This window comes from Salmo salar, chromosome ssa20 (genome assembly GCF_905237065.1).
Source record: "Salmo salar chromosome ssa20, Ssal_v3.1, whole genome shotgun sequence".
Classification (NCBI taxonomy): domain Eukaryota; kingdom Metazoa; phylum Chordata; class Actinopteri; order Salmoniformes; family Salmonidae; genus Salmo; species Salmo salar.
In genome coordinates, this window is record NC_059461.1 from 61321160 (window position 1) to 61393248 (window position 72089).

The 72089-nt window shown below is 45.4% G+C and overlaps 2 protein-coding genes across 8 annotated transcripts; one reads left to right on the top strand and one right to left on the bottom strand.

The window, feature by feature from the left end:
• Positions 1-7782: 7782 nt before the first annotated feature.
• Positions 7783-9420, bottom strand: LOC123729180 (proline-rich extensin-like protein EPR1). Its single transcript, XM_045703388.1, has one exon. The coding sequence runs from the start codon at positions 9418-9420 to the stop codon at positions 7783-7785; it is 1638 nt and encodes a 545-aa protein (XP_045559344.1).
• Positions 9421-15881: 6461 nt separating this feature from the next.
• On the top strand, positions 15882-53276 carry brip1 (BRCA1 interacting helicase 1). Of its 7 annotated transcripts, XR_006760989.1 has the most exons (24): positions 15897-15987; positions 16448-16570; positions 16824-16935; positions 18471-18668; positions 20515-20663; positions 20981-21130; positions 24448-24771; positions 27172-27393; positions 27681-27880; positions 28702-28834; positions 28970-29124; positions 29312-29480; positions 29650-29790; positions 30104-30265; positions 37874-38045; positions 38320-38441; positions 46207-46319; positions 46492-46574; positions 46951-47334; positions 49145-50074; positions 51838-52572; positions 52700-52777; positions 52873-52951; positions 53041-53276. XR_006760989.1 is itself a non-coding variant. In XM_045703729.1 (23 exons), exons 2-23 carry the CDS (start codon positions 16478-16480, stop codon positions 52878-52880), a joined length of 4833 nt encoding a protein of 1610 aa, XP_045559685.1. In that variant the 5' UTR covers positions 15897-15987; positions 16448-16477; the 3' UTR covers positions 52881-53276. The 7 variants fall into 7 exon arrangements, 5 of the variants coding, with proteins under 5 accessions (XP_045559684.1, XP_045559685.1, XP_045559683.1 ...); XR_006760988.1 differs by having other exon boundaries at positions 52700-52951; XM_045703729.1 differs by having other exon boundaries at positions 52873-53276.
• The last annotated feature ends 18813 nt before the right edge of the window (positions 53277-72089 follow it).

Genomic DNA, 72089 nt, shown 5'->3' on the forward strand with positions numbered 1-72089 from the left:
TAAGAGAAATGCCTCGGGACTCCGCCGCTGTAATTACACTATGATACCAGAATAAGAAGACTTCTGGTATGGAAGCATTAGCAGCATACAGCACAACAGCCATGCTAGAAATGACATACAGAAATCGCCAAACACCAACTTGAGGAATTTCAACTTTAACAAAAGGGGAACATACAGTTGAAGTCAGAAGTTTACATACACCTTAGCCAAAAACATTTAAACTCAGTTTTTCACAATTCCTGACATTTAATCCTAGTAAAAATTCTGTGTCTTATGTTCTACAGGATTTAGGTCAGGGCTTTGTGATGGCCACTCCAATACCTTGACTTTGTTGTCCTTAAGCCATTTTGCCAGAACTTTGGAAGTATGCTTGGGGTCACTGTCCATTTGGAAGACCCATTTGCGACCAAGCTTTAACTTCCTGACTGATATCTTGAGATGTTGTTTCAATATATCCACATAATTTTCCTCATGATGCCATCTATTTTGTGAAGTGCACCAGTCCCTCCTGCAGCAAAGCACCCCCACAGCATGATGCTGCCACCCCCGTGCGTCTCTTTCCTGAGCGGTATGACGGCTGCGTGGTCCCATTGTGTTTATACTTGCGTACTATTGTTTGTACAGATGAACATGGTACCTTCAGGCGTTTGGAAATTGCTCCCAAGGATGAACCAGACTTGTGTAGGTCTACAATTTCTTTTCTGAGGTCTTGGCTGATTTATTTTGATTTTCCCATGATGTCAAGCAAAGAGGCGCTGAGTTTAAAGGTAGGCCTTGAAATACATCCACAGGTACACCTCCAATTGACTCAAATGATGTCAATTAGCCTATCAGAAGCTTTTAAAGCCATGACATCATTTTCTGGAATTTTCCAAGCTGTTTAAAGGAAACAGTCAACTTAGTGTATGTAAACTTCTGACCCACTGGAATTGTGATACAGGGAATTATAAGTTAAATAATCTGTCTGTAAACAATTGTTGTAAAAATTACTTGTGTCATGCACAAAGTAGATGTCCTAACCAACTTGCCAAAACTATAGTTTGTTAACAAGAAATTTGTGGAGTGGTTGAAAAACAAGTTTTAATGACTCTAACCTAAGTGTATGTAAACTTCCGACTTCAACTGTGTAATATACACTACCGTTCAAAAGTTTGGGGTCACTTAGAAATGTCCTTGTTTTTGAAAGAAAATAACATTCTTTGTCCATTAAAATAACATCAAATGGATCAGAAATACAGTGTAGACATTGTTAATGTTGTAATTGACTATTGTAGCTGGAAACGGCTGATTTTTTTTTTTATGGAATATCTACATGGGCGTACAGAGGCCCGTTATCAGCAACCAACACTCCTGTGTTCCAATGGCACGTTGTGTTAGCTAATCCATGTTTATCATTTTTAAAGGATAATTGAAAATTAGAAAACCCTTTTGCAATTATGTTAGCACAGCTGAAAACTGTTCTGATTAAAGATGCAATTAAACTGGCCTTCTTTAGACTAGTTGAGTATCTGGCGCATCAGCATTTGTGGGTTCGATTACAGGCTCAAAATGGCTAAAAACAAAGAACTTTCTTCTGAAACTCGTCAGTCTATTCTTGTTCTGAGAAACGAAGGCTATTCCATGAGAGAAATTGCCAAGAAACTGAAGATCTCGTACAATGCTGCGTAGTACTCACTTCACAGAACAACGCAAACTGGCTCTAACCAGAATAGAGAGAGGAGTGGGAGACCCCAGTGCACAACTGAGCAAGAGGACAAGTACATTAGTGTCTAGTTTGAGAAACAGATGCCTCACAAGTCCTCAACTGGCAGCTTCATTAAATAGTACCCGCAAAACACCAGTCTCAACATCAACAGTGAAGAGGCGACTCCGGGATGCTGGCCTTGTAGGCAGAGTTGCAAAGAAAAAGCCATCTCAGACTGGCCAATAAAAATAAAATATTAAGATGGGCAAAAGAACACAGACACTGGACAGAGGGCTCTGCCTAGAAGGCCAGCATCCCGAAGCTGGCAGTTGAGGACTTGTGAGGCGTCTGTTTCTCAATCTAGACACTCTAATGTACTTGTCCTCTTGCTCAGTTGTGCACCAGGGCCTCCCACTCCTCTTTCTATTCTGGTTAAAGCCAGTTTGCGCTGTTCTGTGAAGGGAGTAGTACACAGCGTTGTACGAGATAATTGGCCATTTCTCTCATGGAATAGCCTTCATTTCTCAGAACAAAAAATGGACTGATGAGTTTCAGAAGAATGTTCTTTGGTTCTGGCCATTTTGAGCGTGTAATCAAACCCACAAACACTGATGCTCCAGATACTCAACTAGTCTAAAGAAGGCCAGTTTTATTGCTTCTTTAATCAGTACAACAGTTTTCAGCTGTGCTAACATAATTGCAAAAGGGTTTTCTAATGATCAATTAGCCTTTTAAAATTATAAACTTGGATTAGCTAACACAACGTGCCATTGGAACACAGGAGTGATGGTTGCTGATAACGGGCCTCTGTATGCCTATTTAGATATTCCATTAAATTATCAGCTGTTTCCAGCTACAATAGTCATTTACAACATTAACAATGTCTACACTGTATTTCTGATAAATTTGATGTTATTTTAATGGACAAAAAAATGTTATTTTCTTTCAAAAACAAGGAAATGTCTAAGTGACCCCAAACTTTTGAACGGTAGTGTATATTTCCACCAAATATAGCATTAGTGGTTTGAAAGGGTGAGAGTAAGTGCCTGCGTCCCAAATGGCACCCTTTTCCGTATTTAGTGCATTACTTTAGAGTAGAACCCATAGGGCTTTTGTCAAAAGTAGTGCACTATATAGGGAATAGGGTGCCATTTGGGACACACAACCATGGAACCCAGGGTCTACTGTCAGTCCTTACCATCCTCCCACTCCAAGGGACATTCCGAGGTCCTCTGTGGCAAACATATATCTTTTTTTGCCAACACCAAAATTACATCTTTGTAGAGACACAGCGGGATAGCTTCTGTCATTCAAAACCGTCACATTAAATGTCACATACAGCATAGTGTCAGATGGCTACTATATAAACTGTATTATCAGCAGAGCTCAGAGTGGAGGGGGTAGTTAGTGGTGCACTCTCACTGCCTCGTCTGGAAGGGGTAACGTTTTTCTCCATTTCTCTGTTTTCAGTCAGCTTTCTGCATGGTAACAGGCATCCCTCCCTCCCTTCTTCTACCCCTCCATCCTGCATGGTGGCAACCCTCAGCTCAGTGGCCTGTCCTGTCTGTACTCCAGTACTGAATCTGATCTGGGTGGAGCACCAACATGCTAAAATTACTAGCACCGATTCATAGTCACACAGCAGCACAGTTTTCCTTGTGGTGGTGATTCTGAGGCAGGAAGGAGAGGGAGAAGAAACATCTGCACCTTACGTGAGATGGTCCTCTTCCTCTCTCTCCCTCTCTCCACATCTGCCCAGGCCTGTCGGTCGGTCGGTTGGAGGGGTGTGGGCATTGATTGGAGCTGCAAACAGCTGCACCCCAACCGCTCCCCACATGTTTCTGATTGGGCCAGAAGTGTCTGTTTGTTAGGTGTGGGGCCGTGTTTGATGTGCTAGCTCGGCTGCGTTGGCGGCAGTGTTTTTGTGACAGGGTCTGAGGGTGTAGAGCTCAGCGGAAGTGGAGTAACCTCACAGAGAGGCCTGTGGTCCACCGGGGTGAAAACAGGCAGGGTAGAGAGGCCTGTGGTGCAGCAGGGTGAAGACAGGCAGGGTAGAGAGGCCTGTGGTGCAGCGGATGAAGACAGGCAGGGTAGAGAGGCCTGTGGTGCAGCGGATGAAGACAGGCAGGGTAGAGAGGCCTGTGGTGCAGCGGATGAAGACAGGCAGGGTAGAGAGACTTCAGCTGTGAAGAGGAACCTTCTGGAAACCACCCAGCAGCCACACCCAGGCGGAGACCCAGACCTGCAGGCCCAGGCTTGAAACTCAAATCCAGAAAGAGTCAGGCCCAGACCCAACCCCAACCCCATCCCCTGCCACAAACCCATACCTAAAACCAAACCCAGACTCCCCAGCCGTATTCCTCACTGTAGCTATTGGGGTTGTAGAAGATGAGATAAAACATCTAGGAAATAAGTTGTAAATAAGGAGTTAAAAATAAAACTGAAATATCAATTCTACATCCTCATCACCACAGAGGCACTAAAATAAGTCTGAATATCCAGTCAATAACATACAGTAAAACATACAAGGATTTTAAGTCACGTGAAGGCAACATTTAGGGGCCTTTGCATGGTCTTTGCAAGCCCTGAAAAAAAACTAGAAATATACGGCAGTGGTAATGTATTTAGCAACATGTTGCTTTGCTCTATTTCATCTGTGAAATATTATTCAAGTTCTACATCACGGCTGAGTACTGTAGCACATTGTGGCATGGAAAAGACCCACACCATAAATAATAATTCTCTCTTCCATTCATTCCCCTGCAGGCAGGAACATGATGCTTCACCCTTCCACTGCAATGACACACACACACACACACACACACGCGCACACACGCACACACGCACGCACACACCGACACACACACTGTTCCACCCATTGACAACATGATAATTCTGTCTAGGCCACATGTGGCTGGGGATTTGGCCCCGATGACCACCCCTGTCTCTCTCCACCAATGCCCAGAAACCAAGGCCTGCTGCCTGCCTGACCAACCATCCAACCAGCCAGCCAGCCAGCCAACTAGCCAACCATCCAACCGACCAATCAACCCAGTCCTCCAATAGGCAGACAGGCAGAGAGGGCTCTGGCAAGCCCTGCACACCCAGCATTTTGTTTTGCATGAAAGGTATTTTAGGAAGCGAGGCACACTGAGGCAGAACTTTAAAAATAAACCTGTCATTTATGGTCCAGAAAAGGCTTTGCATGGCCCAGCCACTCCTACTTCCTCTGTAGTCCAGAGGCTAACACTCCCAGCCCCTCGGGGAGAGGAGAGGAGAAATCACACTTGTCTTTTCCTACTACCGCTGACTTTGCTGATAGCTCCTTTATTGAGGGAAAATGTACTTGCTACGATTGTGATATGTTGTTGTCTCACCTAGCTATCTTAAGATGAATGCACTAATTGTAAGTCGCTCTGGATAAGAGCATCTGCTAGATGACTAAAATGTCATTGCAAGAGGAGAGGGCTGAGGAGAGAGGAGAGAGGGGAGGTGGATAGGAGGAAGGAGAGAGGGAAGAGGAGGGAGGAGAGGGCCAACCACTCCACTACCAGTCTGTAATGAGGCGCATGGCTGATTGTTCTCCATGCGTGAAACAACAACACCTTCCAGGCCTAGTCACGGCCGATGGCCCAGGCTTTTACCATCAGGAAGACTTGAGGTCACCACACGAACAAGGAACTTCACTACAAGTCTGGCCGACGTGTTTCATGATGATTCAGATAACATTTTAAATAAAATGCAAGAATATGTAGCTGGCTTCTTAGAGATGGTCTCCTCGAGAAGCTAGTCTCTTTGAGAAGCTAGTTTCTTAGAGATTGTCTCTTTGCTAGAGCCTTGCTAGCTATGTTTCTAGTCTTTCCACCTGTAGTTTGCTATTATAAGACTGCTCTCCTCTCCTTTCTCTCTGTTGTAGGTCTGTGGTTCGTGTGGGGTTCCCCAGACACACACGCAGCGTTTGATACTCCACAGCACCAGAGAGAGAGGGAGAGAGAAAAAAAGATCCTCTTCCCTTCCTCCTCTCCGTGAGACTCTTTCTCTGTGTCGCTCTGAAGCTTGCTGGGCTTCACACAGCCTTCTCCCACAATGCACTGGGAATACCTCCAGTAATCAGATTAGAGTGGAGGATGCTGGGAAAAGGCTTCAGAGTCAACCAGTTGACACGGGAACAGAGAGAATGGGAGGGAAATTAGACATGGCGCCTCAGTTGGGAGTAATTAAGAGAAGTCCAGAGGGGAGGGCTATAACGTCCACTTCCCTCAACAGGAAAGCCAACGCCAATTTAATCCTTCTGTACTTCCTCCCACCAGGAGACTCTCAGCTGTGGAACTAGACATATCAAACAGCCACATAGAGTTAGAGTGAACCTGAGATACAGACCTGGGAGGGGAGAGGGAAGGGTTGGAAGGGTTCCGTCTATCTCTGTCTGTTTAGGTTATGAGGTGGTCCCTGGGTCCAGGGCTGAGAGAAGGGTGGTTTAGGATGAAGAGGTCTATTGTTGAGAGAAGCACTGTGACTCAGCCTCTCCCTTATATTAGACAAGGCCTGGACTGCACCATGTATGTCTACTGCAGCGGGCCAGGTGTTAATGAGAAGAGGTGAGACTGGCTAACTACAGAACAAATCACAGTCTTTTCTCTTTACAGTATAGCCTGGCCAACTGCACTTATAGCTGATGACAGCATTTATGAGAATGCACTGTAGCAACACCAAGACAAAACATATCACTGAAACATTCTGCAGGGCCTGTTTGAAAAATGCAAACCAAGGATGTCCCAAATGGCATCCTATTCCCATATGGCTCTTGTCAGTAGTAGTGCAGTATACAGGGATAAGGGGGTGATTTAGGACACATCCCAACTCCCCAGTAAGACAGTGTGGAGGTTGTCCAAGCCAGGAAATACATCCAGACAATTCAACTGAACCAGTCACCAACTCCCATGCTTCTAATACACAACTGGGCACAGACGTCAATTCAACATCTATTCCACATTGGTTCAACGTAATTTCATTGAAATGACGTGGAAACAACATTGATTCAGCTGTGTGTGCCCAGTGGGAACCCCGTTTCCCTCCACGATGAGATTAAAACAGGCACAGAGAGGGAGAGAGAGATAAAGAGAGAGGGGGGGGGTCAGAGAGAGAGAGTCAGAGAGAGAGAGGGGGGGCAGAGAGAGAGAGAGAGAGAGGGGGTCAGAGAGAGAGAGAAAGAGAGAGGGGGGTCAAAGAGAGAGAGAGAGAGAGAGAGGGTCAGAGAGAGAGAGAGAGCGAGAGAGAGGGGGTCAGAGCGAGCGAGAGAGGGTCAGAGAGAGAGAGTGAGAGAAGAGGTCAGAGAGAGGGTCACAGAGGGCGAGAGAGAGAGATTTACAGCAGGTCAGCCCTGAGGTGACCCCGGCCAGCAGCCCTCCTGGACCAGAGCTGGGATGCAGAGGTCAATGGTCGGTCTGGGAAAATGTATACCACATGGCACCCTATTCCCTAATAGTGCACTACTTTTAATCAGAGCTCTATGGGCCCTGGTCAAAAGTAGTGCACTAAATAAGTAATAGAGTGCTATTTGTTGCCGCAGACCATTTCCTGTGCTGGTGGTGTTCTGGAACAGGGTCAGAATGCAGGTGTGACAGAAAGCTGAGTGGGGAGCGATGGAAATGAAATAAAGACTGGTGGGGGTGTAGCACCACACTAAAACATACAGTGCTATGAGCCTGTACAGATTCACTATTCTCTAGACCAGAGCTGCTGTCTGTCTTTTACTGTCTCATTATGCCCTCATGGACCATACTGCTGCAGTCTGTCTGTCCACATTTTCTATTTTATACAAACCATGGTCTCTTCTCTCTGACTACCTGCCTCTGGACCTGCGCTTGTCTGTCACACTCACAACAAGCCCATCACACCTACTTAAACACTGAGCACAGAGCCAGACAATTACATTACATTTCTTTACTTTATTAATCCTTTCTTTTCTTTTTCTTTCTTTCTCAAGATGGAGGAAGTTCGGGTTGGTTGGGGTCTGTGTGATGGAGGGAGTTACGCTTGGTTGGGGCCTGTGTAATGGAGGGAGTTGGGGTTGGTTGGGGCCTGTGTGATGGAGGGAGTTACGCTTGGTTGGGGCCTGTGTGATGGAGGGCGTTGGGGTTGGTTGGGGCCTGTGTGATGGAGGGAGTTACGCTTGGTTGGGGCCTGTGTGATGGAGGGCGTTGGGGTTGGTTGGGGCCTGTGTGATGGAGGGAGTTGGGGTTGGTTGGGGCCTGTGTGATGGAGGGCGTTGGGGTTGGTTGGGGCCTGTGTAATGGAGGGAGTCGGGGTTGGTTGGGGCCTGTGTAATGAAGGAGTTGGGGTTGGTTGGGGCCTGTGTGATGTTGGGGTTGGTTGGGGCCTGTGTAATGGAGGGAGTCGGGGCCTGTGTAATGGAGGGAGTCGGGGTTGGTTGGGGCCTGTGTGATGGAGGGCGTTGGGGTTGGTTGGGGCCTGTGTAATGGAAGGAGTTGGGGTTGGTTGGGGCCTGTGTAATGGAAGGAGTTGGGGTTGGTAGGGGCCTGTGTGATGGAAGGAGGTGGGGTTGGTTGGGGCCTGTGTAATGGAGGGCGTTGGGGTTGGTTGGGGCCTGTGTAATGGAGGGCGTTGGGGTTGGTTGGGGCCTGTGTGATGGAGGGCGTTGGGGTTGGTTGGGGCCTGTGTAATGGAAGGAGGTGGGGTTGGTTGGGGCCTGTGTGATGGAGGGCGTTGGGGTTGGTTGGGGCCTGTGTAATGGAGGGCGTTGGGGTTGGTTGGGGCCTGTGTGATGGAGGGCGTTGGGGTTGGTTGGGGCCTGTGTAATGGAGGGCGTTGGGGTTGGTTGGGGCCTGTGTGATGGAGGGAGTTGGGGTTGGTTGGGGCCTGTGTGATGGAGGGCGTTGGGGTTGGTTGGGGCCTGTGTAATGGAGGGCGTTGGGGTTGGTTGGGGCCTGTGTGATGGAGGGCGTTGGGGTTGGTTGGGGCCTGTGTAATGGAAGGAGGTGGGGTTGGTTGGGGCCTGTGTAATGGAGGGCGTTGGGGTTGGTTGGGACCTGTGTAATGGAAGGAGGTGGGGTTGGTTGGGGCCTGTGTGATGGAGGGCGTTGGGGTTGGTTGGGGCCTGTGTAATGGAAGGAGTTGGGGTTGGTTGGGGCCTGTATGATGGAGGGCGTTGGGGTTGGTTGGGGCCTGTATGATGGAGGAGTTGGGGTTGGTTGGGGCCTGTGTAATGGAGGGAGTTGGGGTTGGTTGGGGCCTGTGTGATGGAGGGAGTCGGGGTTGGTTGGGGCCTGTGTAATGGAGGGCGTTGGGGTTGGTTGGGGCCTGTGTGATGGAGGGCGTTGGGGTTGGTTGGGGCCTGTGTAATGGAGGGCGTTGGGGTTGGTTGGGGCCTGTGTGATGGAGGGCGTTGGGGTTGGTTGGGGCCTGTGTGATGGAGGGAGTTGGGGTTGGTTGGGGCCTGTGTGATGGAGGGCGTTGGGGTTGGTTGGGGCCTGTGTGATGGAGGGCGTTGGGGTTGGTTGGGGCCTGTGTGATGGAGGGCGTTGGGGTTGGTTGGGGCCTGTGTGATGGAGGGAGTTGGGGTTGGTTGGGGCCTGTGTGATGGAGGGAGTTGGGGTTGGTTGGGGCCTGTGTGATGAGGGCGTTGGGGTTGGTTGGGGCCTGTATGATGGAGGGCGTTGGGGTTGGTTGGGGCCTGTATGATGGAGGGCGTTGGGGTTGGTTGGGGCCTGTGTCATGGAGGGAGTTGGTTGGGGCCTGTGTGATGGAATAAGGAGTTGGGGTGTGTTTGTGGCTGTAGTGTGCTGTGTGTTTTTACAACTTGTGTTTTACAGCTGCTGTTAAACAGCATTGAGTCCACGGTTCCTGCAGTTGGAGTTATTAGATAAGAAACCTAATATAAATCAGAGCCGAGGGGTCTGGCAGGCTGGGGAAAGCAAGGGAAAGGAGAGCCGTGACGCTGGGCGACAGGACTAATTCTTTCAGTGTGTCGGGGTTGCCGGGAGGTTGCCGGGAGGTTGCCGGGAGGATAAGGTGATATCGGGTGTCCAGCCTCTGGTTCTGTCGCCTAAACTCAAGTTTCCTATGTTTCCCCCTCTCTCCTCTTCTTCCGCATTAACTCTGTTTCCCTCTCTCCTATCCTCCTCCTCCACATTCCCCGTTCAACTTTTCTCCTTCTCTGTTTTCCCCTCTCCTTTTTTGCTCCATGTTCAGTCTGGTCTCTTCTACTCCTCTAACTTCAGTCCGTTTCTCCCTTCACCTCTTTCACTCACACAGACAGGCCAGAAAGAGGAACAGCACTTGCTGGACAAACCATACAGTAACACTATGCATGTGCACTCACAATATAATGCAACCACCAAGCTGAGGTAATGATGTCCTGTCAGTGGTGTTTATTATAGACAACACTGACCTCTGCTGGACATTAAATTGGATTGGAACTGATAGGGTTTATAAGTGGAGTGTATCCACAAAACAGCTGACTTTATCAGCATATGCATTTTCTGTTTTTCAAATCAACACACTTCACAATGCAAATAGAATACTCTGTAAAACATCCAAATCATCCGGCCAACCAGAGAAACGGTAGGTTGAATGTCCATTTCGTTTTTGTCTGATGTTCAACTTTGCCCTTATTTTGCAAATATGTTGTCTGAAGTAGTAGCAACTTGGTTGAAAGAATAAGTGAGCCAAGCCAACTGGTCTTAGACTGCTGTTTTTTAGACTGCTGCTTTAAATATAATGTCAAACCACAGATATTTTCCATTGACCTCAGCAATGAGACATGCTGATTCCAAAGACAAGGGATGTGTCCCAAATGGCACCCTATTGCACTACTTTTGGGTGCCATTGTAGTGCACTATATAGGGAATAGGGTGCCATTTGCGATGCACAAAGGGCTTCCAAAATGTCTTGTGTGGTTTTGTGGCTTTGCATCCTGTCGCTAGGAATAAGGACTTCTTGTACTAATCTGTATTTTAGGCACTAAGGGAAAAATATGGACCACGGATAGGAACAAATATGGTTCTGTGGTGAGACAGCTATCTATCTCAGAAATGTAATAATGTGTGCTATATGCAATACAGGCAGTAAGATAGAGCTAAGGAGCATGTCTGTTGAAACAGCTAGTTCAAATACTGATCGGTACACATATTTTGCAGAAGTTATCGCAGGTGCCGCGAAAGGCTTATGTTTCAAGCTCCAACAGTGCAGTATACCTAACAATAGAAAGAATACCCACCATCCCCCAAAAATATAATAATAATAATAATATCAGAACTAGCAATGTCAGGGTCCAGAACGCACACATACAGTACCAGTCAAAATGTTGGACCCACCTACACATTCAAGGGTTTTTCTTTATTTTTACTATTTTCTACATTGTTTAATAATAGTGAAGACATCAAAACTTTGAAATAGCAAATATGGAATCATGTAGTAATCAAAAGTGTGTTAAGCAAATCAAAATATATTTTAAATTTGAGAATCTAAGTAGCCACCCTTTGCCTTGATGACAGCTTTGCACACTTGGCATTCTCTCAACCAGCTTCACCTGGAATGCTTTCCAAAAGTCTTGAAGGAGTTCCCACATATGCTGAGCACTTGTTGGCTGATTTTCCTTCTCTCTGCGGTCCAACTCATCCCAAACCATCTCAATTGGGTTGAGGTCGGGTGATTGTGGAGGCCAGGTCATCTGATGCAGCACTCCATCACTCTCCTTCTTGGTCAAATGCCCTTACACAGCCTGGAGGTGTGTTGGATCATTGTCCTGTTGAAAAACAAATGACAGTCCCACTAAGCGCAAACCAGATGGGATGGCGTATCGCTGCAGAATGCTGTGGTAGCCATGCTGATTAAGTGTGCCTTGAATTCTAAATAAATCACAGACAGTGTCACCATCAAAGCATCCCCACGCAATCACAATTCCTCCATGCTTCACGGTGGGAACCACACGTGCAGAGATCATCCGTTCACTTACTCTGCGTCTCACAAAGCCACAGTGGTTGGAACCAAAAATCTCAAATTTGGACTCATCCGACTAAAGGACAGATTTTACGGTCTAATGTCCATTGCTCGTGTTTCTTGTCTCAAGCAAGTCTCTTCTTCTTATTGGTGTCCTTTAGCAGTAGTTTATTTGCAGCAATTCGACCATAGAAAAATATATTTTTTAATTAAAAAATTAAAACACAGTTGACGTTAAGATGTGTCTGTTACTTAAGCATTTATTTGGGCTGCAATATCTGAGGCTGGTAACTCTAATGAACTTATCCTCTGCAGCAGAGGTAACTCTTGGTCTTCCTTTCCTGTGGCGGTCCTCATGAGATTATAGTGCTTGATTGTTTTTGCAACTGCATTTGAAGAAACTTTCAAAGTTCTTGAAATTTTCCACATTGACTGACCTTCATGTTTTAAAGAAATTATGGTCATTTCTCTTTGCTTATTTGAGCTGTTCTTGCCATAATATGGACTTGGTCTTTTACCAAATAGGGCTATCTTCTGTATACACAACTGATTGTCTCAAACACATTAAGGTGAGAAATTCCACAAATTAACTTTTAACAAGGCACACCAGTTAATTGAAATACATTCCAGGTGACTAACTCATGAAGCTGGTTGAGAGAATGCCAAGAGTGTGCAAAGCTGTCATCAAGACAAAGGGTGGCTACTTTGAAGAATCTCAAATATAGAATATATTTTGATTTGTTTAACACATTTTTGGTTACTACATGATTCCATATGTGTTATTTCATAGTTTATGTCTTCATTATTATTCTACAATGTAGAGAATAGTAAAAATAAAACCCTTGAATGAGTAGGTGGGTCCAAACTGTTGACTGATACTGTGTATACACACATACAGTATATTATATATTTATTATACACACATACACAGCTAAAAGTATGTGGACACCCCTTTAAATTAGTGCATTCAGCTATATCAGCACACAGCCATGCAATCTCCATAGACAAGCATTGGCAGGAGCATGGCCCGTACTGAAGAGCTCAGTGACTTTCAGTCATAGGATGCCACCTTTCCAACAAGCCTGTTCGTCAAATTTCTGCCCTGCTAGATCTGCCTCGGTCAACTGTAAGTGCTTTTATTGTGAAGTGGAAACGTCTAGGAGCAACAACGGCTCAGCCGCGAAGTGGTAGGCCACATAAGCTCACAGTCCCGTGTGGCTCAGTTGGTAGAGCATGGTGTTTGCAACGTGAGGGTTGTGGGTTCGATTCCCACGGGGGACCAGTACGGGAAAAAAATGAAATGTATGCACTCACTACTGTAAGTCGCTCTGGATAAGAGTGTCTGCTAAATGACTAAAATGTAAAAAAAAACGCCCAGTGCTGAAGCGTGTAAAAATTGTCTGTCCTCGGTTGCAACACTCACTACCGAGTTCTAAACTGCCTCTGGAAGCAACAAGAACTGTTTGTCGGGAGCTTCATGAAATGGGTTTCCATGGCCGAGCAGCCGCACACAAGCCTAAGATCCCCATGCACAATGCCAAGCGTCGGCTGGAGTGATGTAAAGCTTGCCTATATTGGACTTTGGAGCAGTGGAAACGCATTCTCTGGAGTGATGAATCATGCTTCGTCATTTGGCAGTCCGACGGACGAATCTAGGTTTGGCGGATGCCAGGAACGTTACCTGCCCCGATGCATAGTGCCAACTGTAAAGTTTGGTGGAGGAGTTAAAATGGTCTGGGGCTGTTTTTCATGGTTCGGGCTTAGTTCCAGTGAAGGGAAATCTTAATGCTACAGCATACAATGACATTCTGATGATTCTGTGCTTCCAACTTTGTGGTGAAAGTTTGGGGGAGGCCCTTTCCTGTTTCCGCATGACAATGGCCCAATGCACAAAGCAAGATCCATACAGAAATGCTTTGTCGAGATCGGTGTGGAAGAACTTGACAGGCCTGCACAGAGCTTTGACCTCAACTCCATTGAACACCTTTGGGATGAATTGGAACGCAGACTGTGAGCCACGACTAATCGCCCAACATCAGTGCCCCAACTTCACTAATGCTCATGTCTGAACGGAAGCAAGTCCCCCCAGCAATCTTTCAACATCTAGTGGAACTGCCTTCCCAGAAGAGTGGAGGCTGTTATAGCAGCAAAGGGGGGACCAACTCCATATTAATGCCCATGATTTGGCTATTTCAGCCACACCCGTTAGGGCCCATGTGTTGAGAATCAGCGTGGTGGAGATGTTGTTGCCTAACTTCACCACCCAGGGTCAGCCCGCCAGGAAGTACAGGACCCAGTTGCACAGGCCGGGGTTCAGACCCTGGGCCCCGAGCTTAGTGATGAACAGCATTCTTACATAGGTATTGCTCTTTTCCAGATGGGATAGGGCAGTGTGATGACATCATCCGTGGATCTGTTGGGGCGGTATGCAAATTACAGTGCATCAAGGGTGTCGGATAAGGTGGAGGTGATACTGTATGAACCTTAACAACCCTCTCAAAGCACTTCATGATGACAGAAGCGAGTGCTACAGGTCGATAGTCATTTGGTTCAATTATCTTCGCTTTCTTGGGTACAGGAACAATTGTGGACATCTTAAAGCAAGTGGGGACAGCAGACTGGGATAGGGAGAGATTTCCCATGTTCGTAAACAATCTAGTCAGCTGGTCTGCACATGCTCTGATTACGCGGCTTGGGGTGCAGTCTGGGCCGGAAGCCTTGTGAGGGTACAGTCCTCGTGAGCAGCGGTGGCCCGCATAGTGGCCCGCTGTGTTTTCCTCGAAGCGGGCAAAGAAGTTGTAGCATGTCTGGGAGCGAGGCGTCGGTGTCCACGACGTGACTGCCTTTCCCTTTATAGCCTGTGATTGTCTGGAGTCCCTGCCACATACACTGAGTGTACAAAACATTAGGAACACCTTCCTAATATTGAGTTGCACCCCCTTTATCCCTCAGAACAACCTCAATTGTCGGGGCATGGACTACAAGGTGTCGAAAGTGTTCCACAGGGATGCTGGCCCACGTTGAAGCCAGTGCTTCCCACAGTTGTGTCAAGTTGGCTGGAAACTGTTGAGAGTGAAAACCCCAGTAGCGTTGCAGTTCTTGAGGCACTCAAACCGGTGCGCCTGGCACCTACTACCATACCCCGTTCAAAGGCACTTCAATATTTTCTCTCGCCCATTCACCCTCTGAATGGCACACATACACAATCCATGTCTCAAGGCTTAAAAATCCTTCTTTAACCTGTCTCCTCCCCTTCATCTACACTGATTGAAGTGGATTTAACAGGTGACATCAATAAGGGATTATAGCGCTCACCTGGATTCACCTGGTCAGTCTGTCATATAAAGAGCAGGTTTTCCTAATGTTTTGTACACCCAGTGTACAGCTCGTGTCTAAAGCTAGCCAATTGGTACCTTTTGCATAGCGCAATCGGTTAGCACATTGTCAAGCAGGCCCTGGTTCAAGTCCAGTCAGTGGCAAGTTCAGGAAGACACCGGTGTATGCTAAGCTAGCACACTGACCCCGTTTACAGCGGCATGCATCAACAACTTGGGTAGCTAGCTGGTACAACAGACACAGAAGTGAACCCGTTAGTTCTTAACAATTTGGATGAAGTTGCCTGATGACTTCGCCAGAGTTTAAGTGATAACAGAGAGAGTCCTGGTGCAGTACACTATAGACGATTGCCGTCTGGGCCACCATAATCACGCCGTTGTTCAACTGGTCGTTCAGTACAGTACCGTTTCTGTTTCATTAAATGTTTAACACCGTTCTGACGTACTGAACGAACCCCAGGCAAATGCAACAGAGCACTGCGCAGTGACATTAACTTATGGTGTGTTAGATACCACCAATATGTTTTTGTTTATTATCATATGGAGGAAGAAATACATAAATAAATGAAGAAATAATATAAATGAATGAAAGTGGGATTCATTATTTAAATAATGATGTATCTATGTGTGCATTCATTCATCCATTTATATGTGCATTTATTTATTTATTTATTTATAATGATGGCAGGTTTGGTCCTCCATAAAAAAACACATTTCATAAAAATAAAAATAAAACATTTAGCATGGTAATGTATAATGTTATAAAAATAACTGTTGTAATGTAGACAACTATACATTGGTTATTCATATTTTGCTAACACTCGGCAAGCCCAGCAAATGCTCTGTGGTAATTGGCTACTGTCACCTCTCATTTTTCGTGACGAATATGTTTTATCCAATCTGATTGGTTTGTGGGACTTGCTTCCACGGCGGGAACTTCTAGCTAGCTAGTCAGGTATGTTTACAGTTAGCTAACAAGCCGTGTATATCAAATTTGTAGCTGCAAAGGTAAATTAACACCATTCATACATTAATTTCATTGATATTGTAAATAGCTAGTTCGTTTATGCTTGCTGAAAGTTGTGGTAGTTGGAGGCTATACAAGCTAGCAAGGACAGCTAGCTAACTGTTACCTGGTACTTCAAATCACACAGATAAAAGTGAAAGCGGTTAGTTAGCTTAAGCTTACCTTAATTAAGAAGCAAACAGTCTGTTTCCAGTAGCAAACGTCACATTTTAGCGCTTGATGTTAGTTTTGCTGTGTGAGTTAGGACACATTTCTTGCTAGCTCGATAAGCTACCGTAGTTAGATGCAGAGACTTCTATTTCGCAAATAACTAGATCTAGCTAGTTAACTAGTCAGAGCCATATTGTGAGGGGGATGTGACCAATTGATGTGAATGACATTGTCAGTTGCAGCAACATGTAACGTTACTGGCTTCAAGCTCGTTTTGATTTTTTTTTTCAGATAGTATACCAGTTGGACAAGGCAGTCACCATGGCTGCTCCCCCAGTGGAGTACACCATAGGAGGGGTGAAGATACAGTTCCCTTGCAAAGCCTACCCCTCGCAGCTGGCCATGATGAACTCTGTAAGTGTGTAAGCATCACACACTTTTAACCATGGGGGATTTTCAAAAGTCTTTCCTTGATTCCTCGTCCTCTCTCCTTGCCTTCTCCTTAAAAGGTCAGAGGGAAGCAAGGAGACTGGAGGATAAGATCTGAGGAGCGGAAAAACGTTTGAGATTCATCCCATATCCCATAAATACTGTATAAAGTTAGCCTACTCTGTTATTGAGTGTGTGACTGACTAACCTGTGTTGTTGTGTGTGATTGTCTCCCCAGATAGTGCGAGGGCTGAATCATGGGCAGCACTGTCTATTGGAGAGCCCTACAGGGAGTGGCAAGAGCCTAGCCCTGCTCTGCTCTGCCCTGGCCTGGCAGCAGGCACAATATGGTAAGGGTGCTGTTTAGACAACTTCTTATGAGTTATGATTCTAGGCTTATTTGCATTCTGTTGTCCGGACCTCTGGCAGTCTCTATGGTGGTGCCACAGGGTTCAATTCTCGGGCCGACTCTCTTCTCTGTATACATCAATGATGTCACTCTCGCTGCTAGTGATTCTTTGATCCACCTCGACGCAGACGACACCATTCTGTATACCTCTGGCCCTTCGTTGGACACTGTGTTAACTAACCTCCAGATGAGCTTCAATGCCATAACTCTCCTTCCGTGGCCTCCAACTGCTCCTAAATCCAAGTAAAACTAAATGCATGCTCTTCAACCGATCGCTGCCCACCTGTCCAGCATCACTACTCTGGACGGTTCTGACTTAGAATATGTGGACAACTACAAATACCTAGGTGTCTGGTTAGACTGTAAACTCTCCTTCCAGACTCACATTAAACATCTCCAATCCAAAATTAAATCTAGAATCGGCTACCTATTTCACAACAAAGCATCCTTCCCTCATGCTGCCAAACTTACCCTCGTAAAACTGACCATCCTACCGATCCTCGACTTCGGCGATGTCATTTACAAAGTACTCAACAAATTGAATGCAGTCTATCACAGTGCCATCCGTTTTGTCACCAAAGCCCCATATACTATCAACCACTGCAACCTGTATGCTCTCGTTGGCTGGCCTTCGGTTCATACTCGTCGCCAAACCCACTGGCTCCAGGTCATCTACAAGTCTCTGCTAGGTAAAGCCCGCCTTATCTCGGCTCACTGGTCACCATAGCAGCACCCACCCATAGCACGTGCTCTAGCAGGTATATCGCACTGGTCACCTCCAAAGCCAATTATTGCTTTGGCCGTCTCTCCTTCCAGTTCTCTGCTGCCAATGACTGGAACGAACTGCAAAAAATCTCTGAAGCTGGAGACTCTTACCTCCCTCACTAGCTTTAAGCACCAGCTGTCAGAGCAGCTCACAGATCACTGCACCTGTACATAGCTCATCTGTAAATAGCCCATCCAATCTACCTCATCCCCATACTGTATTTATTTATTTATCTTGCTCCTTTGCACCCCAGTATCTCAACTTGCACATTCATCCTCTGCACATCCTACCATTCCAGTATATATTTGCTATATTGTAATTACTTTGCCACCATGGCCTATTTATTGCCTTACCTCTCTTATCCTACCTCATTTGCACACGCTGTATATAGATTTTCCTACTGTATTATTGATTGTATGTTTGTTTATTCCATGTGTAACTCTGTGTTGTATGTGTCGAACTGCTTTGCTTTATCTTGGCCAGGTCGCAGTTGCAAATTAGAACTTGTTCTCAACTAGCCTACCTGGTTAAATAAAGGTGAAATAAAAAAACAAGCAATGCTTTTATTTTCCATTTCTGGTCCACATAAAGTGTTACTGTGTGTAGTGTATATTCAAGTGTAGCATATTCTGCAGCTGCATACTAGAAATCATAGTCTCTGAGGTTAACTGTGATGATGATTCCAGTATGTATGTCCTGTGTGTGTCCAGGTAAGCTTGAACAGGACGGCAGCAGTCCTACAGAGGGTAAGAAGCAAGCTGTCACAATCCCCTGTCAGTGTGCCTGTCATAGCAAACCCGCCATTGTCCCAGACAACAGGCCCAAAGCACTAGCCACTGTGGTGGTGGACCTCACAGGCTCACCGGAGGTAGTGGTGGCACAGCGCTCATCTTCACCCACAGACCCAGGTAATCTTAGTTGAGAAATGGGAATAGTGAGATTCCTAACCACTTAGCCATCCACTATGTTGGTCAGTGTTAGAGGTCGACCGATTAATCGGAATGGCCGATTTAATTAGGGCCGATTTCAAGTTTTCATAATAATCGGTAATCTGCATTTTTGGACACCGATTATATTGCACTCCACGAGGAGACTGCATGGCAGGCTGACTACCTGCAAGTGCAGCAAGGAGCCAAGGTAAGTTGCTAGCTAGCATTAAACTTATCTTATAAAAAAACTATCACTTAACATAATCACTAGTTAACTCCACATGGTTAATGATATTACTAGTTTATCTAGCTTGTCCTGCGTTGCATATAATCGATACGGTGCCTGTTAATTTATCATTGAATCACAGCCTACTTTGCCAAACGGGTGATTTAAGAAGCGCATTCGCGAAAAAAGCACTGTCGTTGCACCAATGTGTACCTAACCATAAACATCAATGCCTTTCTTAAAATCAGTACACAAGTATATATTTTTAAACCTGCATATTTATTTAATATTGCCTGCTAACATACATTTCTTTTAACTAGGGAAATTGTGTCACTTCTCTTGCGTTCAGTGCAAGCAGAGTCAGGGTATATGCAGCAGTTTGGGTCACCTGGCTCATTGCGAACTGTGTGAAGACCATTTCTTCCTAACAAAGACCGTAATTAATTTGCCAGAATTGTACATAATTATGACATAACATTGAAGGTTGTGCAATGTAACAGCAATATTTAGACTTAGGGATGCCACCCGTTAGATAAAATACGGAATGGTTCCATATTTCACTGAAAGAATAAACGTTTTGTTTTCGAAATGATAGTTTCCGGATTTGACCATATTAATGACCTAAGGCTTGTATTTTTGTGTGTTATTATATTATAATTAAGTCTATGATTTGATAGAGCAGTCTGACTGAGCGGTGGTAGGCAGCAGCAGGCTCGTAAGCATTCATTCAAACAGCACTTTCCTGCATTTGCCAGCAGCTCTTCGCTGTGCTTCAAGCATTGCACTGTCTATGACTTCAAGCCTATCAACTCCCAGGATTAGGCTGGCAATACTAAAGTACCTATTAGAACATCCAATAGTCAAAGGTATATGAAATACAACTGGTATTAAGAGAAATAGTTATATAATAACTACAACGTAAAACTTCTTACCTGGGAATATTGAAGACTCATGTTAAAAGGAACCACCAGCTTTCATATGTTCTGAGCAAGGAACTTAAACGTTAGCTTTTTTACATGGCACATATTGCACTTTTACTTTCTTCTCCAACACTTTGTTTTTGCATTATTTAAACCAAATTGAACATGTTTCATTATTTATTTGAGACTAAATAGATTTTATTGATGTATTATATTAAGTTAAAATAAGTGTTCATTCAGTATTGTTGTAATTGTCATTATTACAAATATACCAACGGGGTGCACATTTCTGTTCGAACTCAGCGCGCATACACTGTATTCAACTATAAAAATCGGCCAATTAATCGGTATCGGCTTTTTGTTGTTGTTGAAAAATCATAATCGGTCGACCTCTAGTCAGTGTGACTGGGGGATGCCCAGCTGGTGAATATTTCCATTCTAACCCAGCACTAATAAAACGTATGATTCAACAAATGCAGGGCTTGGTGATTATTTTATTAGTTGAATACAGTGTATTCGCGCTGAGTTCGAACAGAAATGTGCACCCCGTTGGTACCCTCTCAGGAATGGATTGAGAGAAACCATCTGTACTGCAGTGTAAGTCACACTCCCAATCCCCTAGCTCAGCTCAGTTTGTACATTTTTCAATTCACTACAAATGTTGATACCTTTGTCTCAGTCTGTTCAGTGCCCCCTCCACCAGAAGAGTACAAGCCCAAGTCTCTAGCCTCTCGTCTGTCTGACAAGATCCAGACCTCCCTCACCTCCGAGGATGATGACTTCCAGCCTGATAGGAAACGCATCCGCACCCCTGCTATGGAGCAGAAGGTAGGACACCTTATAGAATTGTATGTATTTTTATGGGTAGCCATATTAACAATACGTTTAATCATTATGATTTGTCCCTGTTTCAAGTTCCAGGGTATACAAAATCTGCATGTCTGCGGATTTTCAGTTCTTTGCTGCCTTGAATGCCTAAAGAAGTATTTGACATCTCAGGAACTACTTGAACAAGATATAAAGATCTTATAATCTATGTAGTCCTGTGCTGATAATGACACACCCTTAGTGTTTTATGTTTTTTATAGGACAATGATAAAATTCAGTCAATAATAACATAAACCCTTACTCTCTGTTTCCCTCAGGGTCGTAAGAGGAGGTGCTTGGAGCAGGGAGTGGTGTTTATAGATGATGAGCCAGAAGGAGAGAGGCCAGTGCCTGGAGCACAGACCTGGACTGTGGAGCTGAGTACCCAGGCACAGACTATAGACCTGCCCCTTGATAGAAACTGCTGTGTGAGTACATCTACTGTATCTTAACTAAGGATATGTTGCCAGTTGCCTATAAGTGCTGATCTAAATTGATGGCCCTTCCCCCTGAGGCACACTACTGTGTGAGTACTTCTATTCATAACTAAGGATATGTTGCTTTTTAATGCTGATCTAGGATCATTTCAACTGATGGTAGGGCTAGGAAATATATTCTGTATACCGGTACAGATCCACATACCGATATGGATTTTTACCGTCTACAAAGATATTTTGATTAAGTGCTACATTTAATGAAAAGTTCTACAAATTGGACTACTTTCACAGGCAGATGTGACCTAGTTCTGACATTTCTTGATTTCCTATTTTTATTTTATTTTGTATTGTTTAACATTTTACTGCGTTGTTAGGAGCTAGTAACATAAACATTTCGCTGCACCCGCTATGACATCTGCTAAACTGTGTACGTGACCAATAAACTTTGATTTGATTTAGTTTGGTTGAGTATAAAACCATCAGAATGTAGAAAGTCCATTCAAATCACTTAGAATTCATTTGTTTCCATCATAGGCTCATGCACTACTCATAAAACATATTTAGAACTGTTTTATTATTCAAAAACATAAAATATAGTCACATATCGCCATACTGTAAAAATGAGGAAAATATTGTGTTATGATAATTATTTTGGCCATATCGCCCAGCCCTAACTGATGGACCTGCCCCCTGAGGCACACTATTGTGTGAGTACATCTATTTTTAACTAAGGATATGTTGCTTTTTAATGCTGATCTAGGATCAGCTCAACTGACTACCACTTTAATGCCAACCTTAGAATCCATGAAGATAAATATTTTAGTGTTGTACAGCTACACAATTTGGTACCGCTACCCAAGTACTACATTGTGTCCACTGGGTGGCAGCATAGCCTATTTAATTTGTGGCTGTGCTCCATTTGGCATTGTTCTCACATTTCTTGTGTGCCAAGTGAATGTGTCATGTAATATAGGTTGTGTTTAGGCTGCATAAGGCAGGAAGGGGGGGGGGGAGAAATGAAGAGGAGGTGGAAGGAGGAGAAAGTTCCCTCCCACTGTTTATCTTGCGTTCCCCAGCTGATAACTGAACGGCTCCTCTCTGCTGTGAACTGCTGACTGAAGTCATGAATGGGGCTCTTTGATGGGCTAGAGCTCCACTTTTAATTAAGAGGGTTTGCCTCGCCGCTGATCTGTGAAAGCCAGGGATAAATATTGAATGGGGTTCACCTGCTGGTTACTGAGCCCTGGGACCTAAAGGGATAAACGCATGCTTTCTGAGGAGGGAGGGCTGGGTGGCCATTCGGCAGGCCCCACAACATCACACCTGTGCCAGTTGCAGACCAGGGTGCATCCCAAATGGGGCCCTATTCCATACATAGTCCACTACTTTTGACTAGAGCCCAATGAGCCCTGTTCAAAAGTAATGCGCTATATAGGGAATAGCGTGCCATTTGGGATTCACTCCAGAGCAGAGGGGTGATGGCTAGTTTGTGTCATGTCTCCTAAGGTATTTGATCAGGATGGCACTGCAGTCATCTTTTTGAGACTTAGCCAGCCCACCCCCTGTGTGTGTGTTTTTCTGTGCACCCCACCTCCCACTGGAATGCATTCCGAACCTTGAAGGCTGAGGACTGAGGAGCAAATTGGCATCCAGCGAGCGGCGCCAGAGAGCCAGCCTGTCCCCGCCAACCCCCCACCACCATCACCTGGCCCCCCGGAGTGTGAGATTCCTGTCTCTCAGGTGTCAGCTGTGCAATGCTGAAACTCAAAGGCACACAGGGCTGGAATCGGCTAGGTCTACGTGGCCAAAAGTATACTGAGTGACTGAGAACCACACCACCACCACATCCAGGGCATGGTTTTGACTGTCGCTGCCCTGACAATAAGGATGACGCTAGTACTGTTTGAAACATACCAAGGGATATCTTTGAGGGGTTTTCTTAAGAACACTGTAGGGAGAAGCCACAAGCAAGGCAATAGGGTGCCATTTGGGAGGCAGCTTCTGTGAGTTAAGGGGATAAAGAACCCTGAGCTGACATGATGAATAAACAGAGGGGCCCCTAGGGTCCCCTAGTAGGATCAGGTTACAGCAGGGCCAGATCATTGGAACAGACTAGTCGGCTTTGCGGCTCCGCTACTCGCCTGGGCAACAGCCTGATCACCTTACCTGCTGCTGCTGCCACGTTAAATAGGCCCCTCTGCATGTCCCTCCTCCTACGGCGAGATCATGGCAAATAATTACTTATTCATCGACAGGTGGGAGGATGGGGGGAGGGGGGTCACTGCTGAAAAGAGACCCTTGTCAAGAGGCAGCAGCAGGAAACTGCTGACAAGGGTATCCCTTTACATGCCTGTCCCCTTCCGAGGCGCAGACCGACACGGTTTGGGGCTTCGCTGGGCTCATAGGAGCGAGCAGACACCCCCCTGGAATGGAATGTAGATAACTAACTAACGGGGCCTGATGGTGTTGGCTGCCCTCTGCAACAGACACACAGCGGCTCATTCATTCAACACTGGACAATTCCACCCACCGCCGCTGCCTGTTGCTCCATGTGTGATGCTGAGAGTGAGTGAATACCTGTTCAATCAAGGGAAAAGTGGCTGAGCTCAGTTAGGGTCCCCTAACACACATTGTAATATTGAATGGTTTGAGAAGGAGCGTTAAGGAGGGTTACCTGAACCGCCTGGCCCCTCTAGATCAGCTAGCTTGATCTGCTGGCAGAGAGGTGTAACACACACCCTGAGCTTTCCTTTATACGGTGAGGGATATAAACCGGTTGGTGCCAGATTGTAAAAGATGGAAAGAGAGTGAGGGATTTCTTATTATTTTAAAAGCAGGACTTATGCAGTTACTAATCTTAAGGTTTATGTTAGTGTTATTGAAAGGGTTGGCGTGTCCCACTTAAAAGAGCTCACCACCTGACTGGTATTGGTTTCAGCAGTGCTGTCGGCTACGCTTCACCTGTCTGTCAAGAGAAAGGGACACCACACATCCATTGTGTTTACTGACAGCCAATTAAAAAGCAGCTACACTTTCACATCCCCAACAATGGCCACCTATCAGCTTTCAGTAGTCAGAGAATGTCATCTAACCATGGCTGACAGGCAGTATTATGTGGATACACATTCTTGCTTTACTTTCCTATATGTTAACTACTAGAGCATATAGAATTCACCGGTTGTCTGGTATTGGTCATTACCTTTTTTATAGTGAGCAATGTAAAATTGAAGAGATTGAAGAGAACTCTGTTGATATCTTGTTCTTTTATCTTCTTTCTCCCCCCATCTCTTCCTCCATGTGTCCACCAGTCCCCCGTGGTGTCCTGCTCTCTCTGTCCCTGTGCCTCGTCCAAAGGCGGCCAGAATGGTGCCGCGGGGAAGTCTTCAAAGGAGAAGGACAAAGAGGGCAAGGAGAAGGACAAAGAGGGCAAGAAGAAACAAGTCCCCAAGATCTTCTTTGGCACGCGCACTCACAAACAGATCACTCAGATCGCCCACGAGATGAAGCGTACGCTCTACTCCTCCGCCCCCATGACCATCCTGTCCAGTAGGGACCACACCTGTGTTCACCCAGAGGTGGTGCCTCATTCCAACCGCAACGAACGCTGCAAGGAACTGCTGGAAGCCAAGAATGTGAGTAGAGTATAGACACACAGCACATACAGACCTACACATACTTAGACCTAATAAACACACACAGGGTTGCAAAGGGAGAGTATATTTCTAGAAACTTTTCTAAGTTTACCAGTAAACTTCTAGAAAATTGGTATCTTTCAAGGATTTTATGTAATCTATCACAAGACATCTGGGGGTCCTTTTTGGTGCTTCAGATTTGTAGAGGTGTCTGTAATTATCTCTGCCCCTCTGTGTGTCCTTATCACATATTAAACATTAGAAATAATTAAATATTATTTTCAAATACAAAATAGAATGACAAATCTGTAAAACATTTTCCTACATATAAACCATCAACGTAGTGAATATCATTGGTGTTTCATATGAGGGTTTTAGCATGATATCCTTTATATATTTTTTTTACACACTTATGTATTTGAATATGTCAGTATGTATTTGTTAATATTTCGCCATCAAACTGGTGGCAGTTGTGAAAATAGACAATAGTTGGAAAAGTTGCAGAGTTAATTGAAAATAATGCCATTGTTGATGCTTTTTAAATTAATTAGGCTATTTTCTCTTGAACCGTATGGTCTGGTCTATCTGCCAGAAACTCATGGACAATATAGACACAGATATAAAAAATGAATACTATGTATGAATACATTTTTTGAAGTGAATCAAGTGATTTAAGATTTACTCTTAATTACTGAAGATTCCGGTAATTTTGGTAAACTACAGTTAGCTTTGCAACCCTATACACACTTTTTTTTTGTTAATCAAACCTGGAATTTTAACTGACGACTGTTCAATTGCTGGCCCGCTTCCCTAACCGCTGGCTCACCTACCGCCATTCTTTGTATTAACATGGTGTCCTCCTTAGTGTCACCAATAGGGTCTTGTTGTGTAGAGCCGAGGTCAAGGCCTCTTGGCCTGCTCCACCCTATGGCTTCGACCAGCTCAGCTCCTAGATAGGCTACATTAGTGTTGCCCTGTTACCTCTCAATGGAGGTGGTTGGCCTGAATTGGATTCTTTTGATGGAGATTTACCCCAATCCAAATGTGAAAACCAATTCCTCCTCAGAAATGGAAACACACACACCTCCAATCCTGAGTTTGAGTGGTGTTTCTAATCCCAGTGACAGACACTTAAAGGGAGTGAATTCGAGCCGCCTCTGAGCTCTAGAAAGAAAGGCTTCGTAACCAACCCCACAGTTAAAGGACAGGCAGACAACCCCCGTCACCGTCGCCCCGGGTGGCAATTACATAATATCCTCAATCGGTCAGACAGTCTCTCTAGCAGGACGATGTGTGAGGAGGCTTCAGACAGGTTTTGTGTCTGATGGGAGACTCTTTATAGTCAGTGTTACGGTCCTAACTCCTGTTCTCCTCAAGGTGAGGTGGCTAGTGTAATGAGCACCTATTCACACACACACACACACACACACACACACACACACACACACACACACACACACACACACACACACACACACACACACACACACACACAAATGTGAGACTGATCGTATAATAAGACCCTATTGCGCTGTCACCAGAGGTGTCTACCTGTTCTGTCTGCCTCAGTCTACAGTCGACACGGTGACGGTGTCACATCCTGATCTGTTACAGAGAATGGGTGTCCCCGCGACAACCCCAGAGGATAGAATGACCACAGCTCCATTGCACTCATCCTACTTCTACCAGCCCTGTTTATCCCTCCACCCCCTCCACTCTCCAGTCCCCTAGGCCCTGTCTAAAGCCAGTCTCTTGTTACAACACTATACACCCCACCTGGCTTTGACTGAGCTCAATTGGGTTAAGACTCTGTTGTGCTTTCTCTTTTTGTGGAGTCATGAAGTCAAATCACACCCCTAAGCTGCCATTGCCCCAATATAAGAATTACATGAGTGGATGCTAATCCTTTCACCTTCGCCACGCACAAACACACACAGACTGAACCGTTTGAAACAAAACTGTTTTAAGTGCTGAAGTTTATCCTTGATGTCTGGAAGAAAGTGAGGGCTTTGATAGCTGCTTTTCCATGCCTTTGTCGGTAACGGAGTATAGTCATCACGTGTGTGTGTGTGTCACTGGGGAGCTGGCTGATTGTGGCATCTCTGATGTTCAGGTAATGGGCCTTCGGACATATACACACACTCAATATAGGCTGAGACCAACAGCAACTCTTCTGGCATTACCAATATCTCAGGGAAGTTGTTACAATATTGTTTGGGCCGGTGGTAAATTCCAACCAACAGACTCATGTACTATGTGTGTAAACCATGATGAAGGTCTATTGACCAACGTGTCGGTTCTGAGAGGTCCTCAAGGTCACCAGTGTGCTGAAGTAAATATGTGTGTATTGTCAAGGATGAAACAACCCCTCCTCCTCTCTCTTTTTCCTACCACACGCAGGGCGTGTCGTGCCGCTTCAAAAACGGCGTGCACAAGATGCAGGACCAGAACACTCTGCAGTGGGTCCATGGTCTCCACCAGGCCTGGGACATAGAGGACCTGGTTCGGCTGGGGGGCCGGCTGAGGGCCTGCTCCTACTACGCTGCCAGGGACCTCATGCAGGAAGCCTGTATCGTCTTCTGTCCCTACAACTACCTACTGGACCCCCTCATCAGGGAGAGCGTGAGTCTGGGGCTGGGGTGAGGAGGGTGGGACGAGGGATGGAGGGAATTGTTGTTGGAGTAAGAGGAGTGAGGGATGAGGATGTAGGCCAGAAGAAAGGTGGTTTCACACATTAAAGTATAGATGTGTTCTCCTATACTTTTAGCTGAACATATTCCTTGACCACCACCTGGTCAAACCCACTGCATGTCTACTGGAGGAGAAAAGTAGTGAGGGGAGGCTATCGTTCTCTGTATGTCATATTTTCCCCTCTCCTCCTCCTCCCCTTCCCCTCGCCTCCCCTGCAGATGCAGATCAACCTGAAGGGTCAGATCGTGGTTCTGGATGAGGCCCACAACATAGAGGACTGTGCCAGGGAGAGTGCCAGCTACACCCTGAACAAACCCCAGCTGCTGTCTGCCAGGGAGGAGCTGGACGGCATGGTGACCCATAACATCAGACGCTCCAACCACGAACCCCTACGTGCCTTCTGCTGCTCCCTGCTCAAGTAAATAGACCCTAACCTCCTGGAGTTAGGTAGACCCTAACCCCTCTAGGTAGACCCTAACCCCTCTAGGTAGACCCTAAACCCTCTGGGTCTTCTGCTGCAGCCTGCTCAAGTAAATAGACCCTAACCTCCTGGAGTTAGGTAGACCCTAACCCCTCTAGGTAGACCCTAAACCCTCTGGGTCTTCTGCTGCAGCCTGCTCAAGTAAATAGACCCTAACCTGCTGGAGTTAGGTAGACCCTAACCCCTCTAGGTAGACCCTAAACCCTCTGGGTCTTCTGCTGCAGCCTGCTCAAGTAAATAGACCCTAACCTGCTGGAGTTAGGTAGACCCTAACCCCTCTAGGTAGACCCTAAACCCTCTGGGTCTTCTGCTGCAGCCTGCTCAAGTAAATAGACCCTAACCTCCTGGAGTTAGGTAGACCCTAACCCCTCTGGGTCTTCTGCTGCAGCCTGCTCAAGTAAATAGACCCTAACCTCCTGGAGTTAGGTAGACCCTAACCCCTCTGGGTCTTCTGCTGCAGCCTGCTCAAGTAAGACCTCCCTCTCATCACCACCTCCCCTACTGAAACTACAGCAGTGTTTCTCTACCTGTCTATTCCTGGTGCATGTTTTTCTTTCTAGGCCAGCACAAGCACAACTGGTCTACTAATCAATCCGTCTTGGTTAAACATTCATTTAAATGTAATCAATACTTCTAAAGAATATCTTCACTAGACTTCCCTCAATATCAAACTTTAGTTCTAAGATGGCCGCCTCTCACACTCACTCACTCTCTCTCTCTCTCTCTCTTGCTGTCTGTCTCTTCCTCCTGTGGTGTAGCTGGATGCAGGAGAGCTGCAGTGTGCTGGCTGAAAGGGAGTATGAGATGTCTTGTAAGGTGTGGAACGGCAAGGAGGTTCTGGGACTCTTCCACACCATGGGCATCACTGCTGACACTTTTGCCATGCTGCAGGTCAGATAATGTTGTTGACCACCTAGGTCACTTTCACCACCTTTTTCTTTTTTGTTGCAAGGTTTGTGTGTTTAGAAAGGAGGTCTACAGCATCTCTCTTTTCTCTCTCCCTCCTTCATCTCTCCCCCGGTATAGAAACACCTGGCAGCGGTGTTGGAGAAGGAGGAGCGAGTTGGGCTGGTGAACGGGAGAGAGGACACAGTGGAGGTCCCCACCATCAGCTCAGCCAGCTCCTCTGTCCTCAAGAGTCTCTTCATGGTGCTGGACTTCCTCTACAGGGACAAGAGCAGGTCAGAGGCAGTCTGTGAACAAGTCTTTAACAATCATTCAATATTTTTATTGTCCTAATTGGAAAATGTGTATTGTAGTCAGGGTGGAAAAACAAGAGCAACACAACAACATACTACAAAATACATTATACAAACACTTTTCCATCACTGACGAACACTTCTGTCCTGGTCATGTTCCCGTGGTCAGGTTTGCAGAGGACTACCGTGTGGCGCTGCAGCAGTCCTACACCTGGACCACTGCTCCAGACGTGCCAGATGTTCAGGGCTTCTTCGCCAGGCCCAACCGCCGACGCCACAGTGCCAAGACCAAGACCCTCGTACACACACTCAGTTTCTGGTGCCTCAACCCTGCCGTGGTGAGTAGCAGGGAAGATGTACTGTATAACGTTTATATGGGGGGGAAAGTACCTGTTATGCAAAAGTAGCGTATTATTATATTACTTTGAGCGCTGCACGTCCTAAGGGGTGTGGTCTTTGTATGTGTGTGTGTGTGTGTGTGTGTGTGGTTGTGCGCGCGCATGGCAGGCGTTCTCAGACCTTTCGGACAGTGTTCACAGCATCGTGCTGACCTCAGGCACATTGTCTCCTATGGGATCCTTCTCTTCAGAGCTGGGGGTCAAGTTCTCTATCCAGCTGGAGGCCAGCCACGTCATCAGCAAGTCACAGGTCAGTAGAAACCTCTGCCTTCATTTCAGCCTCTCCACTGATGTTATGGGTGGTGATTTTATCATAGTATCCAGGAACAGTCTGATTGATGGTTAACTATGCTCAGAAAGGAACTGGACTATGTAGCCAAGCAAAAAAAGCCCAAACGAATAAGATTTGACTGGGTCTTGTCCTTCATGAATTTTATCCTGACAGAAGGACATCCTTACCCCCCCTCAATGTATAATCAGTCAAATCCTGCATGCTTGTTAGTTGGTATACCCCTGCTCAGTGTGTTCAGTCATTGTCTGACTTGTCCCTGTCTTTCCGCCAGGTGTGGGTGGGTACGCTGGGCTCTGGCCCCCAGGGGAGGAAGCTGTGTGCCACCTTCCAGCACGCTGAGACCTATGCCTTCCAGGATGAGGTGGGAGCCTTGCTGCTCAGGGTCTGCCAGGCCGTTGGAAGGGGAGTGCTCTGCTTTTTGCCCTCCTACAAGGTAAGACCAGTCTTTTTGCTAAAGCTAGTTCGAGGATGTTTGAAACATTTTCAATTGATTTTTGTTTTCCGTATGCAAAACGTTTTGTTTAAGAACCACTGAGCTGATGTGATCCTTCACTCATCACTCTTTCTCTTGTTTAAAAACGTCTTCATCTCCTACCGTTTACCACCAGGAGGGGCTAGAGACCACATATTGAATTTGAATGTTTTAATGTACTCTTATGATGTCCTTGCTGTGTATAAGCAAATTTGGCACAACTGGTATGAGAAGGAAGTTGAGTTCATAAGTAGAGACATTTTGTTTGATTTCAACAGAAAGATACATAAGATGTTGCCGACAGACATGGCCGCTCTGCTTCTGATATCACATTTACATAAGTATTCAGACCCTTTACTCAGTACTTTGTTGAAGCAACTTTGGCAGCAATTACATCCTTGAGTCTTCATGGGTATGACGCTACAAGCTTGGCACACCTGCATTTGGAGAGTTTCTCCCATTCTTCTCTGCAGATCCTCTCAAGCTCTGTCAAGTTTGATGGGAAGTGTCGCAGCACAGCTATTTTCAGGTCTCTCCAGAGATGTTCGATCGGGTTCAAGTCTGGGCTCTGGCTTGTCCTGAAACCTCTTCTGCATTGTCTTGGCTTTGTGCTTAGGGTTGTTGTCCTGTTGGAATGTGAACCTTCGCCCCAGTCTGAGGTCCTGAGAGCTCTGGAGCAGGTTTTCATCTTTTCAGCAGGTTTCTTTCTCTAGACTCCCGAGGGCTCCCGAGTGGCGCAGCGGTCTAAGGCACTGCATCTCAGTGCAAGAGGCGTCACTACAGTCCCTGCTTCGTATCCAGGCTGTATCACATCCGGCCGTAATTTGGAGTCCCATAGGGCTGCGCACAATTGGCCCAGCGTTGTCTGGGTTTCACCGGGGTAGGCCGTCATTGTAAATAAGAATTGGTTCTTAACTGACTTGCCTAGTAAAATAAAAATAAAAATAGACAGGTGTGTGCCTTTCCAAATCATGTCCAATTAATTGAATTTACCACAGGTGGACTCTAATAAAGTTGTAGAAACAGCTCACGCTTGATCAATGGAAACAGGATGCGCCTGATCTCAATTTCGAGTCTCATAGCAAAGGATCTGAATACTTATGTAATTAAGGTATTTCTGTTTTAGATTTTTTATACTTTTGCAAAAATGTCTAAACCTGTTTTCACTTTGTTATTATGGGGTATTGTGTGTAGATTGAGGATTTTTTTTCTATGAAATCCATTTTAGAATAAGGCTGTAACGTAACAAAATGTTAGTCAAGGGTTCTGAATACTTTCTGAAGGCACTGTACACTTTTAATAATGTTTACATACTGTTTTACTCATGTTATATGTATTTTCTGTATTCTGCTGTATTCTAGTCAATGCCACTCCGACATTGCTCGTCCTAATATTTCTATATTTCTTAATTCCATTGAGATTTGTGTGAAATGTTAAATACTACTGCACTGTTGGAGTTAGGAACACAAGCATTTTGCTACACCCACAATATCATCTGATAAATATGTGTATGTGACCAATAAAATGAGATTTTGATTTGAGTGACAAAGGAAGAGGTCCTAAGAGTCCATATATGGTGAGCAGCTGTAATGTAGAGTTAATGGGTATCTCTTAAATAGCGGTAAGCTAACAAATACCTTATATAAAACCCTGTATCCCCTTTCAGTTAACCAGACACTTCGAAAGGCCCATTGATAAACTTGGTCCTCCTTTGTTTGTTATGCTTTCCTCCATCAATAATAGATTTCCATTCAGGCTCTGTCACCAGTCCACTTAGGGACCAGCTGGCTCACTCGTGTCACTGTTGGCGTGTTGGTGCTCACACGTGCACACATACGAGAGTGTTACATGTGAAGGTTTGTTAGTGTTTTTGCATAGCGCTGCATACCTTTGTGTGGCCACTTGTGTGCCTGTTTGGTGTCTTACATTGCACTCATTCTTTAGGTCTATGGTTTGTATTTGACCCTTTGATGTTGTCAAAGCTCCAGGTTTTCCTCTAGCTGACTATCCAATTGAGACTATATCAATGATATCAGAATATGAAAGGAAAGCTGACAGTCTCCTCTTAGGATCCAGTTTTGTCTCCTTCTCCTCTCATTTCCCCCCCAGCCATGACGCCAGGCAGGCAGGCAGAGACAGCCACAGAACAACTCTGGGTGGATATTGTGTATTATTGATGGCTAGTGTAGGAGCTCTATGCCCTCTGTGCATTAATATTTAATGTGCAGACATTCAGAGCTTAAAGATGAAGAGATGGGGGGCTACTTGGGGTATTAATTGGAGATTCTGAGGCCCTCTGGAGCCGGTGGGTCGTGTGTGGGTCGTGTGTATGTGAGACAGAGGATGGGTCATCTCCAGGCTCACCTCTTGTCTGGGTGATGCCTATCGGGGAGGCTGCAGTACTGAGAGACAGAGGCCACATTCACACAGTACTAAGATCACACAAAGGCCGCAGAGGCGTCCTCCTTCCCTCTCGGCTCTGTCTGTCGCCCTCTGACAGATACACACACTCCTGGCAGACACACTGAATGTGCATACGCACACAGAACATACATTACAACTCAAGAACACCCAGTTAAAGGTACTCTCTCTCACGCTTGCACGCACACGTGTGTGTGTGTGTGTGTGTGTGTGTGTGTGTGTGTTGGGAATGCAAACACTCTCATGCAGACATTACACACTCAGACATCTCCCAGAGCCCTCCTGGAGCTGTGGTTTGTAGCACTTGAGCCTCAACAGCCCCCCAGTTAATGCCCATTAAAACCACGGTACCCCTCTGCCCGCGCCTCGCCGTCTGGACGCACCGCTGGAGGAAAGGGACAAAACCCACCGTTGGGGGTTAGGAAGAGGGGGGTGGAGAGGTGGGTTTATTAAAAAGTGTTTTCCAGAGGTGAAAAGATTGCAGGGAAACGCAAGATGCTTTTAAAGCAGATTGAGATAAGGGCCATTAGGGGTGATGTCGCCTAGCTGTCTGTGTGAAGACGCTGGCGCCTGAAGGAGGCTGAGGATGAGACTGGGGGCATGCTCTCACACACACACACACACACATCCGCCCTGCTGTCTCCGAGCCACACGTCGAGATTCAGCGTAAGGTGTGCGGTCATCTCTACAGTGTGTGTCTGTGTTTGTGGGTCACCTTGCTCAGACAGGCACATATCCGTCTTTAATGTTCCAGCTGAGATGACGTTTTATATGGCCTTTTACAGTGGAAACTTGAGGTGCGCTGCTGTTGAAGGCTAAATGTTTCACTAAGCTACAGCGTTGAGGAGGCAAAGCATTAAAGGGGAATTCCACTCAAACAATATTTTGAGTGGAAAATTTGTTTCGTTAGTCCACTGTTGATACAGTCCCAAAATGTTTTGCATGTCAGTGGTCACGTTTTCAAGATATTGGACTTTCAAGAAGCAGTGTCACCGTCCACATCATCATGATAATGCGTTTTGCAGTGGAGTTTCCCTTTAGACCCCTGTCTGTGCTTACTAACAGCTAACCCTTCTGGAGAGATTGACACCAAGAAAATCTTCAATGGTTAGCTTGACAGCCCAAACTTCACTCTCGAAGTGTGGACACCAGGGGAGGGGTTGGGGTGGCAGGTGGCGCGGAAGCCACTTGGTTGGCACCACTCTTGGCGTGATGGTTGCTGTCATATTTAAACGGCTGAATAATTCAAGGCTGCAACATGTCTCCCGTTAATGTTTAATTAATACTACCGTCGCCCAAGACCACCTCCATTATTTATCAGGCGCTAGGAGAACAGTGACGTGTCGCAACACAGCCCACCGACACTGGGGGGGAGGTGAAATATGGAGATTTTGGGGGCATGGAGGGAGCGAAGACGTGCGAAAGAGAGAGGAAGTGTACGCTTCAATGCCTAAGAGTGGCACTCGACCCTCCAAACCAGACAAAGCAGAGATCCGGCCCACTCTGCCATGTTGTTTATGACTAGAAGCTGAGCGACTCGCTCACACACATACACCATACCCAGAAATCACCAGGAATTATTCACTGTTAGTTGTGCCTGTTTGTTACTCTAAGACTGGCTAAATACTGTAGTCCTCCTCATTCCATGTTGTTGCCTGGACCAACAGCATCTCAGGGCTGCAGTGGAACCTTATGGCATGCCTTGAATGAGGGGCCATGCTAGCACTGCCCTGCTGGAGAGCCAGTGGTTGTGGACTACACATTGCCACTAGGGGCCGGGGGTTTGATTCCCATCTTTGCAACCGTCTTCAGTTTCTATTTCCTTCATATTTGTCTAAATTAAGTACAATACCGTTAAATTCAAAAGGAGCCATTTTACTTTGAAGTGTGTGTGTGTGGTGGTTTGTCCTCTGTGGGGGTGCGCTGGGTCGTTCCTGTCGTGTTTGTGCACCTGGCCGCCAGCCGAGTGTGCAGATTGACATTTGCCGTAGCGCTTCAGCAGACCGCCTCAGACCGATGTGAGCCCAGTAGATACACCACCTCCCCGTCAGATAATGCCCTTAAATGAGTCATGAAGGCCAAGTTACACATACATCATGGCACACCATGGCATCCTTCCAGTCATACTCTCTGTACTACGTGTGGACTGGGCCACAAACGCTACACAGGTCCTCACTTTGGTTTTCATTGGTTGCTTGTACATAGTTCTTGCAACATTTCATTAGCTGTCATTAGTTTGGTTGGATCAGTTGGAGGTCAAGGTGAGCTGTCTGGCAGATGAGACGAGCCTTGATGAATAGCTAGGTAATTGTAATTTGTCTGCCTGCCTTTCCATAGAGTAGTGTAGCACAGTCTCCTCTCCTAGATCTAGCCAGCCCTCCTTGTCTCCTCATCTCCCTGCCAGGTCCCCAGTGTCCTGAAGTCACGAGCTCTGCTGGTTGGCTACTGAGTACTAACCTAGCGGTGCCATTCAGCCCACTGAGGTATAAGGTTCAGCGATATGGCGCGCTTCAAATTCAAATAGTTCCGGCTTCATGCACCATCGGTTGCATAGGAATACATGGATGATGTCAGCGTTATTACTAGCTACTGCTTTTAATGTCTATGCTCCCTGTCTATTCTCTGCCCTGTCTCGCCTCATCGCCTTTGAACCCGGCTCTACTCAGTCAAGATTAAGGAAAATGTGCTCGTAATTAAATGGCAGCATCAGTTGGGGCAACGAGACAGAGGGTTTGTCCCAAATGGCACCCTGTTCTCTATCAAGTACACTACTTTTATGGCCCGGGTCAAAAATAGTGCACTATATATGGAGTAGGGTTCTATTTGGTTCACAGCCAGAGTGATGTTTACTCTTAGTGTCTGAGAGATAAAAGCATTAGGGACCATTACCCTGGGCCCTGCTGCAAGTCAAGGGGCTCCTGCTGGAGTGGCACTGACTGGATTGTATTTCGCCCCCCGCTTTTATAAGGACTTTACAAATTACAGCTCAGGGAATGTAAACAACAAGCTCTGTACAAGGTCCGTTTTGTGCTGTTCAAGTGCATGTGTTCCTTCTGTGTCTCAAATGGGACTCTACTCCCCATATAGTGCACTACTACCATGTCCCATAGGCCTCTGGTCAAAAGTAGTGCACTATATAGGGAATAGGGTGCCATTTGTGATCCATACCCTGTGTTTTAAGAGCCCTGGCTGGCCTTTTATTATCGGGTTACGCTTCCCTTGTTATCAGGTTACTCGCTGTTCCCTGGCAGAAGTTTACGTCGGCTACATAAAGAACAATCCAAGATGCTGACTACAGTGACCCAGACCATCAATTAGATCAGCAAGAGAGTGAACTTCGCATGTCTCCTCTCCCCTCCTTGCTGGGAGTTTTTTCCCCCTCTTTTTTTCCCCCTATTCCCTTCCTCCTTGAATCGGCCTCTCCTCTGGTCTTCCTCAAGTGCAGCGTGGAAGATAATGACTGTTTTGTTTCACATCCTAAAGTACATAACATTTAATAATTCACCAATTGTCAGGATTGGATTGGAAAGCAATTGTTGGGACAACCAGTTTTGTGGAGTCGTCATGGTGGTTGACGAATGAAAAGCTGTGAAAAGACCAGCGGGGGGCCTTGTCGATGTAACGCTGAGGCTTTTGTGAAAGTGTCATGTTTTATTGATGGAAACTTTCCTGTTTCCCGGCCCTCCCGTTTGTTTTGTGGCGCTGAGCGAGGCGACCTGATGAAATACGCCTCTGCTTCATTTCACAATCACAGGCAGGCTGTAGCTAGTCAGTCACCTTACTGTGCCAGGAACTAGAGGAACCATCCATCCATCCACCCTCTTGTTATGTTTAATTTCCCAATTCTCACTTTGTTAGAGTAACCTACTAACTGCTTATATATTTTTTTCGTACATAATTATTTGTCCTAAACCATGTACTGCCTGGATTCTTTTTGGGTATCGTCTCTGATGAGTACGCCGCTGCTCACTGACAGTAAACAGCACGTTTACACTTAATAAGGGACAGGGGGATAATGGGGCCCAAACAAACACCCCCTCCTCCCTTTCAGCTCTCTCCCCATCTCTCTCTTTGAATTTCTCTCCCTCTCTTTCGGTCAATCTCTCTCTGTCCTAGTCTGTCTCTGTATCTCAATTAACAGGGACGGCAAGGCCTGTATGAAAAACCCCTCTGTTTCGGCCTTCCCCTGTAGCCAGGAGCAAACCCAGCCCTGTTCCCCTGTTGTGAGAAGTTTTTCTGCTGACTGCAAGACAAAAATAACTTCTACTTAACCCTTCGAACACATTTCCAAACCAATGAAGATGCTCTTTGATTGTGAAGCCATGTGAATAATCCGCTGCGGTGGAGACATGACTAGATCTCTGCTAGGAGCTGACGAGGAAAGGGCTTTTAGATCAATGTTCCTCCCAGGAGAGACTGTGACTTTTTGCACTAACCACAGCTACAGTGATTTTTATTACGGATGGAGGAGGAGAGGAGTTTAAACGCTTCAACTTTGTGTAGGAAGGGGAGGGGGGAAGTGAGCCATGGGAGAGCGACTGGTTGGGGGGGGGAAGAGCTTCACGTGCCATCATGCTGTGAACTTTGTTTCAGACTTTGACACACACACATACACACACATACACATACCTGCAGTGTCTGGATGCCAAGCTGTCAGGACAGTGCACTGTACTGTGTATCCCTGAACGGATTCAAGGTGCACCCACTAACTCTAAAAACAGTTTAGAGAAAGAAAGAAAACCTATTTCTCTGTATGTCCTGTGAGGGGAGTATATTATGCTGCTATGTGAAAGGTTTTCTCAGGGTGCTCTAATGTGGACCACATTTCTTAGTCTAATATGGCCCTAGTTTTTCCTCCTGTTTACTGTAGTTTCAACTCCTGCTCTGTTGCTTCATTAGGTCATTATGACCCATTTGAAGAATAGCTTCTATTCCATAGTGGTGCCAAGCCTGATTCATGTTAGCACCGACTGATATTTATTTATTGGAAGGCTATGTAGTGTAGACTTCAGGAATTTGCTGATGGCTGAGTTTGGAAAATTAGTAACAAAAATATCAATTGAAAAAGATATGAACAAATCACGTTGTTTAATATTGTTGATGCATGCATGAAGCCCTGATCAGTTTGCTGGTGTTCTGTTTTCCTAGATGCTGGACAAGCTGCGTGACCGCTGGACCAACACAGGGCTGTGGGAGAAGCTGGAGGAGAGGAAGACAGTGATCACAGAGCCTAGAGGAGGAGGGAAGGGAGACTTTGATGAGCTGCTGCAGATGTACTATGATGCCATCAGAATCAGTGGAGAGTTTGCAGGGGACAGAGGTGAGACTGGGCTGTCTCTCTTTCATTCTATCTTTCATTTATCTCTCTCTTTCTCTCTCTTCTTCTCTCTCTGTCTCTCTCTCTTTCTCTCTCTTCTCTCTCTGTCTCTCTCTCTTTCTCTCTCTGTCTCTCTCTGTCTCTATCTTTGTCTATCTCTCTTGTGCCAGGGATTACAGAGCACAAATTGGTTAATTCAGCATTGATTAGCTGTGTACAAACAGTTATAAAATGTTTGGTGTTGGGTACCTTTGGTGTTGTTTCCCCCTCCCCCCAGATGGAGCTCTACTGATGGCAGTGTGTAGAGGGAAGGTGAGTGAAGGACTGGACTTCACAGACGACAACGCCAGAGCAGTGGTCACCATCGGCATCCCCTTCCCCAACATCAAGGACCTGCAGGTAAGAACCAGAGACCGAGGACAGAGGTGGTTCAACGTCTTGGTGGTGAGCCCCACCAGGTCTGTTTAACAGCAGAGGACCCAGAGGGACAGAGAGAGACCCATGTTTACAGTGAAGAGACCACCTCTCTAGCAGCCTCCTGCAGGTTAGACTTTGCACTTCACAGAATCTGCTGGGTGCCAATGTATTTTCCTACAGACCGCCAGTGCCAACCCTGAAAACGTTCTGTCATGGCCCAGTGTTGCCTAATAAATCAGTCTGATACCAGCTTTCTGGGTACACAGTCTGAATTAAAGCACTGCAAACACTTGTAAAGTTCTCTTACAAGCCAGATAATATATAGGATTTTATCTTACTCTAACGGTTGTCTGTGCGATTGGTCCATTGGGTCGAAAAAAATGTCCACAGGAAAGTATTATTAAACAGAGGAAAGTATTATTAAACACATCAAAGTATTATTATTATTTAACTTTTCAAAAAGCTGGTAATGCTGTGGAGATTTCAATCACCTTGTACAGGCACAAAAATATGTAAACCGCTTTAAGACTGGTTGGTATGCATGCATCGCATGTACTTTCATTATTGTGTGCTTGCCATAGGTGATGATGAGCAAATTATGATAGCCACACACAGAGACATGCGGGTTAATACACCTTTCTGAGGATATTTTGTCTCATATTTCCACCCAAAATAAGGACGAAATCAGCAGACAACAGGTAGAGTAAGTTCAAATGAAGTTTGTGATGAGCAGGTCAGGGTCGCGAGGCCCAACAACAGTATTTAGCCTTATGTAGCCCGCTCGCAGCTCCCTTTTGAGTAGCCCTTGAGGGGTGGGAGATGGCTAGATGTGGCTGAAGACTGGAGAGAGCTATGGGCTCCCCTTGTCCTTCTCATGCTGAGAAACTGGTTCACCCAATAGCACAGCACATCTTTTCTGTTAAGTTCTCTCTCATTTCCTCTTCTCTACTGAGTAAATAGGGTAAATGGCAGGCCGCATGTCAGCTGCCTCAGAGGAGCCATGAGCGGGTGTAAAGGTCTGTCTCTTGCTTTTTATTTTCTTTCTCCTTTTTTCTTTTTCTCTATTCTTTCCTTTCTTCTCGTGGTGTGTCAGCTGCCTGCCCTGGCCCCAGAGGAGCCCTTAGGGGTGGTAAGGTCTGTTAGCTGAGCCCCATTACCAGAAGAGGGGACTGGACATGACACTAATGACTGTCAGGGCCAGGTCACTGTATGTCCCCACGGCCCCTCTGACAGCTACGTTAAAACAACCCAGCGGGCGCCGGGCAGGCAGGAAGCCACAGGTATACAGCAACACAACGCTGCCCTGGCTGTGACAGGGATCTTATAGAGGGGTCAGATTCACACTCGCATGCTCATATGACACATGTAGTGCACAACTACGCTCATACTACACTCAAATGGTCTCACTCACATGCCCAGAGCCACAAAAATACATACTGTATATTCTCGCTCTCCCACCTGTTTAACATTTCTACCTTTACCCAAGCACATATAGACATTCCCTTCTCAGAACACATTAACTTGGACTCACTGACCCTGTCCCACATTTCAAACATGCACCCCCTATAGCTTATGTACACACCTCATGTAGTGTGGATGCCTACCTTCGTGCCTAGACTGCTTTTCCTAGACTCGACTCTCAGCAAAACTTTAAGGTTTTAACCGACTCACAGAGCAGCACTGCGTTTACTAGCCTGTTATCGTGCCTGAGATCAAAGGTGAACTGGAAACAGTCCTCCACACCGAAAGCTTTGCTAAGCTGCTATTACATCAAGGATGCACTCCAAATGGAACCCTATTCCCTATTTAGTGCACAACTTTTGACCTTAGCCGTGCACTACTGTATATATGGAACAGGGTGCCTTTTGGGAAGCACCTAATGTTACATTATACACATGTAGAGTAGTTTTTTCCCCCCTAACAGGTATGTCTTAGAATAGGCAGCCGTGTGTGTGAGGGAGAGAAACAATCCTCTGGATTAACAGGCAATAAAAGGACACTTACAGCTGATATGGCATCTCTGTTTGCTTAATGAGTAGCACAGCAGACATTTAAAGACACTGAACACCGTTTTATAGAGACCTGGTGTCTCTGCTTTGATACTTTATGGAGGAGGAGGACCAGACAGTTTAGATCCTATGTTGTTGAGTGGGAGACACTTTGGAATTTTGGTGTGGGGAGGTGTGTAAGTGCGTACGTGCGTGTGTGCGTGCGTCCTGGTTAGGTGCTTGTGCGTGTGTGTTCACGTCACACAGGGACACACCAAGGACGAGGCACCCAGCTGTCATCTCTGCCACATTAGGTAGATGGAGCGCTCCACAATCTCACTGACAGGCACAAGATGGTTGGGACTGCCAGGGGCACACACACACGAACGGGTACGCTCAGCTGCAAACCATGCTTGCTGGTCAAATGTATGTTTTTAAGCATGAACAGGTAGCGGTGGGAGGACCGGGCCAAAGCGAGCGAGCGACTAGCGATCTCCTGACATTTTAACTAATCCCTTCTAGCTGGAGGTTTCTTTCACTTTCAGGAGGAGATTCGCTAGAAGCTAGAATTGGCTTTTTCACATATGCATCCTGTCATGTCAGATCTGGTGTTGACATAGTGCAGGGACGTGAAGGGTGGGACGCTGAAATGGACTCCCATTGGATTTCGATGACATTGGCGGCTCGGGGCTACTGGCCATTTCCGTTAGTTTCGTGGTCTCAGAAGTAGATGCGTCAACCCCTCTGGTTGACAGGAGGAGACATCTCATCTCACCATACAGCCGCTAGCCTGCACCTCGTGAGCCCCAATAACATGAGTAGTATACATCTGGCCAGCAAGAAAATAGCATGGCTACTGCAGGTCCATTTTGACATGGTCTAGTGAAGTGTTTCTTAATAAATAACATTTTAAATGTGATCTAGTTCCTGCTCCTTTTTATTTGGTTCAGATCAAATATGTGTACTGAGTATGGACGGACTCATTCAGATTCAGAACTCGAATGTCCTCAGAGCAATTCATCTTGCAGCAGTCATAAAACATATAACATCTAAAAATGGATATTTACAAATAGGCAGGGTAAGTGCAATTTCATAGTGCAAGTGCTAAGTGCAATTAGTGCAACATTTGTTAAATTACAGAATTGCATTCGGGATAAAAGAGACCCTGGCCCTATTTTTTTTTTAAACCTTAGGTAGTCTGTACCTTCGTTCAGAGGGAAGGAGCTGGAATTCATGGTGGAGTGGATGGGAACAGTCAACCGCTATTTGATTGGCCTTCTGGAGGGTTCTGCCCAGGTAGATGGATGACAGTTCTTGCTGTTGCTGCCCCATGATTCTTCCACAAGTCCTGACTATCTTTCTCTGCAAACTTGATATTCCCAAACCAGCAGGTCAAGCAGTAGGACAGAATGCGCTCAATGAATGATTTATAAAAGAGAATCATGATGGTTAGATCAACATTAAAAAAGTGCCTTTTCCGTAGGCCATGTTGACGTCCAGTTATGACACATCATCTCTCCTAGGACAGAAAGCAGAGAGAGGGGAGCAGTGTGTACATGCCTGTGTCGTTAGGGGTCATGGTGCTCTGGGCTGTGAACACACGGCACCTGCCTGTCAGTCCCTGTTAGAGCCCTGTTCACCGGCATGTCCCATATGTCCCGCCCGTCAGACGCCACATGAACTTTTCACTTGTCAATCCCAAAAGGTTAGCGCTGAAAGTCCAGGACTGATGGATGGATGCAAATTGATGGAGATGGATGCCTTTGTGGCCTTTTTGTGGCTTAGCTTGTTGCTTGTCTTGTGTAGACTGGACCACCTTTTCTGCCCCAACTACCTCCTGTCTCACCACCTCTTTGCCTGTTTGCTCGATCCCCCCCATCTTTCACAACAGATCTGTCCTCCACACCACCTTCTTCATCACTTGTATTGACTAGACCCCCTCCTACCTCTCGTCTCTTCTTCACCTCTGCTGTATCCTCCCTTTATTCCCCCTTTCACAACAGATCTGTCTGAGGGGGCATTCTAGGCAGGCAATAATAAACCTCTTCAGGCCCTATGTATTTTTAACAGGGTTGGCGTCTCCCCCTGAGCTCCCTGTCTGCCTCTCACCTTCCCACTCCACAGCCCACATTAATCACATTAGTTCTCAATGGATGAGCCCTGCCTGATGCCTGAAAGGTGCTGGATGGCAGGTCAGAGCACAGGTGATGGCCCACAGCTATTGTTAGCCTATTAGCTGCCTTCTAGCCACTGGGTCACATTTGGTGGTTTTGGGGTGTCTGACGGGTAGCGATTGATTTGTCCTTCTCACTTCATGTCAAAGATAATGCTCCGGGCTACACAAGATAAATTGAAATGTCATGATTTTGGAAAATTGAAGGCTGCTTCAGTTCAACATTAATTTATTGATCCCCAACAAGGACATTTGATCGCAAATATTTTCTCTTTATATATATATAAGTGCATTCGGAAATTATTCAGACTTATTCTAAACGTCATTAAATTATTTGTTCTCCTCATCAAGCTACATACCCCATAATGACAAAGCAAAAACAGGTTTTTAGAAAGGTTAGCAAATGTATAAAAACTGAAATATCAAATTTACATAAGTATTCAGACCCTTTACTCAGTACTTTGTTGAAGCACCTTTGGCAGCGATTACAGCCTCTAGTCTTCTGGGGTATGACGCTACAAGCTTGGCCCACCTGCATTTGGGGAGTTTCTCCCATTCTTCTCTCCTCAAGCTCTGTCAGGTTGGATGCGGAATGTTGCTGCACAGCTATTTTCGGGTCTCTCCAGAGATGTTTGATCAGGTTCAATTCCGGGCTCTGGCTGGGCCACTCAAGGACATTTAGAGACTTGTCCCGAAGCCTCTCCTGCGTTGTCTTGGCTGTGTGCTTAGGGTCATTGTCCTGTTGGAAGGTGAATCTTCGCCCCCAGTCTAAGGTCATAAGTGTTCTGGAACAGGTTTTCATCAAGGATCTCTGTACTTTGCTCCGTTCATCTTTCCCTCAATCCTGACTAGTCTCCCAGTCCTTGCCGCTGAAAAACATCCCCATTGCATGATGCTGCCACCGAGATGCTTCACCGTAGAGATAGTGCCAGGTTTCCTCCAGGTGTGGTGTTTGGAATTCAAGCCAAAGAGTGCAGTCTTTGTTTCATCAAACCAGGAAATCTTGTTTCTCATAGTCTGAGAGTCCTTTAGGCAAAACTCAAGCTGACTGTCACGTGCCTTTTACTGAGGAGTGGCTTCCGTCTGGCCACTCTACCATAAAGACCTAATTGGTGGAGTGCTGCAGAGATGGTTGTCCTTCTGGAATGTTCTCCCATCTCCACAGAGGGACTCTGGAGCTCAGTCAGAGTGACCATCGAGTTCCTGGTCACCTCCCTGACCAAGGCCCATCTCCCCCGATTTCTCAGTTTGGCAGGGCGGCCAGCTCCAGGAAGAGTCTTGGTGGTTCCAAATTTCTTCCATTTATGTGTTCTTGGGGACCCTCAATGCTGCAGAAATGTTTTGATTCCCTTCCCCAGGTCTGTGTCTCGACACAATCCTGTCACGGAGCTCTACGGACAATTCCTTCGACCTCATTGCTTCAGTTTTGCTCTGATATGCACTTTTTTTTTATATATATACATTTTGCAAAAATGTCTAAAAACCTGTTTTCACTTTGTCATTATAGCGTATTGTGTGTAGATTGAAGAGGATTTTTTTATTTTATTTAATCCATTTTAGAATAAGGCTGTAATGTAACTAAATGTGGAAAAGGTAAAGGGGTCTGAACATTTTTTGAATGCACTATATAAACTCAGCAAAAAAAGAAACGTCCTCTCACTGTCAACTGCGTTTATTTTCAGCAAACTTAACTTGTAAATATTTGTATGAACATAACAAGATTCAACAACTGAGACATAAACTGAACAACTTCCACAGACATGTGACTAACAGAAATTGAATAGTGTGTCCCTGAACAAAGGGGGGGTCAAAATCAAAAGTAAGTCAGTATCTGGTGTGGCCACCAGCTGCATCTCCTCCTCGTGGACTGCACCAGATTTGCCAGTTCTTGCTGTGAGATGTTACCCCACTCTTCCACCAAGGCACCTGCAAGTTCCCGGACATTTCTTTGGGGAATGGCCCTAGCTCTCACCCGCCGATCCAACAGGTTCCAGACGTGCTCAATGGGATTGAGATCCGGGCTGTTCGCTGGCCATGGCAGAACACTGACATTCCTGTCTTGCAGGAAATCACGCACAGAACGAGCAGTATGGCTGGTGGCATTGTCATGCTGGAGGGTCATGTCAGGATGAGCCTGCAGGAAGGGTACCACATGAGAGAGGAGGATGTCTTACCTGTAATGCATAGCATTGAGATTGCCTGCAATGACAACAAGCTCAGTTTTATGATGCCGTGAAACACCGCCCCAGACCATGATGGACCCTCCACCTCCAAATCGATCCCGCTCCAGAGTACAGGCCTCGGTGTAACGCTCATTCCTTCAACGATAAACGCGAATCCGACCATCACTCCTGGTGAGACAAAACCGCGACTCGTCAGAGAAGAGCACTTTTTGCCTGTCCTGTCTGGTCCAGCGACGGTGGGTTTGTGCCCATAGGCGACGTTGTTGCCGGTGATGTCTGGTGAGGACCTGCCTTACAACAGGCCTACAAGCCCTCAGTCCAGCCTCTCTCAGCCTATTACGGACAGTCTGAGCACTGATGGAGGGATTGTGCGTTCCTGGTGTAACTCGTGTGTACCGATGTGCTGTTCGGATGTACTGATCCTGTGCAGGTGTTGTTACATGTGGTCTGCCACTGCGAGGACAATCAGCTATCCGTCCTGTCTCCCTGTAGCGCTGTCTTAGGCGTCTCACAGTACGGACGTTGCAATTTATTGCCCTGGCCACATCTGCAGTCCTCATGCCTCCTTGCAGCATGCCTAAGCCACGTTCACGCAGATGAGCAGGGTCCTTGGGCATCTTTCTTTTGGTGTTTATCAGAGTCAGTAGAAAGGCCTCTTTAGTGTCCTAAATTTTCATAACTGTGACCTTAATTGCCTACCGTCTGTAAGCTGTTAGTGTCTTAATGACCGTTCCACAGGTGCATGTTCATTAATTGTTTATGGTTCATTGAACAAGCATGAGGAACGGTGTTTAAACCCTTTGTAATGAAGATCTGTGAAGTTATTTGGATTTTTATGAATTATCTTTGAAAGACAGGGTCCTGAAAAGGGGACGTTTCTTATTTTGCTGAGTTTATATAATACATTTTATTCATACATTTTCAGTTTTACAGACGGATAACAGCAAACAATAACATAACACCCCCCCGAGCAATGCTCTTATACAAAAAATAGACAGAGTGGAAAATAATCATTACCATGCTTCATTGAAATTTGACACAGAATATGCTCCATTAAAAATTAAGTAGGCTACTATGGATCAGGGTGGATTGCAGACTGCGTGTCATGTTGCCCATCACGTGATAAGACAGAAAGGGCTGCCATATCTTATCAAATGTGCTGGATCATGACCAGTCCTTTCCATATGTAACAGACTAGTGACTTCATCTAACCAGGTTTTAAAATGGGACAAATGTTGTCTATTATTAATCTTTCAGTGTTTTTGTAAGCATACCAGTCTGTCTCCTGTTGTCTTTTCTGCTCTGTTTTCAGCTTTGATTGGTCTGTGGTGGCAGCATTGCAGTGTCCTGATGACCCGTCCTGTGAGGTGTGTCTCTATCTAACATTCCAGCTGTGTTTTCAGGTGGAGCTGAAGATGAAGTATAATGACCAGCACTGTAAAGCCAGGGGTCTGCTGTCAGGCTCCCGCTGGTATGAGATCCAGGCCTACAGAGCCCTCAACCAGGCCCTGGGCAGGTACGGGTCTCTTTCTTTATGTTCCTGTTTGTTTCTCCATCCTTGACTCAACTTATCACAGGAGACTTCCTCCTAGCTCACAGGCTCATGATCAGTAGGCTGAAAAAGTTTTGATACATTTTAAAAACCAGGCGGTTACTACCTGAACTTGACAATGTTTTTGCTACCACAGGTGTATCAGACACAAGAATGACTGGGGAGCCCTCATTCTGGTAGACGACAGGTTTGGGAACAACCCCAACAAATACATCTCAGGTACTGAAATGAATGATCACATGTTGCAGCCACTCGAGCTTCATGTACTCACAAACAAGCCCTCTAATGTCCCCGTTGTCTTTCACAATGTGTAGTTTCTTATCTTGGGCACACGGTGGTGATGGTAGTCCACAAGATAGAGGGCTTGTGTTGAGCAGGGTGGCAGGTAGCCTAGCATTTAGAGCATTGGGCCAGTAACCGAAAGGTCGCTGGTTTGAATACCCGAGCTGACAAAGTGAAAATGAAATTCTCTTAAAATAAGTGTTATTAGAAATGACTAAATAATTAGTTTTTATATATAATAATGGGTGTTTTAAAATGGGTGTAGGTGGTGGAATGCCCTTCCACTAACAAGATTGGTCTCTGTTTACCCCAGGTCTGTCCAAGTGGGTGCGTAACCTGGTCAGGCACCACGACACCTTCAGCGGTGCCATGCAGTCGCTGGTGGCCTTCTCCCAGTGCCAACAGGGGGCAGGAGAGACCCATGGAGCAGGGAGCCAGACCTTCAACAGCACCACCGTCCTGTCTCCAGCCAGTCAATCTTCAGTGACTGTGGAAGATCTGTCCCACTGTCGGCCCAGTCCTAGCCCCAGCTCAGACTGCCTTCTCTGGGCCACGGTGCACCACACTACCACCTCTCAGGTCCCAGAGCCCCACACCCAGCTACAGGGGTTCAGGTCCTGGGTTCCCCCTACGGTCTCTGTCCCACCTGCTCTGTGGCCTCTCCCTACCACCAGCACTGGAAAGAGTGGGAACAGAGGTGAGATGTATTACATTAGATACAGTATATACCGTGCATTCGGAAAGTATTCAGACCCCTTTACTTTTTCCACATTTTGTTAGTTTAAATGGATTCAATAGTTTTTTTCCCCTCATCCATCTACACACAATATCCCATAATGACAAAGCAAATACAGGTTTTTAGAATTTTTTTGCAATTGTATTAAAAATAAAAAACTGATTTACATTTACATAAGTATTCAGACACTTTACTCAGTACTATGTTGAAGCACCTTTGTCAGCGATTACAGCCTCGAATCTTCTTGGGTATGACACTACAAGCTTGTCAGATTGGATGGGGAGCGTCGCTGCACAGCTATTTTCAGGTCTCTGCAGAGATATTTGATCGGGTTCAAGTCCGGGCCCTGGCTGAGCCACTCAAGGACATTCAGAGACTTGTCCCGAAGCCATTCCTACATTGTCTTGGCTGTGTGCTTAGGGTTGTTGTCCTGTTGGAAGGTGAACCTTCATCCCAGTCTGAGGTTCTGAGCGCTCTGGAGCAGGTTTTCATCAAGGATCTCGCTGTACTTTGCTCCGTTCATCTTTCCCTTGATCCTGACTAGTCTCCCAGCCGCTGCCGCTAAAAAACATCCTCACAACATGATGCTGCCATGACCATGCCTAACCGTGGAGATGGTGCCTTTCCTTCAGACGTGATGCTTGGTATTCAAGCCAAAGAGTTCAGTCTTGGTTTCATCAGACCAAAAAATCTTCTTTCTCATGGTCAGTCCTTTTAGGTGCCTTTTGGCAAACTCTAAGTGGGCTGTCGTGCCTTTTACTGAGGAGTGGCTTCTGACTGGTCACTCTACCATAAAGGCCTGATTGGTGGAGTGCTGCAGAGATGGTTGCCCTTCTGGAAGTTTCTCCCATCTCCACAGAGGAACTCTGTCAAAGTGCCCATCGGGTTCTTGGTCACCTCCCTGACCAAGGCCCTAATCTGTTATTGATACCTTGCTCTGGTTCATTTGACAATGCTAGGTTTTTCTTCTGCTCCTACCCTCCACTGTTTGTTACCACTGAACCTCTTATGTGTCAAGCTAAACGAGCGTAAATGCAGTGAGATATCAGGTTTCATACAGTACCTTGGCCCTCACTGAGGATGGATCAATAGAAAAACATGCGTCTGAGCCTAACGGAATGATATTACTGAGGTCACTGGGTCGATTAAATGAGGTGGATATTCTCCGTTCTAGAGCTCTAGTCTATAGTCTGTCGGGTGACTCGGGTCACTGTAAGGCTGAGCTGTTTGCTCAATTGTGTTTTGAGGGGTGGGTGGGGGTGGCGGCATGAGCTGCATCAGGCTGTGGGGGGGTGGGGGGGGTTGTGTGTGTGTGTACACCAGTCTCATTACTACGAGGCCCTCTACATGGAGTGGTGCTGGGTTGGGCTGAGACAAGCAGCATGATGAGCAGATGTTGGACTGTTGCTTTTAATTAAATCCCATTGACCATTGTTTGTGTTATATTGAGCGTGAGCTGGTGGTGCCGTTTTCTTCTCTGCACTGTTCTGGATAAGAGAGAGACATCCTTTGCTCACACCCCTAAACAACTAAACATGTATAGTGTACATTAACCTAGCTGTTACGGGTCCAACTTATAGGCTCCTTGAGGCCAATGTTGGCATCTTGAACGTACTTTCCCAGTTATTTTCTCATCTTTACTGTCAACACCTGATGACTGCTCCAATCAGCTCCTCAGCTGAATTTCTAAATGCATTGTAACAGTCTTCATACAACTGTGTTGTCTTTCCTTTCCATGATTTCCCATAACGTGTGTATTCTCTGTGGGCAGGTGACCAGAAGCAGACACAGCAACACCCCTCCACTCATCCTAACAGTGATCCCAAGGCCCCGCCCCCGAACATCTCCACTTCCCTGCACCACCTCTTCACCTCCACCCCTGTGAGCTCCACCCACTTCAAGACCCCAATCTTCCAGGCCCTGAACCCAAGCACGCATCAAGATCATCTGGATGACCCGCCACGGCCTGACTCTGTGGAGGAGGAGGAGAAGAAGAAGAACCAGGAGAATGTAAGTCAGGATCCCTGGAACCCCTTCCCAGGAGGGATGGCCCGTGAGGGGCTGGATGGACCGGCATCTACCCCTCCCAGCCAGGACCAGGGTCCGGTTCTAGACCTCTCCCCAGTGGAGGTCCCTGCCAGTTGTGAGCCCAGACAGACCACTGTAGTTGTTGATGATCCCACCCTGCTAGAGGAAGAGGAAGACCAGAGCATCTTCTTCACACCGGAGATGTTTGATGACGAAGAGGAGGTGGTGGACACCAAGCCTCTCCCTAGGACAGTGCAGGGGATGATGACAGGGGAGGGAACTGTGCTTGCGTCCAGCCTTGCCCTCTCTACCGGAACAGCCCAGGCTCTGTCTGAGGACCTGTTTGCCCCAGAGGAGGGTCCCAGGGAGGGCACAGAGACAGTCACTACCACTGATACCAAGAGGGGCGGCACTCTCGCTCCCTCAGCCAGTAGAGACTGTGTCAGTGTGGGATGGGAACAGGACAGGCAGCAGGGGAGTAGGATAGGGAGTGGTGACGAGGTCCAACAGACCCAGAGACAGGAGGACCAAGGTCAGGGAGAAGGACAGGGGGCGAACCAGGGGGCGAACCAGGGGGCAACCCAGGGGGCAACCCAAGGCCAGAGCAGGCAGACAGGCAGCAGGACACACAGACTGTCCAGGTCCAGACAGAAAGCTCCAGAGCCATCCTCAGGTAAACTAACCAGCTACTTCTTTGTTGTCCCTCAGGTTATAACCATAGACAACTAGACACCGAGTTATAACTGTAGATGATTAGGCACCAGGGCCCATATTCACAAAGGGTCTCAGTAGGAGTGCTGATCTAGAATCAGTTATTCATTTTAGATAATAATTATTCAAATTAAATGGACGGGCGATCTGATCCTAGATCAGCACTCCAACTGAACTCTTTATGGACACTGGCCCAGGTTATACCCATAAACTATGGTTATAAATATAGATAACTAGACACACCAAAAATGCTCAGTAAAGCCAGTTAGTTCTCAGATCATCATGTCTCATTATCTGGCGTGACAGCATAACTGGGTTGACTCGTCTGACCGACATTATCTGTTTAAACAGTTTGGAGCTAACGAACTTCTCACAAATTGCCATGTTAACGTGCAGTCTTATATTTTTGTACACATCATTAAAATGCATGAAAATGTCTTTATTTTCATGTAAACGCGATGGAAGCAATGGATGAATAAAATCATGTTGGCAGGTTTTTGTTTGTGTGTTGTCAAGTTGATGTAGAAGAGTGCAGATGGGTAGTTAGAACCATCAATAAAGCACCTTGTATTGGCTTTACTTTGCCAGTTACCATGTTATTGACCCAATAGTACCAAAAATACCTTTTATCTTCCTATAAGAAGGTAAAGCCGATGAAGAATTATGAATGCTGTGTTTTTACATTTTTAGTCTCAGTTGTTAAACTGTAGTTGTTTTTATGTTAATATTTTATTAGTAGTTGGACCTGTTTGTCTTTGCTATAGTGGTGGTCATTTTCTCTATTTCTTCCATTCCGGCTTGCTAAAGCAGGTTACTATTGTATTTGATGTGATATTATGGCTTTCATTAAACCTTGGTAAATAAATATTTATTGAGCTGTTTATGTCCATTCCCTCCCGTATATGCCTAATGTTCTGTATGTACGAGCAGTTAAGCAAATGGCATATGTTCTCACGTACACCCTAACCATTCCCCTTAATGGGGGAAATGGTTTAATGATGTCGTGAAGAGTAAAAGGCCATTTACAGTGTTAGAGTGATTAGTTGTGATCGTGGTTTGGGCTTACCCCGAAAATGATCAATCATACCATTGGTTAAAGAAGCTGAATTGTAGATGGGGGGAGGTGGGAACAGTGAAGTCTGGCAAATTAAGCACAATCAGCTTGACAGGACGTTGTCTCGTTAGAACACAAACCTCCCTAACGATCCCTAACCTGTGATTGGTTGACGGAGGAGTCCAACGTGGAAGTCCGAACCATTCAATTAAAGCTCATCCCTCTGCTCATTAGCCTCACTATATGACAGTGCCTTAGCTTCGTTAGTTAATGTAATTGCATGGCTGAACGTGGCAGGGCACCTCGTTAATATCAGTATCATCAAGGGTACCATGGGAGAGGGTAAGCAGATGTCTGAATAGGTGGTTAGTCTGTAAGGCTGTTATGCAGCACTGTGAGGTTATTGGAGTGTTTACTGAGGCTTCCCTAAGTTCCTTTATCTCATCAGTATCTGATTAGCCTAGGCCTTTATATATCCTTACGAGTTGGAACAAATACAATTATCCACACAGTAGGCTAATTGTAGTATTTTTATTTATTTTTTATGTCCCATGTTGCTGATAATTGGAAAGTAAGTTTATTTCAGCTTGTTTGAGATTTTGCCATTTAAAAGATGACACCACGCAGTATGAGGCAGCTGGCATATTAACATCATTTGCTTTAATTGGCAGGTCACTGCGCTGAGGTCTTTGTTGCAAGACCAACCCAGCCATGGAAAGGGAGAGTTGTTCTTTCCAAGACTCAGGCTAAGAACCAGGCCCAGACCCATGTCAGGTGCAGTCAGAGGGGCAGAGGCAGGACCAAGGTAGGGGTGCCCTTTGCACCCACCTCCAGTCTCCCAGTCCAGCCCCAGACCAAAGACCAGAGCCTAGAGGTCCAGGGCAGGACAGCCAGAGTCAGATCTGCTTGTGTCGCTGGTCCTGAGGAGACTGAGGGAGAGCAGGCCGTCACAGGATGGAAGAACCAGGCCTCTACCAAGCCTGGGACTAGTATTAGGGCCAAGACCAGGGGGCCAGAGGACTCTTTCAAGTCAGGAACCAGCAGGGCGGCCACAGGGCAGGAGGATGTTCCCAAGCCAGAGACCAACAGCAGTAAGGCCAAGGGGCAGGAGGTTACTAGTGTTTTCAGCCAACAGTACTGCATCGGGGGGAGATTGAAGGCAACATGCAGACCAGAGGTGAAGAGATTCAGGGGGAAAGAAGCACGGTTGCCCCCCTCTTGGGAGGGCCTGGAAGAAGTCACGAGCAGCACCCCCGCCACCACAACAGTGCACTTTGACATTGTCAACCCTAAATGCGAGGGTAGAGTGTGTCCCCCAGGAAGTCCTGGAGGTGAACCTGAGACTGAGAGTAGCTCCATTGGTCTAACAAAGGAAGGGCCTGGTAGTCAGAACTCTTTACAGAAAGGTTAGACAGCCTGTGCGCATCACAGTCATTTGGTCAGTCTGTCCTTTTTTTTTTGTCAGTGAATTTGTCAGTGCTCATTTGGAAATTAAATCAAAACCATCCATCTGTTGCTTGTTCCCCCCTCTAGGCATCAAGGTGCACGATAGAGGGGGCAACAGGGCCTCTCGGAGGAGGAAGGTGCGTCAGGGGCCACTGCATAGACCAGGTTTGGAGCCTAGGTATCTGAACAGTAGTGATGCACATTGTGTGTAACAGGGCTAATATGATGCACATCATGCCAACTCAAGTCTTGTCTTTCAGAGGACTAACAACCAGAGACCCTGTTCCAGAGGACTAGACTGTGCTGTGTGTGGGCAGCAGCTACCGCCCGTGGCAGAGGGTACATTTCATTCCCACAAATAAACACATATCCTTATGTCAGTAATCCTCAATCAAATCAAAAGTGGATGTTGTGACTGTGTACCTTAGGTGAGCTGCTGAGCACTATGTGTTATCTGGAACAGATAGCCAGGTTTAAAGGCACCAGAGGGTGGGGGGCTGCAGGTCCAGCCCAGTGTCCCTGCCTCCCACCCAGACCCCAGTGTCCCCCCCCTATCCTACTGGTGGTACGGGAGCATTGCGGCGCTACAGTCCCTCAGAAGCTGTCTTTAGCCTTACAGGGACAACAACACTACAGGTAGACATTAAATAAATCATACATCTGACTTTTGTCTTTAATCTTTACGTTGTTGCCTAACCTACAGGAATTAGTTAATTTGTGATTTCACTGGAATAATACAGCCACATACGAAGAACCTGCTATTACAGACTTTCCTTGTTCAGGCTTGTTTTAGTACCTCTGGGGATGACCATAAAGAGAGGGAAGCACTGTTATAGGAGCTAAACATTGCAGTCAGCAAGATGTTTCCATAGTTACAAAACCCCTGCTTCATTGATGCCATAAGTCTATGCTGGGGAGCTCCCCTCTCTTTGAAGTGAGAGAAACCAACCTGTCTGAACGATGTCCCAACTCTGAAAGGATCTAAACTGGATCCACCCAAATCACTTACTCAATAGATTATTCAGGACAAAAGAAGCCATGGTGCCTGCTAGAATCCCCTACTCACTTTTCCCTTTGACAGTGTTGCTATCCAAGCCAAAGAATAAGAATGAATCATTCTATTTCTCTGATCCAAGCACCTTTCATCCATACATACAGTACACACTTCCCCAACAGCATTCTATAGTTCCATTGGTATATGTATTTACAGTCCCTTCATAGTAATGATCCATTTAAACTATCTGTCGTTATAAAACAGCAATCAGTGTGACTAGCCAAAGAGCGTTTATTCATATTCACTTTCCCCCAGGATTAAGGTGTATGACTTCCTGTGCTGACGAGTGGGTTAATGTGTGGCTGGCGGCTCAGAGGCCTTTGATGCTGTCTCCCTACAGGCTTTTCTGTGGGTTACTTTGCATTTAGTTCTTTTGTCCTTTATTTTCATTTTCTCTTTCTCTCTCTGAAACACACACGTACACATACAGCCTACAATTCTATCTGGGACCCAGTGGAGTGCTCTGTGACAAGGCTACTACAGTGTAGCGGTTGTGCCTTCCACAACCCCTACTCTTCCTCGTCTGCTGCTCTGGTAGCAGCTGAGATCCAGCACCCACAGGACCCCACCCTGGACCAGGTGTGAGCTTCAACCTTACAGGGAGGGACACAGCACCTTGTACTAGGTGTGCTTGATCTGGTTGTCCTCTAGCTGGTGCTCACCAGACACACAAACAATTGTTTATTCCTTGAAAGCAGCTTATGCATAAGGAGAGACTAATATCCACACTTTGGGTTTGTTTAGAGCAATTCCATGGTTACAGAATGATTCTGAGACTCAGATTTGTCACTTTAAAATGTATGTCAAAAACCAATGACTGCAAAGTTAATCAAACCATACAGTTCTAAGCACAATTTCCACAGAAAATTCTACAAAAATACATTTGCTTGAAGAACAGTGCAGATGTAAAGTTTTCTAACAGAATGACGGTTTGTGACATCATTCTGTTACCAAACTTTGCACCAACCAAAAATATTAGCATTTTCTAACCAAAAACCAATGGAAGTCAATGTACCCCAAATGTTTGCCTCATAATCAAGTTATGAATCAAGACTGTAATGTTAACCTGACCATAACAGGTCAAATCAGTTGTAGAACTAAGAGGTATAATGTATGAAATGACACACATCTTTTGTTCTGCGCTTAGTACAAGAAGTTCTTTTCTATCTTCATATGTTGCTGTGGGTTTGAAGTGTGGGTTCAGTAACCAATTTGAAAGTTGCATTTTAACCAATATCTGTCCCTCTTCTGTGTTCAGAAATATGCTGTAATTATTGAACTGTATGATGATGCAAAATGAAGACTGAAACATCATGCCAATATCAATCTGTGGTCGACAGTGTGTGCGCGCGCATGCATACATGCATGTGTGATGGCATTGTACTGTACAACCTCTTAGATGTAAAGTCCCCTGTTTTGGGGACCTGCTTGGTTCTAGTACCGGTTCCGACTGACATTTTCACTTATAAATCAGTATGTGGACACCATAAATCGAAATGGCTTGCATTGAGTGGTAGTCCTGATCCTCATGGACACAGGAATATGTCTCTTCTGCCTGTGTGAAGCAGGTTGTGAAATCTGACACCACTTGAAGCTGGCATGTCCCACCGACCATTTAATTCGCTCTTCCGGCTGTCCATCAACTCCTGACTGAACCCTACGTCACGAACAGCCACTAACAATGCATATGCCTGGAATCCTTACATCGCAATGCAGCAGGAGAGAGTGGTTTTGTCGCTGTAGCACATTCAGAGACCGATTTTATAGCCAGTAATCTAAAATAATTCATAGATTTTAAACAAAAAACACTGTTTGTCATAGATGGACAAGATTAATAGGAGATGAAAGGTGAGTTCCTCACGAGTTCTGGAAGCCAAGCTCTGTGAGAAGTTCACAGTGATGGGGGCAGACGTTTGATCAAGAGAGAAATTTAGAAAATATGTACATTTTCTCTAACACTAAATATACATCTGTATTTCACAGTTACAAGCAGTGGTGGAAAAAGTCCATAATTTCCATACTTAAAGTAAAGATACCTTTTTTAATAGAAAATTATTCAAGTAAAATGGGAAGTCACCCAGTAAAATACTACTTGAGTAAAAAAGTATTTGGTTTTAAATATACTTAAGTATCAAAAGTAAATATAAAAATAATTTAAAATTCCTTATAAAGCAAACCAGACGGCATCATTTTCTTGTTTTTTTTTTATTTACGGAGAGCCAGGGGCATGCTCCAACACTCAGACATAATTTACAAATGAAGCATGTGTTTATTAAGTCCGCCAGATCAGAGGCAGTAGGGATAACCAGGGATGTTCTCTTGATAAGTGTGTGAATTAGATATGGAGTAAAAGTACATACATTTCTTTAGGAATGTAGTGAAGTTGCTGCTACCGTTTCTTATGACTGAAAATAAATTCTGGACATCAGAACAGCGATTACTCACCTCGAACTAGAAGAAGATTTTTAGTTTAACGAGTCCGATGCGAACGATATACTGCTTTCTCAGGAACGGGCCCAAAACACATAATTTGAGTGAAGAAAAGACAGATGGGGATGGAGGTCAGGCTGCCTGTTGAGAATTTTTAGGCGAGTGAGTAAACCCCCACTGCCATACGTTCTATTGGCCAATGTGCAATCATTGGCAAATTAAAATGGATGACCTACAATCAAGATTATACTACCAACAGGACATTAAAAACTGTAATATCTTATGTTTCACCGAGTTGTGGCTGAACGACAACACAGATAATATAGAGCTGGTGGGATTTTCCATGCACCGGCAGGACAGAGAAGCTACGTCTGGTAAGACGAGGGGTCGGGGCTGTGTGTCTATTTGTCAATAACAGCTGTTGCGCGATATCTAATATTAAAGAAGTCTCGAGGCTCGCCTGAGGTAGAGTACATTATGATAAGCTGTAGACCACACTACCTACCAAGAGAGTTCTCATCTATATTATTTATAGCTGTCTATTTACCACCAAACCGATGCTGGCACTCAACCACTCTGTAAGGCCATAAGCAAACAAGAAAATGCTCATCCAGAAGTGGCGCTGCTAGTGGCCGGGGACTTTAATGCAGGCGAACTTAAATCCGTTTTACCTCATTTCTACCAGCATGTCACATGTGCAACCAGAGGAAAAATAACTCTAGACACACAGAGATGCATATAAAGGTCTCCCCCACCCTCCGTTTGGCAAATCTGACCATAATTATATCCTTCTGATTCCTGCTTAAAACCAAAAACTAAAGCAGGAAGTACCAGTGACTCGCTCAATACGGAAGTGGTCAGATGACGCGGATGCTAGGCTACAGGACTGTTTTGCTAGCACAGACTGGAATATGTTCCTTGATTCATCCATTGGCATTGAGGAGTACACCACCTCAGTCATTGGCTTCATCAATAAGTGCATCGACAACATCGTCCCCACAGTGACCGTATGTACATATCCCAGCCAGAAGCCATGGATTACAGGTAACGTCCGCATCGAGCTAAAGGCTAGAGCTGCTGCTTTCAAGGAGCGAGACACTAATCCAGACGCTTATAAGAAATCCCGCTATGCCCTCAGACAAACCATCAAACAAGCAAAGCGTCAATACATGATTAAGATTGAATTCTGCTACACCGGCTCTGACGCTTGTCGGATGTGGCAGGGCTTAAACTATTACAGACTACAAAGGGAAACCCAGCCGCTAGCTGCCCAGTGATGCGAGCCTACCAGACGAGCTAAATGCCTTTTATGCTCGCTTCGAGGCAAGCAACACTGAAGCATGCATGAGAGCACCAGCTGTTCTGGACAACTGTGTGATAACGCTCTCGGTAGCCAATGTGAGCAAGACCTTTAAACAGGTCAACATTCACAAAGCCATGGGGCCAGGCGGATTACCAGGACGTGTTCTCAAAGCATGCGGACCAACTGGCAAGTATCTACACTGACATTTTCAACCTCTCCTTGACCAAGTCTGTAATAACTACATGTTTTAAGCAGACCACCATAGTCCCTGTGCACAAGGAAGCGAAGGTAACCTGCCTCAATGATTACCGCCCTGTAGCACTCACTTCGGTAGCAATGAAGTGCTTTAAAAGGCTGGTCATGGCTCACATCAAAAGCATCCTCCTGGATACCCTAGACCCACTCCAATTCGCATACCGCCTCATCAGATCCACAGATGGCGCAATCTCAATCGCACTCCACACTGCCCTTTCCCACCTGGACAAAAGGAACACCTATGTGAGAAGGCTGTTCATTGACTACAGCTCAGTGTTCAACACCATCGTACCCTCAAAGCTCATCACTAAGCTAAGGACCCTGGGACTAAACGCCTCTCTCTGCCACTGGATCCTGGATTTCCTGACGGGCCGACCCCAGGTGGAAAGGGTAGGCAACAACACTTCTGCCACGCTGATCCCTCAGGGGTGTGTGCTTAGTCCCCTCCTGTGTACTCCCTGTTCAACCACGACTGCATGGCCAAACATGACTCCAACACCATCATTAAGTTTGCTGACGACATTACTGACAACACAACAGTGGTAGGCCTGATCAGCGACAACGATGAGACAGCCTTTAGGGAGGAGGTCAGAGACCTGGCAGTGTGGTGCCAGGACAACAGCCTCTCCCTCAATGTGAGCAAGACAATGGAGCTGATCATGAACTACAGGAAAAGATGGGCCGAACAGGCCCCCATTAATGTTGACGGGGCTATAGTGGAGCGGGTCGAGAGTTTAAAGTTCCTTAGTGTCCACATCACCAACAAACTATCATTGTCCAAACACACCAAGACAGTTGTGAAGAGGGCACGACAACACCGTTTCCCCCTCAGGAGACTGAAAAGATTTGGCATGGGTCCCCAGATCCTCAAAGTTCTACAGCTGCACCATCGAGAGCATCCTGACCGGTTGCATCATCGCCTGGTATGGTAACTGCTCGGCATATGACCGTAAGGCTCTACAGAGGGTAGTGCGTACTGCCCAGTACATCACTGGGGCCAAGCTTCCTGCCATCCAGGACCTACGTACTAGGCGGTGTCAGAGGGAAGCCCAAAAAATTGTCCAAGACCCCAGTCATCTAAGTCATAGACTGTTTTCTCTGCTACCGCACAGCAAGCAGTACCGGAGCGCCAAGTCTAGGACCAAAAGGCTGCTTAACAGCTTCGACCCTCAAGCCATAAAACTGCTGAACAATTAATCAAATGACCACCGAACTATTTACATTGACACCCCCCCCCCCATTTGATTTTTACACTGCTGCTACTCGCTGTTCATTATCTATGCATAGTCACGTCACCCCTACCTACATGTACAAATTACCTTGATTAACCTGTATTGACTCGGTACCGGTACCACCTGCATATAGCCTCGTTATTGTGTTATTTTTACTTTATTTGGTAAATATTTCATATGTACTGTGTACTTAAAAGTGACTATACCTCACCTTTACCAGAAAGGTGAGATTTTAATTAACCTTTCTTGGAGTATTTATTTATAATTTAACTAGGCAAGTCAGTTAAGAACAAATTCTTAATTACAATGACGGCTTACCGGGGAACAGTGGGTGAACTGCCTTGTTCAGGAGCAGAACAACAGATTTTTTTAACCTCGTCAGCTCGGGGATTCGATCCAGCAACCTTTCGGTTACTGGCCCAACACTATAACCACTAGGCTACCTGCTGCCCCATGAATATGTATGCAGCATTACTAGTTATTGTTTATGGCCCTCTCATGATAAATATTTATTTTGGGGGAGTATGTAGATTACATTTTTGATTACTGTCACGACTGACTTGGACTAGTGTAGAGGCGGAATCAGATGCAGGAGACAGAGGTGCTGGAGGTGAGTGTCTTTTAATAAATCGACACACACAAAAGGCTGTAAGGCACAGGGCGCTACATACAGTCTGCCTGGGAAAAACACATTCCCATAAAACACGAAAAATTATCACACGGCACAAAAAGCAAGGGGCGCAGCCCAGTAAATCTTCTGACAAAACTGTCAGTGAAAATGTACAAATCACGTCTCACCGTCCTGAGTGGACAATAAACAATCCCGCACAAAACCCCAACTGAAAACACACTAAATAAGCCCCCATTAATGACAGACACAAAACAGGTGCGGAACACACAGACAAAACCAAAAAACACAGAAACAACGATCGGTGGCAGCTAATAGGCCGGCGACGAGCGCCGCCCGACCGACCGACGAGGGGCGCCACTTTCGTTGGATCCTGTGACAATTACATGCGTTACATTTTAGAGGTTTAATAACAGGCCATTTGTTTGATGTCCTCAAACTGCAGTACATGTGCTAGACAAAGGGCTACTGTACTGTTTTGTTGCACATCATGTTCTTAGGGCAGATCGTTTCAGTTGGTGTTTGTCACTTGTGCCTCTGTGTTTACATCCCGAATGGCACCCTATTCTCTACATAGTGCACTACTTTTGACCAGGACCTATTGGCTATATAGGGTGCAATTTGGGACTTAGACTCTGTCTCCTGCCAAGCGTCCATATGCTATGCTACACTACGCCTGGGGTGGAGTGGCGAGACATTTGGGTGGATAAATCAATACCAACAACACAACAGTGGCAGGATAATTATTTAATTAGATAATCTGTCTGATATTGGTGACGGACTGAAGACCGATTCCAAGTTGTCACTCTTCTCCCTGTGAATGAGTTAACAAGCCTTTATTGACCCGTCGGTCGATGCGGCTGCTGCCAAGTCTTAATCGATTACAATGTCTTAATCACTCCTGAGCTGCTTTTTTAATAGTTCAATTGAGTGATGAGAGATTACAGAGATGCCGCTCTGCAAAAGTTTGGGGGTGATGGCTAGCACACTGGGGAAGCTTGGGTGTGACAGCTAGCACATTTGTGTCATAAACAATACTGTTTTTAGAACATGATTTTAATGACTTGTTTTCGACAAACTGAGAGATTGTATTTTATATTATTTCTCGTTTATTACCTTTTATACTAATTATATAGGCTAGAGCACTTGTCAAACTCAAGGCCCGCTAGTTAATTCCTCTTTTCTGATTGAAAGGCATGGCCTTGATTGACTGGTAAACTCAGGTCAGAACAAATTCACTGCCGTGTCTAGGAAAGTTCTGTCCTGAGTTGACCAGTCAATGACAGATTAAAGCAGGGATGGTAGGCTAGTTGTAGAAAATTAGAAGGGAAAGTTTGATGTGTGAACTCCATATGAAAACAATGTATAAACATTTCCCACTATGCCCACAAGTCTTCTCAACCATGATTATTAGATGATTTAAAGGAAATGTAGTTGTTCAATACATTACAGAAAGGTTTGTAAGAGAGTGCATAGATACACAAAATAATAATCACTAGTGTGAATACCAGCAAACGCTACTACCAGCAACATTGTTTTCTGTGTATGTTGGATCAATATTTAGTCGATCGATACACCCCAGACTTTTGGCCATCTGTGTTGCAGCTCAGTTTGTTTTCCACTTACGTTGTGCACTGTGTCTACACACAAGACACGTTTCTTACAAACCTTATCCGGCAGGTAGCCTGGTGGTTAGTGTTGGGCCAGTAACCGGAAGGTTGCTAGATCAAAACCCTGAGCTGACAAGGTAAGATTCTGTCGTTCTGCCCCTGAACAAGGCAGTTAACCCACTGTTCCTAGGCTGTCATTGTAAATAAGAATTTGTTCTTAACTGACTTGCCTAGATAAATAAAAAAAAAGATTACAAAAGTCATCATTTACAAAGATCTGCGTGTGAACAGATTTCACCTGCGTTCTAATTAAACAAATGGACAATAAATAAAGGAGTCCACTCAGTGTTCTAGAATGCAGGAAAATATGGGTCAGTTCAAGAGGGTGCTACATACAGTATGTGAAAACGTTTTCTTTACCCTATGTCATTAGCCTCAATATGCTTGTACTCGACAGTGTTGATGAATTACAAACGTTTTAGGTGCATTGGAAAAATGACAAGATCGCGACACGTATCTAATTAATTAATTATGAATCTGATTTATTTGATTTGTCTTTTACATTCATAATTTTAACCACAATGTAACAAATAATCAAACTGCTTTGAACTTCACCAAACAAACTATGTAGAGAATAGGGTGCCATTCGGGATGTAAACACAGAGGCACAAGTGACAATCTTACTTCCTCATCTCCCCTCCCTCCGTTGCATTCTATTTTCTCCTTTTCTCCCTTGTAAAAAATGGTGCGTGCCCTAGCAAAGTCAAAATTTTGGTACTCTGGTGCCCCCATTGAAATTCTCATTAGGTCAGGGATCATCAGATTCAACCGCAGGCCAATTTTCTTTCTTTATTTTTATTTTATTTGTTTTTTCTTGAGCGGATGGTCAAGGGGCCGGAACATAATTCGAAATAATTTGTAGACTGCAAATTTACCAAAAGGAACACTAACAGATATGATATTTGACTAAAACATAATAATTTCAAACCTTGCTTACATTTTGGATATGATCACATATCTGGAACAGATGTCTAAAATTAAAATCACTTGGAGCTGATTTAATGATGATTTTTAAAGTATTTTATTTCCAACAATTTTAAAGTTGTGTACATTTTTTTTAATCAAAACTTGGGGGGCTAAATAAAATCACCTGTGGGCCACCAGTTGGGGAACCCTGCTCTAGGTGATCAATGCCTATGCGGGATCATTTCTTGATCAGAATTCGATTATGTCAGCTGAATCCCCTTTCAGCTGGAACACTGGACAAAGGGAGGACCACAGCAATGGCCGCGAGTTGAGTGTGTGCTAGGAACACATCGCAAATGCCGCTGACAGAGACTCATACCACATACACCCTCCCTGCAGAGAGCGAGTGGTTTGCAGGATGGATGAGAACTTTCAGATAATCGCAGCAAGACTATTTAAATATAAAAAGTTGAAACTGTTGTAATTTAATTGTATAATTGAATGTCTCATTGTCAATACACATATTTTTTTCTGCCTTCCATACCTTAGACCTCTGCTCTGTTCTGTGAGGCACTGTTTAAAGGGTTAAAAAGGCTTGCATGGTGGCTGGAACCCTGCTGGTTAGCTGCCTGGCCATGAATACAACACAGTGCACTTGAAGCTAAGGAGGAGCATGCTGACTACACCTGCCACGCGCGTGTGTCTGTGTATGTGGATTTTGTCCATCCACATCAGACCATGACACGCAGGTTAACACATTAAAACCAACTCTAAACCAACTATATTACTTTGGGGGCATGTCAAACACACATGAAACATTCATGGACATTTAGCTAACTTGCTGTTGCTAGCTAATTTGTCCTGGGAGGTGAACATTGGGTTGTTATTTTACCTGAAATGCATATAGGTCCTTTTTTTAGCTGCATCTTTGTAGAATTTTGACCTGGGGTCATACAAAATGTAGTGTTTCTCTACTCCGACTATTAAGAAAAGCTGGGGATCGAGATACTTTTTTGCAATAGCTTATATGAAATGTATCATCTGGTTGTGTTTATGAAGGTTTTAGGCATGCCTACCATTAGAATATGAGGGGGGAAACTAATTAAAATGTTCTATGTTGCTGTAGGCTATATGTAATGAAAAACCAGAAAACACCACAATTCAAGTGTTATAGTCTACACCATCACAAAGAAATCCATTATTATATCATTTCGGCAGGTCTTCAGAAACAAAAAAACGAAGGAATTGTATTTCAAAAGAACATAATGTGATATTTCAAGTTTGTTTTATGTTACTAGTGTTTAGTAGTCTATGGCTATGCTGCTACAAGTGTTCACATGTAGAACTCATGGAATAGTGGCTGTAATATTCTATGAAATAGAGCTCATGCCTTAATTAAAGGGATACTTATGTATTTTGGAAAATCTACTTCCCAGAGTCAGATGAACTTGTCGATTCCATTTGTATGTCTCTGTGTTCAGTATGAAGGAAGTTAGAGCTCGTTTCGTGAGCAAATACTAACTAGCGTTAACGCATGACTGGAAGACTTCCATTCATTACGCTAAACTGCACGTAGAGACAGGTCTGTACAGCGTTGGTCCGACCAATCAGAATTCTCTCTCCAACTGGACTGGAATATGTTCCAGGTCGCCTCTGGAGATAACGTCAATGAATACGCAGACTGAGACACCGGATTCATTAAAAAAATGCATAGATGACGTTCCTGAATCAAAAACCATGGATTGATAGCAGCCTTGTAGGGAAACTGAAAGAGAGTGATGCTGCTTATGAAAAGGGCAAGGTGACCGGGACAATAGTTTGGTTAAATAGTACAAATAAGACCTACGCAGATCGATCAAGATAGCGAAACACAAGTATAGTGACAAACTGGAGGAGCAATTCAGCGGGTCGGACACAAGGCGTATGTGGAGGAGCTCCTAACGATCACGGATTGCAAAAAGAAAGCCACATCGTGGTCACCAACACCACATTACCGGAGGAGCAAAACACCTTTTTCTCAAGATTCGAGCACAATGACCCTGAGCTGCCGAGGAGAGCCCCCGATGACAATGTGGACTTCACACACAGTCTCCACTGAGGACGTATGTAAGTCAAACGCGTTGACCCTTGCAAGGCTGCCGGCCCAGACGGCATCTCTAGCAGTGCCCTCAGAGCATGTGCAGACCAGCTGGCTGTTGTATTCTTGGACATTTTCAATCTCTCCCTAGCTCAGGCTGCTATACCCACCTGCTTCAAGATGTCCACTATCATCCCGTGCCCAAGAAAGGGAAAGTAACTGAACTGAATGACTATCAAATCAAATGTATTTATATAGCCCTTCTTACATCAGCTGATATCTCAAAGTGCTGTACAGAAACCCAGCCTAAAACCCCAAACAGCAAGCAATGCAGGTGTAGAAGCACGGTGGCTAGGAAAAACTCCCTAGAAAGGCCAAAACCTAGGAATAAACCTAGAGAGGAACCAGGCTATGAGGGGTGGCCAGTCCTCTTCTGGCTGTGCCGGGTGGAGATTATAACAGCACATGGCCAAGATGTTCAAATGTTCATAAATGACCAGCATGGTCAAATAATAATAATCATAGTAGTTGTCGAGGGTGCAACAAGTCAGAAACTCAAGAGTAAGTGTCAGTTGGCTTTTTTCATTGCCGATCTTTGAGAGTATCTCTACCGCTCCTGCTGTCTCTAGAGAGTTGAAAACAGCAGGTCTGGGACAGGTAGCACGTCCGGTGAACAGGTAAGGGTTCCAACAGGTCTGGGACAGCAGGTCTGGGACAGGTAGCACGTCCGGTGAACAGGTCAGGTTTCCATAGCCGCAGGCAGAACAGTTGAAACTTGAGCAGCAGCACGGCCAGGTGGACTGGGGACAGCAAGGAGTCATCATGCCAGGTAGTCCTGAGGCATGGTCCTAGGGCTCAGGTCCTCCGAGAGAGAGAAAGAAAGAGAGAATTAGAGCATATTTAAATTCACACAGGACACCGGATAAGACGAGAAATACTACAGATGTAACAGACTGACCCTAGCCCCCCCGACACATAAACTACTGCAGCATAAATACTGGAGGCTGAGACAGGAGGGGTCAGGAGACACTGTGGCCACAGGGCCAAACAGGCAGGATATAACCCCACCCACTTTGCCAAAGCACAGCCCCCACACCACTGGAGGGATACCTCCAACCATCAACTTACCATCCTGAGACATGGCCGAGTATAGCCCACAAAGATCTCCGCCACGGCACAACCCAAGGGGGGCGCCAACCCAGACAGGAAGACCACGTCAGTGACTCAACCCACTCAAGTGATGCACCCCTCCTAGGGACGGCATGGAAGAACACCAGTAAGCCAGTGACTCAGCCCCTGTAATAGGGTTAGAGGCAGAGAATCCCAGTGGAGAGAGGGGAACCGGCCAGGCAGAGACAGCAAGGGCGGTTCGTTGCTCCAGCCTTTCCGTTCACCTTCACACCCCTGGGCCAGACTACACTTAATCATAGGACCTACTGAAGAGATGAGTCTTCAGTAAAGACTTAAAGGTTGAGACTGAGTCTGCATCTCTCACATGGGTAGGCAGACCATTCCATAAAAATGGAGCTCTATAGGAGAAAGCCCTGCCTCCAGCTGTTTGCTTAGAAATTCTAGAGACAATTAGGAGGCCCGCATCTTGTGACCGTAGCGTACGTGTAGGTATGTACGGCAGGACCAAGATAGGTAGGAGCAAGCCCATGTAATGCTTTGTAGGTTAGCAGTAGAACCTTGAAATCAGCCCTTGCCTTAACAGGAAGCCAGTGTAGGGAGGCTAGCACTGGAGTAATATGATCAAATTTTTCGACCAGTAGCACTCACTTTCGACCAGTAGCACTCACTTCCGTCATCATGAAGTGCTTAAAAAGGCTAGTCAAAGACCATGTCACCTCCTCACTCCCCGACACACTCAACCCTCTCCAATTCACGGATGACGCAATCGCCATTGTACTGCACACTGCCCTTATCCACCTGGACAAAAGCAATGCATCTCCTGAGTGGCGCAGTGGTCTAAGGCTAGCTGTGCCACTAGAAATCCTGGTTCGAGTCCAGGCTCTGTCGCAGCTGGCCACGTCCGGGAGACCCATGGGGCGCCGTACAATTGGCCCAGCGTCGTCCAGGTTAGGGGAGGGTTTGGCCGGCAGGGATGTTCTTGTCCAATCACGCACTAGCAATGCACGCTAACACGGTCGCCAGGTGTGCGGTGTTTCCTCCGACACATTGGTGCGGCTGGCTTCCGGGTTAAGCGGGCATTGTGTCAAGAAGCAGTGCGGCTTGGCTGGGTTGTGTTTTGTAGGACACACGGCTCTCGACTTTTGCCTCGCCCGAGTCCATACGGGAGTTGCAGCGATGGGACAAGACTGTAACTACCAATTGGATACCACGAAATTGGGGAGAAAAGGGGGAAGGGAAAAAAACATGTATATATTTAAATACAAAATAAATACACAATGATTTTTTTTAACAAAATAACATGCATATGTGAGGATGCTGTTTAGCGACTACAGCTCAGCCTTCAATACCATAGTGCCCTATAAGCTCATTACAAAGTTCATGACCCTGGGTCTGAACTCCTCCCTTTGCCACTGGGTCCTGGACTTCCTGACGGGTCGCCCCCAGGTGGTGAAGGTAGACAACATTACCTCCTTGACCCTGATTCTCAACACGAGGGCCCCACAAGGGTGCGTCCTCGGTCCCCTCCAGTATTCCCTGTATACCCACGACTGTGTGGCCTCTCAGTGTTCCAACACCATCAAGTTCGCTGACGACACAACAGTAGTAGGTCTGATTACCAACAACAACAAGACAGCCTACAGGGAGGAGGTAGGTAGTCTGAAGGTGTGGTGCCAGGTAAACAACCTCTCCCTTAACGTTAGAAAAACAAAGGAGCTGATTGTGGACTTCAGGAGGAACCAGGTTGGACACGCCCCATACTCATCAACGGAGCCACCATGGACACTGTCAATAACTTCGAAATACTAGCATACAGACCACAGAGAAGCTGAAATGGTCTAACCACACAGACACCGTGGTGAAGAAGGCACGACAGCGACTCTTCAACCTCAGGATGCTGAAGAAATTTGTCCTGTCCCCTAGGGCCCTCAGTGTTCTACAGGAGCACCATCGGGAGCATACTGTCGGGCTGCATCACAGCCTGGTATTGCAACTCCTACACCGCGGACCGTAAGGCACTTCAGAGGGTGCTACTTGCACCCGAACGCACCATTGGCTGCACACTGCCTGCCCTGGAAGACACCAGGTTTTGCAGGAAATCCAAGAAGATCATCAGGGACCCGAGCCATGACCTGTTCACCCTGCTTCAATCACTCAGACGCGGGCAGTACAGGAGCATCATGGCAAAAACTGGACGACTGGGCAATAGTTTCTACCCTCAGACCATCAGGCTGCTGAATAGCCACAACTAGTTAGCTACCTGCTCCCCCCTCCCCTGCTACTCCCCTTATGGACATTCCCCTCGGCTACTCCCTCTTTGGACATTTTCCCCCACCTCCTCATCTGGAATTTACTGTGCCCCCACCCCAACAACATTCATCACTGTTGTAGTTGTTTAATATTATTGTATATTCTAGTTTTTTTATTGTAATTTTTATTGTTTTTTATTTAACGTGGTCCCCAGACACCCTCAATGGTCATGGTGCTCCCCCCATGGTCATTCACCACCACCTCCTCAACAGTCTTTACTCTGCCTCCACCACAATGGACATTTATTAATCACTTTTACAGTTATGATGTATATAGTGCTATTTTTATATTTATATTGTTTTTATTACAATTTTCATTATTTTATTTCACTTAGTCCTGCATGTTGGAGCTCGGACCTATGATTTTCACTGTACCCAGCAACCACACCTGCAACCCTGTACATGTGACTATTAAGCACATAAAGGTATCCACCAGGTCATCTGACTAGGGGGGAGTAGTTAAAGGGCCTCATTGCCAAAATCCCAAAGTATCCCTTTCATTTTAAGTTGTTTGGCAAATGTATAGTATGTGTTTTAGAAACCTTAGAACCTGTTCTTTCTGATAGGTTATGAAATCAAAACGTCTTACCTGCATGAAGATGATTGGAAACAGTTGCTTTTTGGTAAGCTCTGTTCCCTTCTTCGTCAATTACCCACGCTGCACTGTAGTCACTTCATTCACAAGGCAATTGATAATATTGTCACCCGTCAGACTTTTGTCAATTTCATCTTTCGGCGATCTATTATTATAGTCCTATGTGTGAGATTAGTTTTGATATAGTTTAGGTGTAGTTTCAATGGGCCATTGTCATATGGCAGCCAACAGGTGAAGGAAGGGCAGGAAGGGGGGGGGGGATTACTTGTCCTAAACTTCTTATAACATAAACTCTGTTTGTAAAATCGAAATTGATTAGACTTATTTAGGGAAAGTGAAGGAAGGGGACATGACTTTGAAAATGGCAGAGTAATTAAAATGTTAAATGCATATGAACGAAGATAAATATTTACTCGTTCATCTTTCAAATACCCACGTGGGGTTGTATGCTCCTGAAAACCAATGAGTAGATGGGAGAGGCGGGACTTGCAGCTCGTCAAGTTCTTTCTTAGCGCTTGGCTATACAGACGCTCGTTCACGTGTGGGAGCGGTGTGGGTGAAATGATTGACTAACATGTACAGTGCATTCTGAAATTATACAGACTCCTTGACTTTTTCCACATTTTGTTACGTTACAGCCTTATTCGAAAATTGATTAAATAGTTTCTTTCCCTCATCAAGCTACACACAATACCCCAAAATGACAAAGAAAAAATAGGTTTTTAGAAATTGCAAATGTATTAAAAATAAAAAACACCTCAAGCACTGCGATGCAGTGCCTTAGACTGCTGACCACTCAGGAGGCCTGGCTGGCATCTTTTTGTCCAGTCTTGCTTTGTTTTCGTCCTCACACCAATGACACCTCCCTGTGTCTGCCCCACCCCAAATCATAACTGGCCAACACCACACACACACATTAAATCATTACGTCCACATAATGAACAGGGCTCGAAAAAAACAACTGTGTTTTCCTAATGTACTTTGTTACAGCAGAGAGGAGAGACTGGCAGCTTGCTGCTGGCGATGATTCAGTTACAACTACCACGCAGGATCATGTCTCTGTCATAATAAAAATACCTGGCTGTGTCCCAAATGGCACTCTATTCCCTATATCAGGGAACCCTAATAGGCTTTATCATTTATCATGTTTGCTCTTGGACATAAAAGACTAAAATCACCAGGAAATTAGCTCAAAGTGATTTTAATTTAGGAAATCTGTTCCCAAGTATTCCCACTCATAAATAGAGCGGCATATGTGATCGTATCCCAATGTAATAAAGGTTTGAAATGATATATATTTTTGTCATATACTATATCTGTTGGGATTCTTGCGATCAATTTGCTGTGTACAAATTATTCAGAAATATGTTCTGGACCCCCGACCATCCGCTCATGGAAAAATAAACCCACAGTTACATTTTATTTTGGGTCCCCTGCCCTATATAGTACACTATCGGGACCCTGTGGGCCCTGTTCAAAAGTAGTGCACTATATAGGGGATAGGGTGCCATTTGGGACACACACTACCTTCATGCTCCACTAGGTATTACATCTAATAATTTTCGTCTGAATGCTCACGTTGGATTAAACAATAGAAAACGTCCAGTAGGCTAGCTGCCCCCCGGGCTCTCACCACCATGCCATGGGGTGACCAAGCTTGTGTCTAGGTATTGTTTAGTTTTGAGAATGGCAAAGTGTAAAAAGTAGTGCTGAGATTATATTTAGGCCTATATATTTAGCGGCTGTGGGGAGAGACTTTTGGCTGGAACTGTGGAGGCAGGTGGTACACACACAATATGCTTCTGTTTCTTTTTTTTCCCTTTTTCTGTATTTATCTGTTTATGGTATTTATGTATGTATGTATATTATTCTACTGCTTTAGGGATGTAATTTACTATTATGTATTGATTTTTACCTTTTTTTATGCGATGAGCAATACAGAGAACACCAGAAGAATTATCATTTAATTACCATAGTGAATTATTGTAATGTTTGTCAATTAATCCCATAGGGGATGGGTTTCCAATTGGCGATTTGACACGAAAATACAATTTCATTCATTCATTCATACAGTGCATTCGAAAAGTATTCAGACCCCTTGACCTTTTCCACATTTTGTTACGTTACAGCCTTATTTTAAAATGTATTAAATAGTTTTTTTCCCTCATCAATCTAAACACAATACCCCATAATGACTAAGCAAAAACAGGTATTGGGAATTTTTTGCCAATTTTTATAAAATAAACTGAAATAGCTTATTTACATACAGTACCAGTTAAAAGTTTTGACACACCTACTCATACAAGGGTTTTTAATGTATTTTTACTATTTTCTTTTTACTATTACTATTTTTTTCCATTGTAGAATAATAGTGAAGACATCAACACTTTGAAATGACACATGGAATCATGTAGTAACCAAAAAAGTTTTAAACAAATCTAAATATTTTAGATTTGAGATTCTTCAAAGTAGCCACCCTTTGCCTTGATGACATCTGTGCACACTCTTGGCATTCTTTCAATCAGCTTCACTAGGTAGTCACCTGGAATTTGACCTAGATAGTTGGTGTGTATGCATTGATATGTAGGCTACGTGTGCCTTTAAAAAAAATATATTTAGTATTTAGTTCTGTCCTTGAGTTGTTCTTGTCTATTGATGTTCTGTATTATGTCATCCTGTATTGTGTTTTGTGTGGACCCCAGGAAGAGTAGCTGCTGCTTTTGCTAAAAATGCATTTCAGTTAACAGGTGTGCCTTGTTAAAAGTGAATTTGTTGAATTTCTATCCTTAATGCGTTTCAGCCAATCAGCTGTGTTGTGACAAGGTAGGGTTGGTATACAGAAGATAGCCCTATTTGGTAAAAGACCAAGTTCATATTATGGCAAGAACAGCTCAAATAAGCAAAGAGAAATGACAGCCCATCATTACTTTAAGACATGAAGGTCAGTCTATCTGGAAAATTTGATAGTTTCAACAAGTGCAGTAGCAAAAACCATCAAGCGCTATGATGAAACTGGCTCTCATGAGGACAGCCACAGGAAAGGAAGACCCAGAAATACCTCTGCTGCAGAGGATAAGTTCATCAGAATTACCAGCCTCAGAAATTGCAGACCAAATAAATTCTTCACAGAGTTCAAGTAACAGACACATCTCAACATCAACTGTTCAGAGGAGACTGTGTGAATCAGGCCTTCATGGTTTAATTGCTGCAAAGAAACCATTACATTTACATTTTTGTCATTTAGCAGACACTCTTATCCAGAGCATGCATACATTTTTTTTCTTCTCCGTACTGGCCCCCCGTGGGAATCGAACCCACAACCCTGGCGTTGCAAACACCATGCTCTACCAACTGAGCCACACAGAAGACCTACTAATGGACACCAATAAGAAGAAGAGACTTGTTTGGGCCAAGAAACACGAGCAATGGACATTAGACCGGTGGAAATCTGTCCTTTGGTCTGATGAGTCCAAATTTGAGATTTTTGTTACCAACCGCCGTGTCTTTGTGAGACGCAGAGTAGGTGAACGGATGATCTCTGCATGTGTGGTTCCCACCGTGAAGCATGGAGGAGGTGTGGGGGTGCTTTGCTGGTGACTGTCTGTGATTGATTTAGAATTCAAGGCACACTTAACCAGCAAGGATACCACAGCATTCTGCAGCGATACTCCATCCCATCTGGTTTGCGCTTAGTGGGACTATCATTTGTTTTTCAACAGGACAATGACCCAACACACCCCCAGGCTGTGTAAGAACTATTTGACCAAGAAGGAGAGTGATGGAGTGCTGCATCAGATGACCTGGCCTCCACAATCACTCAACCTCAACCCAAATGAGATGGTTTAGGATGAGTTGGACCACAGAGTGAAGGCAAAGCAGCCAACAAG

Coding starts and splice junctions, on each gene's coding strand:
- LOC123729180 (XM_045703388.1), bottom strand. CDS start 9,420: ATGACACAGGCCCCAACCAACCCCAACGCCCTCCATCATACAGGCCCC.
- brip1 (XM_045703728.1), top strand. CDS start 16,478: ATGGCTGCTCCCCCAGTGGAGTACACCATAGGAGGGGTGAAGATACAG. Junction 18,669..20,514: donor ATCTTCACCCACAGACCCAG/GTAATCTTAGTT, acceptor CCTTTGTCTCAG/TCTGTTCAGTGCCCCCTCCA. Junction 21,131..24,447: donor CCCTTGATAGAAACTGCTGT/GTGAGTACATCT, acceptor TGTGTCCACCAG/TCCCCCGTGGTGTCCTGCTC.